Consider the following 55,711-nt stretch of genomic DNA (forward strand, 5'->3'; position numbering starts at 1 on the left):
GAGGACCTGGTTCCATGGTGTGACTGACTCGGCCATCTGGCTACATGACCTGTTCTCGGTAAGTCTCTGGCCCTATCCCGTTCTGTCCCTGTCCTGCTCTCAGGTCCACTAAGCTCAGCTCCCTACTGTACCTGCCAATACCGTGACGATTGCAACCGGATGATCCAGGCCTGCCTGGCTACTCCACAATTGGCTTATATTTAACCTCAAACCATTTTTATTTTCTAGTGTACTTCATGATTTGCATGCATAGGTAAATAACAAATGGATTGTGCAATGTGGACAAGGATAAGACGTTAAGGTATTGTAGGCTACCTCACACTAACCCACTCAACATGCATTGACATCAACCTAGGACAATACACACTGTACAATACTGGTACGGTGTGTTTGAGTTCAATCCTATTGGTGGGTCTTGACGGTGCGCAGACCTCTCTTCACCAATGGACAAAAGTGCATGGTCAGCAGCACAACCAGACAAATGTTGTTTGAAAAGAAGTGGAGCAACCGTCAATCTGTCCAACTATCTAAGACCAATTTGATCACGACGTTTGGACTTACATGAACACCCTTCAGTTATTACAGTCATCAACCCTTGTCAGAACCTGGCCTTTTTGAGTAAATTAATTTAGGACACTGGCAAACGCATTCTGATTCTTAACTGCAGTGCAGTGAAATAGCCTAGTCGCCAGAGGGCAGCATGTACAAGGATAAATAGATGATTTGGTCCTTCAATGCCAATGTAATGGGCTAATCCTGAGACCCAATGATCAATATAGCAAAAGCCTTGAAAGATTTAACAGATTGGCATCAATATGTACAAACTACAGGAAAACAAATCCAAAAGGTTATTTATTCTTTAAATGAACATAAAAAAATCGTACAACATCCTTTCCTTATTTATTAAAATACATTATTCTCCTTCATGCTACATTCAGGCAAACTCATAATGCCAAAGTTGTTTTCTAAAAACTCAACCTAAACTCATCCATCCACCAAACATGAGCTATAATACCTGCCCGTCTGTATCCACACCTCAGCCATCCATCCTATTGTACATGGTCAATATCTAGCCCTTACAAAGGACTACATCTGAGTAAATTGTAATTTGACAGAATTGAACTGCTAAAGTAGAAGTACTGTAAAATAAATCAATGTAGTTCTTAATTTAAGGGCTCGGTCATATATATACACACAGGTCAATTGTGACCGTCTATTTCGTCATCTCTTCCACTAAGGCTAATCCTTGTCGTCGCTGCCATTTTGGTCATCATCGATGTCCCTGCGTGGCAAGACAGTGCGGTACAGAGACGTCCCTTTAGCCTGGATGAAGGTGAGGGTCATCTTGTTCTTGGTTACCTTCAATACAATACAACTTTATTGATCCCCCCCCCCCTCCGGGAACGGCAAATGTACGTCTGAAATGGCACCCTATTCCCCATGTAGTGCACTATTGATCAGAGACTATTGAGAATAGGCTGCCATGTGACACATCCAAAGTCAGTCTACAAGTATCAAAACCACAAACGGTATACAGATACGACAATTCATTAAAACAGTAGAATGGACAATTCTATTTATGACTGACCTCTCCGTGGACAAAGCCTCCCAGGGTAGAGGCCTGGCCTGTAAAAAACTTGAGGGTGTCTTTGGGGACATGGTGCCAGTGACGCGTGTCTGGGTCCAGGAAGTTACCGGCACCGCTCACAACATAGCCCACACCAGACTCCTTCAGGTACTGAGGAGAGAATAGGGAGGGGGGTGTCAGTCAGGGTCATGTTTGGAAGAGCGCAAACATTTTAAAACAGAGCCACTACCTGAAAATAATTTTTCATTGTGTTGAACATTTTTCTACAGTTTGTCATTCCGAACAATACCATGATGCAACTTAAAAACCGCTTAAGTATTCACCCCTTTTTTTCAATTTTCACCTAAAATGACATACCCAAACTTAACATTATCCATCAATAAATCGAGAATGCTAAAGTGACACGCTAAAGTAAACAATCCATCTTCCATATGGCCTTCCTTTATCTAACAGCAACCCTCTGGTTGATAGAATTTAATAGTTTAGGAGAAGACTATGCGAAATTAAGTTTCAAAACCTCCGCAAACCTGCAGGTTGTGATCGTGACCACAGAAGTATGCAGTGGCCTTGTGCTTGACCAGAAGGGGGCGTAGTCTCTTCAGGAGGCACTCTGTGGGGCCGTGCTCGGACACTGACCACACCGGGTAGTGACCAGCCACAAGCAGGAAGTCAGCCTTGGACTGGGCCATCCTCTTTTGCAGCCAGGTCAGCTGGTAGGTGGATACAGTAAATTAAGACTTAGTTCTTGATCATTTCCTCTATTACATTGTTTTTGGGATTTCTGATGGAGAATTTGTCAGCAGTTGCAATTAATTAAACTTAAGGACAAGAATAATAACAAGTGTAAAAAGTACATCCAGTTGCAACAATGGTCAGGTTGACAGGGTCGGTGGAACAAAGTCAGTCAGTCAATAGAATCTCAAATCTTAAAGTGACTTTAAAAGTTGAAGCCAAAAACATTTTATTTAACAGTGCAGTTGTGTACCTGTCGGTTGGCCTCAATGGTGCTGAGGGGTCCGCGAGGCTTCTCATCATCGTAGTCGTCAGAGTTACCACACAGCATCACTGTATCCAGCATCATGATGCTCAGAGTGCGCTTGGTGTTGGGGATACGGAAGTTCAGCTCGTAGTAGTAGTGAGGGAACCGCCTGAGGGGGGATTGAGGCTCAATGAATGAAGACTGATCAATGAAGGTTAAGATAGAAACAGCTCAGTGAAACGGTCTGCATCCCAAATGACACCCTAATCCCAACAGTGTACTATTTTAGACATTTGGGATGCAGACTAGGGTTATGCACTGAAAAGACTGATTCTGCTGCATGATAAAACATTCATGATGAACAGATACGAAAAAATGTAAAGGTTTTATGCTGTCAAAGACTTGCATAAGGTCTAAGCAAAGACAGTGGATAAATGAAGATGTCCCACTCAGGCCGTTTACCATTGAAAAAAAGGGTCACAGTTCCGTTCTGCTGAAGGAGTGGCTGTCCCATAGGCACCAATGCATTATCAGCTGGGTCTTGTCTGCTTAGTTCATGAACCAGAAAAGAGGAGCGAGTGAGATGTCTCGCCTAAGTGTCCGTTTCTTACCATCTGTCAGACTTGCGGCTGTAGTCGATCTGAGCCTTGACGTTGCCCGCGTGGTCGTGGTTTCCAGCCAGGATGTACCAGGGAATGTTGAGAGAGTCAGCCGTGTACACGCGCTCAAAGGTATCCTGAGAGGGCAAAGGTCATTTTAGATTGATAAACAAGCGCATTCCGTTTGCAAACCATACACATTTAAAATTCCTCAAGATGTAACACAGACACAGCAACTTACATTAGGATCAGAAAAACATTCACAGCAAAGAAAGTAAGGATATTTGATCCATTCTGCCAAAGCTGGAGTAACTCTGCTTAACAACTGACCTGGAATCTTGGGGAATCTGCACTGTTCACTCCAGAGTAGTAGAAGTTATCACCCAGGGCAAGAACAAAGTCTGCGCCCATCTGCTCTGCTATCTTTCCCATCTCCCAGGCTGTAGCCTTCTCCACCGGTGTGATGTAGGGAGGGTAGGGCACCCCGCCCCAGTCCCCCAGAGCCAGGAACCGGATGGACGTTTGGTTCTCTGGGGGAGAAACCACCATACATGTAGAATTATAACCATTTAACAGACACTTTTAACAAAAGAAATGTACAGTTCAAGTGTACGAGGCCCATGCAGGAATCAAACCCATTACATCCTCCAAACGCATAGCGTCTCAAAATGTAGTGTATACACACACACAACTTACTATAACAGATTGATTTGTAGCCAAATGGGATGCGTCAGCAGAAGTATAACTGAAATAGCAGTGGAGACTGGTGGGAGGAGCTATAGGAGGACGGGCTCATTGTAATGTCTGGAATGGAATCAATGGAACGGAGTCGAACATGGGTTTTCCATATATTTGATACCATTCCATTTATTCCAGTCCAGCCATTACATGAGACCCGTCCTCTTATAGCACCTCCCACCAGCCACCACTGTTCTAAATGTACATACTACTGCTTTGCTCCAGGTCCTGGAAGGCAGTGGGGAGGCAGTGGACCACAGGGAGGGCAGTCAGCAGGAGGGTGAACAGGTGAAGGGCCATCTGAAGGACAAAAACAATTCATGATAACTTGCTTTGGTTTTATGTGACAAAATCCAAGTCCAATGTTAGGAATACAGATGACAAAGCACAAACTACAGATTGAAACTAAAACATGCAAACACTGCCAACTCAGCACAAGCAATAACCTTACATTGCACCAACTAAGCAAGAAAACTACCACAAGTAACCAAGGCTCTTACATCATGTGTTGACAGACTCAATTCTCTATCTTCCCCAGAGTAAGCACCACTTCTTGTAAATCCAAAATGGCTGCTTATTGATTGTTTAGTGAGTTAACCAATCCCAGCTGGGACTCGCTGTTGCCAATCAGAGTTCTAGTACCACTGTGGCAGGGAAGACAGTAATACAGCTTGTCAGAGTTGACCATTCATAGCCGGTTAGGATAATTAGGTTAATGTTAGGGTTAGCTAAAATGCTAACAAATTCAACTTTTGAATCCAATTTGACATAAGCTGTATCCGGTCGAACCATGACCCAGGGAAGGGTCATGACTCGTGATCTCATCTCTCTCATGCCCGTTGCATTAGAAGTGTCAAAGAATTGAATCTAGCAGAAGTTTTGTACCTAGCAAATTATTTTAAATAACCTACATCTCACCTACAGAACTACTTCTCCAAAACCTAGATACGGAGCAGTCAACTTTACATGGAGTAAAAACAGAAAATGCAGATCAAAACAAATAGCCAGCCATATTCCTTATGAAAAAATCCTGAAAGTGCTGTTTCTCCTACACTGAAACCCTACAAGTTGATAAGAATGTCATGTAAATACACTCACTGTGATAAGTGATGGTGGTGAGTTGTCCTGAGTGTCCTACTGCAGCTGGGTCAACTCGAGTCAGTCTCCACTCTTCTTTTATCAGCTCCTGTCTGTCTGTCCTGATAGAACCAAGGTAACCCCAGGGCCAGCCCCTCCCCACCCCCAGCCACAACCTCCGCCCCACCCCCAGCCACAACCCCAGGCCAGTCTGTGATCAAACCCAGACCACAACCATGCCACTGGAGCATGACAGTTGCTCACACCCTTGTCAGTCTTGGGACCAGAGAAGGAGTGCTGGCAGCATGTGACTGACATTGGTTATAAAAGCTAATGGTCAGACTCCACATTTTCCACCTCAGTGTTTCTCCTTATCTCTCAAACTTCCTTCTTCCCCCCTCTCCTCCGTTTGCTCTCTCTCTCTCCTTATCCTCTGTTCACCGGTATCTTGAAGGCTTGATGGATTGCTTTTGAGCAAGGGGTCTTCTTCCTTTTCTTGGAATGCCCCCCCCCCCCCAATCATATGTTTAGAATCATATGTTTACAAAGTTACATGCTTATAAATCACAGCTAGTTTCACTTCACTGATGTTTACTACTGTACATTTACCTCTATGACCCCACCAGGCCCCACCTAGCAGCATTGTGTGACCTTGCCATATTCACTCATCTGTCAATGTATGGGCAGATTCTCAGAAACATGACCTGAGGTCATGAGGTCAAAAGAGCTGCACATCAATGATCTAACATGTCAAACCACAGATTATCCATTATATTGACCAGATACTCAATTGGCCGCTCTAACAATGAAAATAAATGTCTTCAAAATGGACGGGATCAGTTGGGACCCATTCTAGCTGTGTTTGGACACACCTACTCATTCCAGGGTATTCTTTATTTTTACATTGTAGAATAGCACAGAATAACACTTTTCTGGCTACTACATGATTCCATGTGTTATTTCAGTTTTTTTGTCTTTACTATTATTCCACAATGTAGAAAATAGTAAATAAAGAAAAACACTTGAATATGGTCCAAACTAGGTGTCCAAACTTTTGATTGGTACGGTCTATATATATATCTACACACACGTATGTAGCAGCATTGTATAGATAGATAACTATATTGATGACTTTTTCCAATGCTACTTTTAACTTATCCAATCACAGCTGTGAAACACAGGAGGGACTTACATGGTCTCCATGTTTGCAGCAGACACGATCACAGTTCAATAGAAAATGCTGGTGGCGAGTGATTGATCCGTTTGATAAACTCCAATAGTGTTTTTTTTCTCAAATTTGCCAGGATGTTACCTGTCCTACTTATATCAGTAGACTCAGAACAACCTAAGCATTACAAAACGTACATTAGATCAAATAAGCCACACGCCGCAAATAAGCCATTACATTTTTTGTTAACCAAATTCGACACTCATTGACCTCCACACAAAAACTACTAGCTTGGCGAGCGAAAAAACACCACCTGATGGAGAAAACAGATTTTGGGCCGTTATCCCTCTCGCATCGCCTCTTCCTCTCTGCTCAAGCTGATTCCATGTTAGGCTGTGGGTTCGTTCCTCCCTTTTACTTGATTGATTAATTAAAGGTCACTAATTAGTAAGGAACTCGCCCCACCTGGTAGTCTAGGTCTTAAACAACAAAAACAGCAGACAATAGGCCCTTCATGGAATGAGTGACACCCCTGTAGTAGTAGAACAGGACAGAGAATATGTATGGAGGTTAATCAGAATTGTGGAAAAAAGCTGTGAATAAAACAATATTGCATGTATATGGGGCTATATTTAAATGTAAAATGTACACCACAATGGATGTTTTTCATTTATGTCATATGGTTTTTGAAGAATGATTAACTGATTGTTGTAAGTTGCAAATAAACTCTTCTAGCTATAGTACATACAGTGGGGTATGGTAGGCCAGGCTCTAGAACCACAATGAGGAAGTGCATTCAGTGGCTATTGGCTAAGAGTAGAAACTAAAGCATTGCATTCCTTCAGAGAAAGCATTTGGGTCATTGGCTCACAATTCATGAGCCATGATCGGCATCTTAATGTTAGTGATGAACATCCCTGGTATTTTAAAGTGATGCTCAAGATGAGCATAGTCTTTCTAGGGATTTAAAATGTAACCACTGCCAGTCAGGTCAACTATAGGATTTAGTCTATATTCAATACAGAATTAAAGGTAATAAATAACAAGTTGGCTCGCAGCATGAAAACATGTGAGGGGATCGGTCGCCATGTGGAGAAGAAGCCTAAACACAGTAGACCTGGGTTCAATAACTACTTGATACCTTTCAAATACTTTGAGCGTTTGCTTTAGGCTGCCTGGAGTTTGAGTTTGCACTTTTGGGACCTTTCTATTGTTTGCATTGCAACAGGCAAGCTTAATCAAGCACAGATAAAAGTATGACATTTTTTCAAATAGTATTTAAACCCAGGTCTGAAAAAAAGTGGTCAGTATGACACTTTACTCCAAAATAAAAGTAATTTATTCTTACAAACAACCAGATACAAGCCTTTTACCGAAACCTTCCAATGAAACAGCAATTAACACATTTCCATTGCTCTTTCACATAAAAATGCAAGTTACTGTCAACTTGTTTTTTTACCACACTGCTGGTTAATATAATAACAGTTAAAACATAACAGTGATTCAAATTAAAATTGAAAATAAAAATGTAAAGAAAACAAGTCTTTGAAATAAGAACAGATTCTCCGTTTACATTCACATTCAACCTCGGGTGGCTTGACAACAGAAAAAGTGTCAAAAAGAAACAGGAAAAAAAAGAAAGAAACTTGAACAAAACAAGAAGTCTATGACCCAAGACAGCATCATCCTGAAAGCACTATTATTATTATTTCCTTTTTGTAATCCCTATACAGAACTCAACTACTTGTTAGACACATGTAGGTTACATTTACCACATGGTAAATAAAGAAATAGATAGTCTGGTCTATGAAATAATGTGATGGTGAAAATGACTTGAGGGTTTAGGATTCATCAATATTAGATCAATATAATGAAAGTAGAGAAAGACATGAGGGTCTTCTTTTCCTCTGGGGGAAGGCTTTAGAGGGTTGGTGGGGGGCTTGAGAGAGGGATGTGTGTGTGTGTGGTACCCCCTATTTGTACTGATAGTTCATGTTTCCGTATGCCGTGGGGTAGGAGGTCTGCTGGGTCTGGGGAGTAGCAGCCGCCCCATAGCCCTGGGAGGAGGCGTTCCCATACATGCTGAAGCTCGATTGGTTGCCGTAGCCTACGGACCAATGAAACATCAATAAGAACAAGACATTAAATAATCAACCAATCAGATGCTCTACTAACACTCTTTAAACCATTATTAAGACCACATTTGGATATCAAGTGACTAAAGACAGAACCAATATCAGAAATAATACCAGATAAAAATCTATATATTAGTATACACACACACATACAGTGCCTTCAGAAAGTATTCCCACTCCTTGACCTTTTTCACATGTTGTTGTGTTACAGCCTGAATCTAAAATCGAATAAACGTGAATTTGTTTGTCACTGGCCTATACACAATACCCCATAATGTCAAAGTGGAATTATGTTTTTAGAAATGTAAACATTTGAAAAGCTGAAATGTCTTGAGCTAATAAGTATTCAACCCCTTCGTTATGACAAGGCTAAATTACATTCCAGTATTTAATAAGTTGCATGGACTCACTCTGTGTGCAATAATGGTGTTTAACATGATTTTTGAATGACTTCCTCATCTCTGTACCCCACACATCATTATTATCATCTGTAAGAACACTTTCTGAAGGCACTGTTACATCGAGCAGTTACCGGTATATGAATGCGTGTATGAGTGTGTGTGGCGGTAGGGGCCTCCTTTGGCCCCTTATATAGATTTCCACTCACCAAATCCCCACTCACCGTAACTGTACATTTGGCCCCCGGTGACAGAGCTGGGGTAGGCTGTACTGTACATAGAGTAGTCCACCTGTTGTTGCTGGGTCTGTTGGGCTTGAGACTGAGCTGCAGTCAGCAGACTCTTCTTATCCCCTCCGTAGCCATAACTATAGGGGCTCTGCTGGTCCAGGGGAGGGGGCACCGACTGGTAGTCACCCAGGGAAGATGCACCGACCTGGGCTTGGGCGGTCATGGCGGCCGAGGTGGCGGAGGCGGTTATGGCCGGTGTGGTGTAGGATGATTCGGGGTAGAAGGTGCCGTAGCCGGTGGTGTTGCCGCTGGCATCTGCCTCTGTGGAGGCGTCACCGGTGGAGGCGGTTGTTGTGGAAGCAGCCTCTGTTGCACCCATACTGTACAGATTGTCTGAGGGAGGGATGGACAATGAAGTTACGATAGTGTGATTGGTGAAAGGAGGACATTTAGTATTGGTTGGAGGGAACACTTAGCAAATGCTTTGAAGGGGATATCTTTTTGAGAAAAACTGAGAAATGTATAGTGATCTCAGCCAAACAACTTCAAATAGGAAGTAAAAATACTGTTTATTTTCCTTTGAATTAGTCTTATTATACACTGCTCAAAAAAATAAAGGGAACACTTAAACAACACAATGTAACTCCAAGTCAATCCCACTTCTGTGAAATCAAACTGTCCACTTAGGAAGCAACACTGATTGATAATAAATTTCACATGCTGTTGTGAAAATGGAATAGACAACAGGAAATTATAGGCAAATAGCAAGACACCCCCAATAAAGGAGTGGTTCTACAGGTGGTGACCACAGACCACTTCTCAGTTCCTATGCTTCCTGGCTGATGTTTTGGTCACTTTTGAATGCTGGCGGTGCTTTCACTCTAGTTTTAACATGAGACGGAGTCTACAACCCACACAAGTGGCTCAGGTTGTGCAGCTCATCCAGGATGGCACATCAATGCGAGCTGTGGCAAGAAGGTTTGCTGTGTCTGTCAGCGTAATGTCCAGAGCACGGAGGCGCTACCATTAGACAGGCCAGTACATCAGGAGACGTGGAGGAGGCCGTAGGAGGGCAACAACCCAGCAGCAGGACCGCTACCTCCACCTTTGTGCAAGGAGGAGCAGGAGGAGCACTGCCAGAGCCCTGCAAAATGACCTCCAGCAGGCCACAAATGTGCACATGTCTGCTCAAACGGTCAGAAACAGACTCCATGAGGGTGGTATGAGGGCCCAACGTCCACAGGTGGGGGTTGTGCTTACAGCCCAACACCGTGCAGGACATTTGGCATTTGCCAGAGAACACCAAGTTTGGCAAGATTCGCCACTGGCGCCCTGTGCTCTTCACAGATGAAAGCAGGTTCACACTGAGCACATGTGACAGACGTGACAGAGTCTGGAGACGCCGTGGAGAACGTTTTGCTGCCTATAACATCCTCCAGCATGACCTGTTTGGCGGTGGGTCAGTCATGATGTGGGGTGGCATTTCTTTGGGTGCTCGCCAGAGGTAGCCTGACTGCCATTAGGTACCGAGATGAGATCCTCAGACCCCTTGTGAGACCATATGCTGGTGTGGTTGGCCCTGGGTTCCTCCTAATGCAAGACAATGCTAGACCTCATGTGGCTGGAGTGTGTCAGCAGTTCCAGTAAGAGGAAGGCATTGATGCTATGGACTGTCCCGCCCGTTCCCCAGACCTGAATCCAATTGAGCACATCTGGGACATCATGTCTCGCTCCATCCACCAACACCACGTTGCACCACAGACTGTCCAGGAGTTGGCGGATGCTTTAGTCCAGGTCTGGGAGGAGATCCCTCAGGAGACCATCCGCCACCTCATCAGGAGCATGCCCAGTCATTATAGGGAGGTCATACAGGCACGTGGAGGCCACACACACTACTGAGCCTCATTTTGACTTATTTTAAGGACATTACATCAAAGTTGGATCAGCCTGTAGTGTGGTTTTCCACTTTAATTTTGAGTGTGACTCCAAATCCAGACCTCCATGGGTTGATACATTTGATTTCCATTGATAATTTGTGTGATTTTGTTGTCAGCACATTCAACTATGTAAAGAAAAAAAAAATTTCATTCATTCAGATCTAGGATGTGTTATTTTAGTGTTTTAGTGTATTTTTTTGAGCAGTGTACACTATTATTATTATTATGACAAATGCTCAACATTGTGTTGCAGCCCAGCCCCAGCATTTAAGTCAACATGATGGAGAGAGATGCTAGGGTTTAAATAAGAGAAGCAATGTGTAAGTGTTAAGACTCAACTTAGAGGCCAAGGAGGACAGAAAGCAAAGCTAGCAGTCAGGGCCCCCTTATCCCACTTCTGGGGCCCCATTCCTCCCTTCTTTGAAGTAGGCCTAATCACTAATTCAATCATTACACATGATTATACAGGTGATGCAAGGGGGGCACATGGCTATCTAATTCATGGATTTCTAGTGATTATACTTGAAGGAAGGAAGTACTTTTGAAGGAATTCAAATGGGTACCAGTGACTCAATAGAATATAGTGGCTATAGAATAGATAAGGCTAAATAGATAAGTTACCAAACACAAATGAACACACCTAACCTATCACTCATTAGTTCCCTTGACAACAGTGTGGAGAGAAGACACTTACGATAACCAGAGCCAGCACTGCTTCCATAACGGTAGCTTGCTGTTAACAAGAAAAGAGATATACATTTATTACCTTAACGCAAAGGAGCCCAAAAGAGTTGGACGATTTCCTAACAAGCTCTCTAGAACAGTCCGACTATAGGCTTATTGTCTAATCATAAACTTATTTACTAAATAATCTAAAATAAGCCATATTTGAATGATTTTCTGATAAGAGCATGTTCTCACAGAGATGAGGTTAAAGGCCTTAAGGCCCGTCTAGATCTTGAGACAGACAGTCCAAGTGAAGCGTCCTACTTTGGTTGTAGCTGCTGCCAGTTGTAGGCTTTCCTCGACCCCTGCCTCGCCCGCGGCCCCGGTTGTTAGGCTCCGTGTCAGTTGGAATGCCTCGAATAGTGCCAAAGCCTGGGATATGCTGTTGAGGGAGGGTCAGAGGTCACTAAAGAGTTCCTAATCATGGTGTGTGTGGATTAATTCATGGCTATTCCTAGTCATGATTCTATAGTATTGTGAGGTGCATTACAGTGTGTGTACGAAAGATAAACTCAGCAAAAAAAGAAACATCCCTTTTTCAGGACCCTGTCTTTCAAAGATATTTGGATTTTTACAAACTAACTTCACAGATCTTAATTGTAAAGGCTTTAAACACTGTTTCCCATGCTTGTTCAATGAACCATAAACAATTAATGAACATGCATCTGTGGAATGGTTGTTAAGACACTAACAGACGGAAATTAAGGTCACAGTTATGAAAACTTAGGACACTAAAGAGGCCTTTCTACTGACTCTGAAAAACACCCACAGAAAGATGCCCAGGGTCCCTGCTCATCTGTGTGAACGTGCCTTAGGCATACTGCAAGGAGGCATGAGGACTGCAGATGTGGCCAGGGCAATAAATTGTAATGTCCGTACTGTGAGACACCTAAGACAGCACGGACAGCTGATCAACCTCGCAGTGGCAGTCCATGTGTAACAACACCTGCACAGGATCGGTACATCCGAACAGCACACCTGCGGGACAGATACAGGATGGCAACAACAACTGCCCGAGGAACGCACAATCCCTCCATCAGTGCTCTGACTGTCTGCAATAGGCTGAGAGAAGCTGAACTGAGGGCTTGTAGGCCTGTTGTAAGGCAGGTCCTCACCAGACATCACCGGCAACAACGTCGCCTATGGGCACAAATCCACCGTCGCTGGATCAGACAGGACTGGCAAAAAGTGCTCTTCAGTGACGAGTCCTGGTTTTGTCTCACCCGGGGAGATGGTCGGATTCGTGTTAATCATCGAAGGAATGAGCGTTACACCAAGGCCTACACTCAGGAGCAGGATCGATTTGGAGGTGGAGGGTCCGTAATGGTCTGGGGCGGTGTGTCACAGCATCATCGGACTGAGCTGGTTGTCATTGCAGGCAGACATCCTCCTCCCTCATGTGGTACCCTTCCTGCAGGCTCATCCTGACATGACCCTCTAGCATGACAATGCCAACAGCCATACAGCTCGTTCTGTGCGTGATTTTCCTGCAAGACAGGAAGGTCAGTGTTCTGCCAAGGCCAGCGAAGAGCCCAGATCTCAATCCCATTGAGCACATCTGGGACCTGTTGGATCGGAGGGAGAGGGCTAGGGCCATTCCCCGCAGAAATGTCCGGGAACTTGCAGGTGCCTTGGTGGAAGAGTGGGGTAACATCTCACAACAAGAACTGGCAAATCTTGTGCAGTCCATTAGGAGATGCACTGCAGTACTTAATGCAGCTGGTGGCCACACCAGATACTGAATGTTACTTTTGATTTTGACCCCCCCCCCTTTGTTCAGGGACACATTACTCCATTTCTGTTAGTCACATGCCTGTGGAACTTGTTCAGTTTATATCTCAGTTGTTGAATCTTGTTCATACAAATATTTACATGTTAAGTTTGCTGAAAATAAACGCAGTTGACAGTGAGAGGACATTTCTTTTTTTGCTGAGTTTATATAATGTCTTACCATGGAAGTGTATGTGACTGGTTTCTTCTTCTTGGGGTCAGAGTGAGGGTTATAGTAGGGCCCCGCCCCCTCTGGGAAAAGTTTGTCCAAAGCAGCTAAGGCTGCGTAGGCTTTGGCCTCCTTCTTGTTGGAGCCTCGACCTTTGAACTTCTGTCCATCTACCTCCACCTGTGAGTGGCGGAGGTGGTAACAAAGAGACATGCTGGTTACTGTGTTTCCACATCCTGCTCTGTCAACTACATCTGGGCCCATATTCATAAAGCGTCTCAGAGTGGTAGTGCTGATCTAAGATCGTAATGAATAAGATTCTACATAAACATGGGGGACCTGATCCTAGATCACTATTTCTACTCTGAGATGCTTTGTTGATACAAGCCCCGACCTTACTGGTTATTCATCTACTGTAGTTTCCAAATCCTTGCGCAATGAATCAATAGAATTGTCCCAAGCGTGCAAACCCCGCCCCTCTGCCACTGACTGACCTCCATGACGAAGCACTTGTCATGGCTGCCCCCGGTCTCAGCAGAGAGCTCGTACTTCAGGCTGCGTCTCTTCTCGTTCAGCTCCATCACTGGGTTCTTCCCGTGCTTAGTGAGGATGGGACCGTTCTGATAGTATGGAAGACATAGCAGAACAGTCAAGTCCAATGAACATCATCAACAACAACTCTATTGCAACATAACTGCTTTATGAAAGTATACTGTGAGATTCTGGCATTTAAGACCTTGTTCTACGTACCCAGAGGCAGATGAACTCACGGATACCATTTTTATGTTGTTGCATGCAGTAGGAAGGAAGGAAGTGGTGGTTTCACAAGCTAATGCTAACTATCGTTAGCGCAATGACTGGAAGTCTACAGGTACAGTAGCAATGCTTTGTGCTGCTTTATGAAAGTATATTAAGTCAACCATTTCAAAAAGTAACAGGGAAAAGCCAGAGAACATAGAGAGAATGACTACCTCGTCAGATGCCATGGACGCATCACTTGCTGTAGGTGTGGATGGTACGTTGGCTCCTCCCTCTTCGCCTGGTTCAATCTTCACATCCGCCCCAGTGGGCAGGCCCAACTTCTGCAGGACCTGAGACGGACAGAGAGAGAGAGGACTTGGTGGACGGCAGCCATTATAAAACAGAGTCAATACAGACGACAAGGCATTCAATGCAAAATCAGTGGATTACATTCTTGGAGAACAACGACATAACACTTTGATGAAAGCAAGCGAAGGTTACAGAGAGAGGAGAAACACTACTCTTTCTTTCAAAGAGAGTAACATTTGATTCCAGGGACCATCTTGTGTTGTACCAGTTAACCATCATCTTAAAGGGATAGTGCGAGATGTGTCTAGTTACCCAGAGTCGTGGATACCATTTCTACGTGCAGTATGAAGGAACTTGCAGGTAGATTTGCACGCTAATGCTAACTAGTGTTAGCGCAATGACTGGAAGTCTATTGGTACAGCTAGCATGTTTTCGCCTAGGCATACAACCCCTTACCTTGGCAGCTAGGTGGAGTTTGGCGGTGCGTTTGGAAGGCCCTGAGGCCTCGTATGTATCGCCGTCCACGTCTACAGACATGGTGAACACCGGGAAGTGCACTGGACCGCTCTGACCCGTCAGACGGTACTGCAGACCAGGCTTGTGCTGGTTGAGACGCATCAGGGCGTTCATGGCCATAGGAGAGTCCCCGGGCTTCTCTTCTGTGGCTGGGGGAAGGGAGGGTGACAGAAAGAGAGACCGGGAGAGATAGTGAGAAAGAAATAGATGGGGGAGAAAGAGGGAGAGAGCATATCAGAACAGGAACAAATGTAACCTCCTCAGAAAGAGCCTCAATGGTAGAATAGCTATGAAATATCCCATTCGAAGACCACTTCGGATACATACACGACTTCCTAGGAAATTTTGGATATTTCTGGAACTTCTGAGACTTCCTCTTCTTGCTGTCATCTCCCCCTTTGTCCGCGGCATCATGAGGTCTCTTGGGAGGGTAGGTGGAACTGGCCAGGATCTGAGCTGGTAGGGACATTGAAAAGGGACAAGGTTCGGGAAAAGTTCAAATTCACAACACATCAAGACTACTACTAGACAGCTAATATGAAAGTCACATTTGAGAAGCATGGGACAGGCCAGGAAGATTGCCAAAAACTGAGGAGATACTAACAACCGTAGTTTCTGAGACCTGGTCCTATGGTCCTCCTTGGTTCCCTGGCAGGCAGGGAATCCATCCCTAGCACCTTGTACAGCTGTCCGAACGCAGACAACCTTAGGGCATGCTGACAGGGAAAAGCAAACATAGAACACAGTCAATCACAAAAGGAAGCACATGGGAGAGAATAACACAATTGATATTTGATATTCTACCTGGGGCGTGTTAAGGACGCAACATAACAGAACTTTCAGCGAAAAAAATCTTGTGTAGAACAGATATTATCGTTTTTCAAGTAGAGTAGGGAATCATGTCAGCTCCATTTGTTACAATTCTACCTGGAACGTTATAGGCATAAATATTTCACCTAACCGAATAAAACTGAAGCCTGTTTTACCTGGGCACTCTGTGTAATGTCCTCACGTTGCTGAGTGTCCAGGTGGCTGATGGCGTCCACCTTCTCCTTCTCACAAGGGTCCTTGATACCCGGACCGTCTTTGAACAACAGAAGAACATTTGAATTAGTTTAATTTGGTGGACGTCATTTCTATATTATTCTGAGAGGTGTTCTGCAAGGCTAAGCTCTATTTTCTCTATTTACCCAATACAGGTCTTTAGGGATAAAAGACTTACCAGCCATCAGGATTCCAGACGCCAAGCACTCGAGAACTCTGCGGAAAGACTCTCCTGCTCCCATTGGCCGATCGCATGTTCCAATGGCCTTCTCACACAGCAGCTCTAAAGGCTTGACAGAACAGAGAGAGAACAGTAGATAATGAATCTAGTTCAGACCTGGATCCCCACCGCTGCCACCCAATGTAATAATTTATTGTATGACATGTATATCATTATAGTCAATATTACATGTATTATAGTAGTTTGACTTGACTCACCCATCCTCTGAGTGGAGCCCAGGTGGGGACGCGGTTACACAGGTCTCTCATGATACGGATCACGATGGCGGCCGACTTCAGGTCGTTGACCTTAGCCTGAGAGAGACAAGCACGGGCCGAGCGGAGTCAAAAAGGGTGCGATATCCAACAACCTACCTACCTACCTAGAGCACTGGCAAATCAAATAAATAAAAGGGGTGCAATATTCCAGTAGCCTCGCGAGCCGCATGATCCCGCGAGCTTACATGATGCAGGCAGCTCACGAGGCTAATATTCCTGGACAGCACAAAGGAAAAGCCTGATACGAGTCGAATTGAACCAGTTGTGTAAGCACTGAGTCATCAGGAATATTGCACCCAGAGGTAGCATAGGAAGGTTAGTGCAGTATTCCTCCAATATACCATTGGAGCCAAACACTTAATTAGGAGGGAAAGGGGATACCTAGTCAGCTGCACAACTTAATGTATTCAAACGAAATGTGCATTTAACCCAACCCCTCTAAACGAGCGATGGTTACATAGTGTGTAGGGACCCTTAAAAACAACGTAGCTACAATATCAGTTGTACTAGCAAATAACAGCAATATAGTTCCAAGGAAGACAGAATTAAATCATAGAAAACAATGAGGCATTGTGAGAGCATACAAACTCACAACTCATTATGGGACAAGGCAGAATAAAAAGGCACATTTGAACACTTTATTTGACAAGTAAAGACGGGATGCAAACCTGGAACCACTTGGCGTGGCGGAGAGATGCCAAGGCAGTTAGGCATTTCTGCCTGTCCAGAACGTCCGCCGGCGCATCGCTGTCGACCGTTAGCTTTTCTATTGGTCGATGGGTGGGATAAGAAGACAAGGTACGGTTTGACCAAGGGGGGTTTCTGTCTCGAGGCTTGGGGAGGAGGAAGCTTTTCCCAAGGCAGGACAAGGACTTCTACATCTGCATAGCTTGCTGTTTAGGGTTTTAGACTGGGTTTCTATACAGCACTTTGTGACATCGGCTGGTGTAAAAAGGGCTTTATGAATAAATTTGATTGAAGGGGACTCCCCGCATTTATAGAGAATGGATTTACCCACCCACCCACCCACCCTGTAGCAAAAAACTCTATGCTAGGTCTAAGTGATGAGAGTGTACTCTAGCCATCAGATTCACAGTGGGTACCAGAGCATAATATTTCTCAATATAAGGTTTTGCTGGGGGGATTTCTTAGTCTTAATCAAGCCTAGTCTTAGTACCCCTTAACTGGGTCATGCTGCTCTGCACCTTTCCGAGACAGAATGAGAGGCCAGTTGGTCAAAGGTCCAGCGTCCCTAAAAACTGACACACTAGAAGGCTTAGTAAGAGAGAATCAATCAGGTTTGGAATTACTGTACAAGGCAGTTGGAATCAGAATGCATTTGTGGTCGGCTCGGTACTGCAGCAAAACTGATAACTGCTTGGCTTCAGCTTGGCTTCCCCCAGCAACCAAATCTGGCCTTGATCCAAGACAAGGCCATTCTCTTGGAGGACGTAGCTACTAAAGCGGATTGAACTCAAAATGACCTTTTCCTGACTTTTAATTAGATCACATTCATCCCCTTTGCCTCTCTCACATACACCCCCATGCATCACACATATTGCTCTCTCACATACACTTTCCCTTCCATATCCTTTCCTCAACCAGGCAGGTCAAAGGAAGGATCCAAAAACATTACCTGTCATGCCGATCAGTTTTGCTGCAATACGAGCCTCACGTTACACTGTTCTGCATTAAAAACACATGCAATCAAATCTATATCCGCGCATTGGCTGGCATTCTCAGAAAAGCCTTCATTTCTTAACTTGAACAATACAATTAACTGTAAATTAAGTCGTACATTACTGTTATTAAAATCACCAAAAACATTATTACACAATGCATTATTAACGACTAAAAGAGGCATTGTATCGATGAAGATTTTCGCCGTTTTGTTACATAATTACAGCGAATAGAAGAACTCCAGTGAAGAACCAATCAGATTGTTTGTTCACTGGCATCGGTTCTAAAGCAGCCACTGTGCAGGTTCCACTAATCTCTATATTGACTGATCAGTTATTTAAATGGTGTCTCAGTGTATGGATCAGTAGGGAGCTGCACGGTAACATGCTTTAAGTGAATAGTAACACATAGATTATCAGCTGTTGCTGTAGCTGATCTGAAGTTGCCTGCTGTTAAGTGCAGTCCAGCGCTGCCTACATTCAGCAAAGCACAATGTTGTGGAACATTGCAGATAGAAGTATCACACATAATATCTATTGGTGCACATATCTATCACAAATAGATCTCTACATCATATTTCTATCCGAGACGTCCCACAACGCTGTGCCCTGAACACAGCCGTGGTTGTGCTGGGTAGTCCCAGCCTCCTGGCCAGGTTGGAGGCTGGTCCCTGGGGGGGGTCATACCTCCAGGTGGTTCCTCCAGGGGGGTGGTAGCTCCGGCACCCTCTGGCTCAGCCTCCATGCGGATCATGGGGGAGGTCAGGTGAATGGTTAGGGTCAGGACGGGCTCCTTGATGCTCTTGATCACAATCTCCGCCTCCTCTGGAATCTGGGTGACCTCATACTTGTCCTCTGTGACGAGCTTTAGTAGAGTTGGAATGATGGGAAAATAAATCAGTTAGGATTTTGGCTTACAGTACAGAAAGAGAGACAATATTAGCATAGAGGCAGCACCTTTCACAACCAAAAATACCTTTTAAATATAGGTCCTATTGCAACTCTCTCGGTCCCTCTCATACTCTCACTTCAAAATTACCAAAGAGAGACAACGTTAACATCATCGAAGGATATCGGTCTCCATTGAGAAAGTGGTCTTCTGAGTGCAATGGGACTTCCTGGTTGAGTAAAGGTTCAACAAAATAGATACACTACCTCAATCTGGGTGGAGAGGTTCTCAGCCACCTTCTTGAGCAGGGTGACGGTGGGTTTCTCAGTGCAGAGCAGCACCAGCTCCAGGTCCATGTCTCCCTTCAGCAGCAGGCCCTTGGCCACCAGGCCCACCCTCATCACCCCACGCAGGATACGCTCTGGGGGGGGAGCCACCTCGCTGGGACAGGGGAGGGAGAACCAAGGAAATGCTTATTCAGAGACAAATGCAATAAGTAATTCTACAAGATATGAAGAAGCACACATATCCAGGATTAGATATACTGTTATCCTTCACTTTCTTTCTCTCGCTCTCTAAAAATGCATCTTGTCTTCCTATATTGAAGTATTCATGACATTTTAGACTTTTAGCAGACGCTCTTATCCAGAATGACTTACAGGAGCAATTAGGGTTAAGTGCCTTGCTCAAGAGCACCAACAGATTTTTCACCTAGTCAGCTTGGGGATTCGAACCAGCGACCTTTCGGTTACTGACGAAACGCTCTTAACCACTAAGCTACCTGCAGCCTAAGAGTCACATATCTTAATTGCTTGGATTAGTGAAAGTAATAGGATGTTAATCCTGCTCTCAGCTATCCAATCATGTATCAATCTGTGCTTAACTCAAGGAAATGATGAAGGAAGCGTTTCCAAACAAATCAAATCAAACTTTGTCACATGCGCCAAATACAACAAGTGTAGACTTTAACGTGAAATGCTTACTTACAAGCCCAACAGTGCAGTTCAAGAAGAGTTAAGAAAATATTTAGTAGACTAAAGTAAAAAGTAATAATAAAAAGTAACACAATAACAAGGCTATATACAGGGGGCACTGGTACCAAGTCAGTGTGCGGGTGTACAAGTTAGTTGAGGTAATTTGTACACATAGGTGGGGGTGAAGTGACTATGCACAGATAATAAACAGCAGTGTACAAAAGGGGGGAGGGGGTAGAAGCTGTTGAGGAGCCTTTTGGTCCTAGACTTGGTGCTCCGGTACCGCTTGCCATGCGATAGCAGAGAGAACAGTCTATGACTTGGATGAATGGAGTCTCTGACAATTTTATGGGCTTTCCTCTGACACCGCCTGGCATAGGTCCTACAGTACCAGGGTCTTTGGTCAGTCTTTCTTACCTCTCCTCTGCCCCCTCCACAGGTACAGGCGCCACACCGACTCCGGCCTCCACATCCAGCAGGTCGGAGACGGTCTTGAGGGCACACTCCACGTGGGAGATGACTGTCTGCACCGCCTCCAGCTCCTCAGACGATGGGTACACCGCCGCGTGCTTCGCCATCATGTGGCGGTCGTCGCTCACGAAGATACGCATGGGAGGCGTGCGCACCGGAGGGGCCTGGAAGAGAGAAGGTAAGATGGAAAAGGGTACGTGAGATGTGGGTCGTGGTCAGTTGGGCACACAGTAAGAAAACTGAAATCTATGTTCTTATTGTAATAAATCAACCGTGCGTCTTGCCTTTTTGAATGCCCAGCCATCTTTAGACAGCTGTTCGTTCCACAGCACAAAATTCTAAAACAGGCTAGTTTTGTCTCCTCTAGTCTCTCCTTATATTGGCTGTTAGTTGTGAAGCAGGCTTATTTTACTTTAATGCTTTTGGGTAAAGTTCATTAACTTTAAATAAAACATTGTGGTATTAAAACAGTTATGTTATTTTCATAGCAGTCTTCATCCATAATCGTCGGTTACACAGTCATACAGTTACCGAGCCAGCCCTAAGCACTGCTTTCATTTGTTCCAATGGAATAGGATGTGTGTGAATGATTTGGAAAACCAGTATGACTAGTAAGTACAAATAGACCGAGGGGAAAAACTGACTGGAAAATTATAGTTACTGTATCATCTACAACTTCTGCAATTACATGCCTCTTAGCAAGAGGGGAAATAAAATATTTTATTAATGGCCATCATGTTGGAAACAAATCATAGGACCATTTGTCCAACATATCAAAGTAGGTGCAATTGGCTGCTCGTGTTGGCCTATAAACAGTATGCACCGCAGAGGAGGCTGGTGAGGGGAGGACGGCTCATAGTAATGGCTAGAACAGAGTTAATGGTATTAAACACATCAAACAGTTTCCAAGTGCTGGATACCATCCCATTCACTCCATTCCAGCCATTATAATGAACCAGCCTCCTGTGCTGTACAGGTGAATTCAAGTAGAATTCAACACAACACCTAGGGATAATTCTGATTCTCCAATCCTTGTGTTCATTCGGAGGTGACAGGCATTAGCCCGGGCTACATTCACACACACAGGGAATTTGTATCGACGTGGAAACGGTCGAGGTGGAAGTTTGAACCTCAGTTTGGGGTCGGTTCTCCTCGATCTCCTGTATGGCGGCGATGTACTCATCGTACTGCCTCAGCTCCTCCTCGTAACAGAGACAGTCATACCAGTAGCGTAGCTCCTCATATCTGGGAGGGGAGAGAGACAAAGTAGTTAGAATAGAAACCAATTACAGTACTAAGTTTACCTCTGTAGATTCAACATCGACCAATTTTGGCAGAGATTAGTGCAACATTTGGAGAGAATTGAAATGCCCTGTGTGTAGAAATACTACATTGTAGTTGTCATAATGTAACATTATTATAACCAGGTGGAGTAAGAGTAAAAGTCATGGATGAGAGAAGGCACTGCTCTTCAGTCAGTGTCCCTTGCATTTCCCCCCACTAATGGTAAAAGGAAAATGCCACCCAGAAACTCTTCGTCTGTTGTTGATTTAGTCCCAAAATATTTTTTGCATGTCAGAAATATAGTTTTCCAGACATATAACTTTCAAAATACATAAATACAGCAGGTATGATGGAAAAGGGTACGTGAGATGTGGGTCGTGGTCAGTTGGGCACACAGTAAGAAAACTATTTATAAAGGAAAACTGAAATCTATGTTCTTATTGTAATAAATCAACCGTGCGTCTTGCCTTTTTGAATGCCCAGCCATCTTTAGACAGCTTTTTGCACCATATAATGCAAATCCATCATACTGGCTATATTTTTGTATTTTGAATGTTTTTGTCTGGAAAACTCTATATTTCTGACATGCATAATACTTTGGGACTATATCAACAATGGACTAATGAAACAAATAGCCAAATATAGTTTTAGGTGGAGTTTTCCTTTAAGGTTAGGATTGGGATGTGGACCCTAGAGCTGTACCTCATTGAAACTTCACCCGGGAGCGATACAGTACCTGTCAAAGTCGTGTGGTAGCAGGCGATGGCCTCGCTGTATCAGGCTGTCCCAGTACAGGAGCTCTTCATAGGCCTGGCGTTCGTCCCAGACTGCATCTGGCACTGGCTCTGCTGCCATAGCCATGAGCTTGTCTTTTAACTGCCACCTGTGTGACACCTGCTGTAGCCATGGTAACAGAAACATTGAAAATCACTCTCTCTACAATGCACCACCTCATGATAAACACATGGCAAAGAAAACTATATACAGTTTGTATAAGAACATTTGGTGAAACTTTAGTGTGACGTACGGCAGGCTTATACACCACGTGACATCCCTGCGGTAACTACCTTGCTAACATTCGTAAACATACCAGGCAGTTGCACAAAAACGTGCAGGTAATATATACAATTTAAAAATCGAAGTGTAGGTAAACTATGCTAACTAACTGTTTGTTTACCACCAAATGTGTAAGCAGCTGTCCATACAGCTTTTGGTAATTTGGTTTTAAAACTAAATTAAACACGCTGCAAACCAATTGGGCTAACATAATTTGTTTTCAACCTTCGGTGCCGACGCCATTTTTATGGCAAGATAGCTAGCATGATACTACCAGATCAGAGACCGTACCAGATGCTGTGGTTAGCAAGGTAAGCTACAACATTTTTGACGGTTAATTCAGCACATAACTGCAATTAAATGCATCGCTAGCAGAACGTTTGTGTTCATTTACAAACACTAAAGCAACAACCTTTTCTATATCGTTAAAAACACTCACCTGAGAAGGAAGGAGGCACTGTAATATCGCGCTGTTTGGGGGCGTGGAGCTGCGCGGTGTCGCGCAATAATGACGATGTTTTTTTTTTTTTTTACCTTGTTTTGGTTCTTCAACTCATCCAGTGGGTGGCGGCAATACACCTTTAGTGGTTGTAGTCCGCCATTGTCCCACAAATGAAGAATCCAGCAACACCAGGTGCATATGAAATGTTCTGGACAGTCCTGAATTTGGCCACCTCATTCTCTTAGCTTCATGGTTCCCACCACAATTGCAACATTTCACATTTTTCTCACTTTTAAAACACATGATATGATCTTTTCCACAACTTGGACATCTCAGCTTCTCCCTTCTGCAAACACTTGAAACATGACCAAAAGCTTTACAATGGCCACACTCCATTGGTCTTGGGATAAATGCTCTGACTCTGTAGTTTATATACCCCAACTGCACTTGAGTAGGGAGAGTCTCCATATCAACAAATAAAAGAACAGATAAACTCTTCACTTTTTCACCATTCATCACACAATTAATCCGATGTGCATCAATCACCCCAGGAATATTTTGAATCTCTTCAAAATCAACTTCTCACGAGATGCCAACTATAACCCCCTTGAGGGGTGCCCGATTCCGAAGAGACACACACGACACTTCAAACTTATCAAATTGGGTGAGACGCAACACACGTTCCTTCTGATCTGCAGAAGCACAACAAATCTAAACAACAGCTAGGTGTTATTTGAGATATCTAAACTGGTGAAGATACAGTTGAATTCTGAAGTTTACATACACCTTAGCCAAATACATTTAAACTGAGTTTTTCACAATTCCTGACATTTAATCCTAGTAACAATTACCTGTCTTAGGTCAGTTAGGATCACCACTTTATTTTATGAATGTGAAATGTCAGAATTAAGTAGAGAGAAGGATTTATTTCAGATTTTCTTTCTTTCATCACATTTCCAGTGGGTCAGAAGTTTACATACACTCAATTAGTATTTGCTAGCATTGCCTTTAAATTGTTTAACTTGGGTCAAATGTTTCGGGTAGCCTTCCACAAGCTTCCCACAATAAATTTGGTGAATTTTGGCCCATTCCTCCTGACAGAGCTGGTGTAACTGAGTCAGGTTTGTAAGGCCTTCTTGCTCAGACACACTTTTTTTAGTTCTGCCCACAAATTTTCTATGGGATTGAGGTCAGGGTTTTGTGATGGTCACTCCAATACCTTGACTTTGTTGTCCTTAAGCCATTTTGCCACAAATTTGGAAGTATGTTTGGGGTCAATATCCATTTGGAAGACCCATTTGCAACCAAGCTTTAACTTCCTGACTGATGTCTTGAGATGTTGCTTCAATATATCCACATGATTTTCCTCCCTCATGATGCCATCTATTTTGTGGAGTGCACCAGTCTCTCCTGCAGCAAAGCACCCCCACAACATGATGCTGCCACCGCCGTGCTTCACAGTTGGGATGGTGTTCTTCTGCTTGCAAGCCTCCCCCTTTTTCCTTCAAACATAACGATGGTCATTATGGCCAAACAGTTCTATTTTGTTTCATCAGACAAGAGGACATTTCTCCAAAAAGTACAATCTTTGTCTTGGCTGATTTCTTTTGATTTTCCCATGATGTCAAGCAAAGAGGCACTGAGTTTGAAGGTAGGCCTTGAAATACCTCCACAGGTACACCTCCAATTGACTCAAATTATGTCAATTAGCCCATCAAAAGCTTCTAAAGCCATGACAGAATTTTCTGGAATTTTCCAAGCTATTTAAAGGCACAATCAACTTAGTGTATGTAAACTTCTGACCCACTAGAATTGTGATACAGTGAATTATAAGTGAAATATTCTGTCTGTAAACAATTGTTGGAAAAATGACTTGTGTCATGCACAAAGTAAATTTCCTAACTGACTTGCCAAAACTATAGTTTGTTAACAAAACATTTGTGGAGGGGTTGAAAAACACGTTTTAATGACTTCAACCTAAGTGTATATAAACTTCCGACTTCAATTGTACATACGTGGCTACCACAATTTTATTCAGTGTGGCTTGGAGTCAAACATTTTATAGGAAAGAACTATGAGTGTTATTTATTGACTGCCATGGTCGATATAATTTGCTATTTAATTTACGGACTCTAAACCAGCATTCCTTTCTTGCTCTTGTCCCATGGGAATCACATTTCGAACATAGTTTTCAGCATCTTCTCATTTGAATGAAAAAAAAGACCAAGTCAGACAGAATATATGAATTGTAGACAAGACTGCGGGGCCCTGAGAAATAAATAAATCAAGTGTTGGACTTAGAACTGAACAGGGATGTTTTATGAGGTGTTATCATGACCCTCAGTCCTGGTTTGCTGGGTTGGCTTGTGTTGTTGCATGTGTTTTGGGAATTTGGTGTTTTGCTGACTTTGGCCTTTCTCCAAACGGATGATTTAAAAGCTGTGTCAAATATACAGTTATGTGAGAGGAAAGTTTTCAGAGAACTACGTAGGCGGTAAGCAGGCTGCAGCATTTATCTTCAGTTTCCTATCAAACAAAATTCACTTGAGCATAATAGTCACTGTTTACTAGAATGGACCCAGTTACACCATTTGATTTCTTTGCATCGTGTGTTTTTCCACCGTATATTCAGGATACTGTACACCGTTTGAACATACTGTATTATTGTAATACTGTATTTAATACCTTGGCGGAGAGGAGAAAAAAAAGGACAACAACGGTATCTAATTCAGTCAAAACAATCTTCTTTATTTCATCACCTTCAATTACGTTCCATAACTTCTTTACATGTCCCCAGAGAATTGAGGAAAAGCAATAAATATTTATAACTTGTTCAATATTTGACATGAAGTAGCATTTTTATACATCAGAAGCTCAGGAAAAAATCGTAGTTCTCCCTTTACTTAACAAGCAATCTCAATCTTGGCATAACATTTACATAGCATACAACTCCGTTTTTTTTGGAGTCGTTCTGGAATCGTTAGACATCGATGATGTTAAAATGTAATTGTTAAACCTTAACCAACAGACTTCAGAATAATCAAATGTAACGTTCCACAAATGAGATCCAATATGTTGAATGAATTGTGATATTCTTCTGTGCTACATTCTATTCATGAAGATATGTAGCTAGGCTTTGAACTTCTGATCTCTCAGATAGCTGCACATCTTCATAAGCTTTAAGCCTTTGACCTACTCACTATGCGAGTGTGTTTCTCAACTCTCCATCTGTGGGGTATTGTGTTTCCCAACTCTCCGTCTGTGGGGTAGTGTGTTTCCCAACTCTCCGTCTGTGGGGTAGTGTGTTTCCCAACTCTCCATCTGTGGGGTATTGTGTTTCTCAACTCTCCATCTGTGGGGTATTGTGTTTCCCAACTCTCGGTCTGTGGGATAATGCAGACTGACTGGTCCAAAAGACCGTTTCTCGGACACCAGGTATGTCCGTACTTAATTCCTAGTTTTAATTTAAGAGATATCCAAAGGAGGATGATCTTAGCTTGCCAGTCACTGTGATAAAGAAGATTGAGAGATACTGCCATGGCTGAAGAACATGTAATCCTCATTTTTCAGAGCATCGTATCCTTCACTATACGGGATAACAGAAATGTCCTCTTTTTCTGTCGGTGACCACCACAAGTACCAAGGACCACGCTCGCTGCATGATGAGTAACCTTGCCTGAGACCTAAAGAGTTGCTTTGGCTCCCTGGTCAATACTAGGCTTTAGCTTAGCGGGCTAATGCAGTCTTCTTCTGGCATTCACTTGAACACCGTCGGTCACACAGTCATATCCTGTTGACTGTATTCTTCTCCAAGCTTTTACTCTGAAAGGGGTTCCACTCCCAGCGTAGCAGCACACTCCCCTTCAAATCGGCCTGGCGCTTGGTTATGATCTCATATCCTGTTAACGGGACTGTTCTCCGAGCTCTTGCTCTGAAACGAGTTCCCCTCCCAGCGTCGGAGCACACTCCCATTCAAATCGGCCTGGCGCTTGGTGATGAGGTAGATCTTGCGGAGGACGGCCCGACGTAGCAGTATATAGACCCAGGGGTCCAGGATCTGGTTCCAGGAAGCCAGCCTCACGCCCATCAAATTCAACGTCTCGTAGGTGGCCATGTCAGCTTTATCAATGGAGCCCCTATAGGAGCGCATCACCGACATGAGCCCGAAGATCTGGGGCATAAGAGAAGAGATATAATTGTTCATTGTTGTACTTTGATCCCGAAGCATCATGCAACCTATTTTTTTGATGGGGCATTGATGGCCTAATTCGATTTCTTTCAAATAATAATGCGTAAAATTAACTATCTTGTGTATTTTCAGTGTACAAATGGATCAAACTGAAGGGGCCTGTGCTGGGGGACTTTTTTCTAGATGTGTAGCGGGCGTAGGGAATAGTTGTTGGGTGACTTTTTTCTAGATGTGTAGCGGGCGTAGGGAATAGGCATGGTGTGGTGGATGGAATCAGTGGCATCAGCATCTACACTTGTTCATGTCCTAGGTTGTCCCACTCACCAGCAGAGGGCTCCAGCAGATACAGGACGTGACCATGATGCCCACCAGCTGCACCACCATCTCTATATCATGGCTCTTTGCCACTGAGCGGTGGCTGTGGGACGATGAGTAGCCCGATGGCCTCCGTCTCAGCCTGGCCAGAACCAGGGTCAGCCCGCTGATGGTGTTACACACCAGGGCCACCCCCAGCGACGTCAGGCCCAGCCCGGAGAAGAGCGTAACAAAGGCTACGTCCGCTTCCTGGGTGTCGTTCGCTAAGACCTTGATGAAGGAGAAGACAGACATTTAGTCGTTGTTGTATATAACTCTGTACTTTATCCTGTCTTATTGTACACTAGTGTTATTTCTATGAAGCTTTTGGTGGTAGTTTTAATGGTGCTAGTTTTACTAAACGTCACATTGTTTAAATTACTGCCATAGAACTTTGAGAATGTTCAAACTTAAGCATTAGTGGAGCTCAGTATCTGGCTGCCAGGGCTGGGGTCAATTCCAATTGAATTAAATCAATAAATAATACATTAAAAAACAGCATCTATTTTTAATTACTTCTTAATAAACGGAGGAGTAGAAGCTATTTATTTCAAATGTTTTTCCATTTCTTCATTTTTTTATTAAAATCACTTTCTGAAGTGACAGCTGTCAATTCTAATTGACCCCAGCCCTGCTGGCTACTGACCTTGATAAAACACCAGCTGTTGGGGTGCTGGTAGGTGTATGACCCCAGCTGGAAACAGGGCAGCAGGGCCACGCAGAGGGCCACCAGCCAGATACCAGAGAGAGACAGCTTGGTACGGGTGGTGGTAACTAAGGAGGAGTGGAGCAGTGGCTGCGTGACACCCAGACAGCGCTCGGCGGCCATCGCACAGCCCAGGAACAGCGGGCACAGACCAAAGAACACCATAGATCCCCCCAGGAACTGGCACATGGGGTCGGTCGAGCCGTTTGAGGAAGCGGCGGCCGCCTCGGGGAACACCCCTCCAGAGAGGTAAAGCCGGAGGACCAGCGCTCCCGGGATGATGTGCCCAAAAAAGTCTGTGAGTACCAGGGAGCTGGCAAAGAGGAGGAAGGTGGCTTTGGAGCGTCGGCGCTGGTGGGAGTAGGCGTTGGCCAGGATGAACAAGGCCACGATGTTGGAGATGACGCCCAGGGTCATGGAGAGAGCGGCTGCAATCGGGCCTCCGGACATAGGCCTGTCCGAGGTGAGGTTCCCCTGGTGAGCCAGACTCTCCATTTCCACCTATACAATATGCAATATGCAATACAACTTTATGTCCAATCACAATCTGAACTGTGTCTTTTTGCTGTCTTATTTTATCCAAACCACCGGACATCACACATACACACACACACACACAGAAGTGACACCAGCCTCCCTCCATTAGCTAGTTCTGGCCCCCGGGACTTTAACCAGTGACCTTCCGGTTACTGTTCCACTTCTCTAATATCTGGCCTACCTACCATCTCCGTGTCCCACTGGCTGAGGTTGGAGAGGGGGTCGAGGGCCCCCGGGGGCCCGGAGAGGTTGTAGTGATTCATGGCTAGCATCACTGGGCTTTGAAGGTCAGGAACCCCATCACTGAGAGAGGCTGGGAAGAGAAGGCGAAAGACAATATGATTATAGTGGTATTTCAGGCTTCAATGACCTGTAAGTAACATGGGGGAATGGGGTCATCGTATAGGTAGCAATATAAATGGAAAACACACACAGTCAATACTAGAATTCAGACTCTCAATTTTCAGCAACACATGTCTTCTTCCCTATCTAGCTAACTACTAGCTATAACATATCATGACGATGAGGAACTCATGAATGACACCACAGAATCAGATGTGTCCAAATTCACACTGTTCTCTTGTCCTATTTAACCCACATAGATAGAATATGCTTTAAAGCCCATTTAAACTTAAACTTGACAAAAAAATAGCTATTTGCACCTCAGAGAACATCTGTACCCTAGATACTGTTTGCATTGACTCTCCACACATCCAACCCTTACACACAAGCACAAACACACAAACACAAACACACACACACACACACACACACACACACACACACACACACTTAACACTGCTGTTCTATTATATACCATTTATTCAACTGCGCAACCAAGACACTCTCCACTTTATATTTGTAACACAGTCATACTTGACATAACACATTCATTATCTATACTGTATATTATATTGTGTACATATCAGTTTTACTATGAATACTACCTTCCTCTAATTACTCATTCTTTTTTATTTACTTTTTATTTTGATTGATATTATACTGCATTGTTGAGCGTCTATCAGGCAAGCATTTCACTTCGACTTTTATACCTGCTGTAAACTGTGTACATGACGAATGATGATTTGACTTTATTTTAAATGTTTATTTGAGGTAATAGCGCCTAACCACAGGTCTAGGATCTGCTAATTCTACCCCAATTCCCAACCATAACTATTAAGGAATCATTAAACAATATCTGATCCTGTATCAGCGGTTAGAGACACAAAACAGCTGCTCAATTCACACTAAGGTTGTACAATTGAAAAACAATGCATTTGACACAATAGTTGTGATACAACTGATATTTTTGTGATACAACTGAGAGGTTGTCTGCACACAAATATAGACACAACCATTCTGCAGTGTTTCCACACACTGGTGTAATGACTTTTCTGCTGAAAAACTCTCTGTTGTCTCACACAATCTGTTGTACATCAGTCATAAGCCACTGACGGCTTAGAACTAAGGGCAAGTTATAACAGTTCCCTGTTGACAAGCGCACAACTATTGAGACACATTCCATGAGCAGCTTCAATCCCTCGGGCTCTATTCTAGATCAGGGAGGCGGCAGGCAACACACGTTCTCGCTCTCTCTCTCTTGACAAAATGGTTTCCTCACATTAACACTTGTCTTTGGGAAGCATGGAAACATGGACATCACATTGAGGTGATGGTTCTTTTTAAACCGCCTCAAATGATCTGCGTTCGTTGGGGTAAAAGCAGACTTTCAAGCAATACATCTTAAGCAAAAACACACATTTCTGACAACTCTACACACGTGTTTGTGCTTCAGCCGTGTGTCTATATTGTATTGATGTGGCAGACAGTCTAGAGGCTATGTTTCTAATACAGATCTGTCTGTTTTTTTCACTGGTCTAATGTCACTGATAGAGGTGATATATGCTGCCAAGATTATTCTACCCAACTCATTGAATAACTAGGCTGTTCTATTCTACCCAATTATATTCTATTATTTTCTGTTCTACTATAGTAAAAACAAATCCCAACAGGTCGTTTTGCACCTGTTTACATTCAGCATAAATGCATATATGCGTCATGAATAGACCTACATACTCACTAAACTTGAGGAAAACAGTTCTCCAGGCTCAGCTCACCCTTACTGTAAATGTAACTCAAATAGTTTTTCGTATCAAGTCACTGAGGATGAATCAGAAAACATGCAAAGACATTTTCTGGGTTGACCTGTCACCTTTCACTATCATCCTAATCACCCTACTCGATGACTAATGATGACCTTATCACCGAGTCACCCTGTAATTATTATTGAGTTGAAGGTGTGTTTAGCTATTTTGAATATGCACTACCATGCCATACATACCACTGACATGTCTTTGTGGCTCTGAAACATTCTTAGCATCATTTCTTTGAGGAGGGTCATTTTTTTCCAAAACTGTCCATTTGCTTACCCTTTATTAATACTGTTGCCATACACACAAAAATAAAATAAAAAGCCATAATAATTATGATAAGACAATATTTCATGAATAATCATTACCATTACAGATAGGGATGAATAATTCCAGTCAATGGTGATGTCCACCCTGTCAACGGAATAGTCCGCGGTGTTTTTTCTAAATCCAGATTGCAGATAGATATAATCCAAAGAAACCGTTGAAAACGAAACACATTCACCAAAGTCTTCCTAAACCGAGTGGGGCAGAATAAAAGTACTCTAAAAGAAGAACCATTGTTCCATGATATCTCTTCGGCAGGATGATGACATTGAGTTCATATTCCCCACTGTTCTCGGAAAACAAAAGTTCAACAACTTCCCAACAGAATTGCCTTCACCGCTTTTAAATCCGTTTGATTGGAGTTTCATGACCGGAGAGTGAGCGCGAGGAATATTCCAGCGCTGCGGATAGGCTGAACCGCAGGTTCTCTGACGCGTGCTTCTCAATAGCGTTTTATATAGCGCAGTGTCCTAATGGATAGGTAGCCCATTGGCGGCCCCGTGAGTCAAGTTTAAGTGATATTATTTTCAGACATAGAAGAACACTTCTTCATGTCATTTGTCCATGTTTACATGTACGTTTTACGATCACTGTTATTAAACTAGGCTACTGTAACCAATGTGAGTCACATTACTTTTGAATGTCAGTCTGTATATCCATGGTTCCATAACCAGCTGCCAAACATCTATAGTTTAAAACAGAAATATTTAAATGTTTGGTTGTTTTTAAATAGCCATTATTGATTCATTTGATCATTATTGCTCAGTAAAAATGGCATGAACATGTGATCAATAACCCATCATTATAAGAGGTGAAACACTACATGCAGTAGGTTAGACAGTATCGTGCAGCCTGTATAGGAAAGTGTCAAGTGATACTTCTACTTACTGGTATACAGTAACTCAGGCTATTTTCTGTGCTCCTGTAAAAATACATTTGTTGCAAGTGTTTTTAACTACTGCATCTCAGAGTATGCCTTGAGGTATTGTAGCAAACAATGTATATGTTTTATTGTCACATACACCAGATAGGTGCAGGGAAATGGGTTGTTTTACAGGGTCAGCCATAGTATTACGGCACCCCTGGAGCAAATGAAGGTTAACTGCCTTGCTCAAGGGCTCATAAACAGATGTCTCACCTTGTCGGCTCGGGTATTCAAAAGAGCGACCTTTCGGTTACTGGCCCAACGCTCTATTCGCTAGGCTACCTGCCGCCCTAGTGAGATCTATCTGATTTCTCTAGATCAGTGTTCTTTTTCCAGGTCCTAGGATCAATGCGTGGTTTCCAATTGATGATAAAGTGCAAACCGAGAGGAGAGGTAGCATTTCTCTCTTGCTATGCTGACGCTGCATATGAAACATGATGTTATAAATAACTAGAGGTGTCAACTATCAGGCCAGACCCAGTAAAAGTTGAATACTTTGCTGAGGACATACTGTAGGCCTATGAGGTAGGCAGACTGGTTCTCTAGTGGCTTTTTACTCTCCTATCTAAATGTATGATATAGGCTAATATTAGGCAAATATATTCTAAACCAGACACTTAATTCATGCAGTGATTGATTATGACAGGCTTTATTAGCCTGCTATAGATAGCCCAGATATCAAGGGAATTAATTCACTCTGATCAGCCCAAGAATGATTAATATTTATACTACTTACTGTAGGCCTGTGTCTTATCCCACTCAGGTTTTAAATACATTGAATGTAATTTTACTACTCACTCATATGGTTACCCAGGGACCATGCAGCTTAGTTAGGGAAATCTTTTCCTTCCTCTACTACTAACATTATTCCTTTAGTGCTGAAACTGTCTGTCTTTCTCTCTCTTTGATTGACAGCTTAGCCTAAAAAGAGGTGATAGGAGGAATGTGTCAGGTGGTCCAACCAAAGCGTGGCACTCGTCTCGTACTGCCCACTGGAGACAGGTGCGCGTGTTTGTTTAATTAAATCATTATTTGGCAACGCCAGGGCAGACACAGGCTTGTGGCTTGGCATTGGATTATGAGCAATAAGAAGTTGATGGAAAGGAGTTCAGAGAAAGAGAAAGAGAGGAGGGCGAGAAAGAGAGAAAGAGACAGAAAGAGAGAGAGACAGAAAGAGAGGAGGGCGAGGAAGAGACAGAAAGAGACAGAAAGAGACAGAAAGAGAGAGAGAGAGAAAGAGAGGAGGGGAGGAAGAGAGAAAGAGAGGAGGGCGAGGAAGAGAGAAAGAGACAGAAAGAGAGAGAGGAGGGCGAGGAAGAGAGAAAGAGAGAGAAAGAGAGGAGGGCGAGGAAGAGAGAAAGAGACAGAAAGAGAGAGGAGGGCGAGGAAGAGAGAAAGAGACAGAAAGAGAGAGAGGAGGGCGAGAAAGAGAGAAAGAGACAGAAAGAGAGAGAGGAGGGCGAGGAAGAGACAGAAAGAGAGAGAGGAGGGCGAGAAAGAGCCAGAAAGAGAGAGAGGAGGGAGAGAAAGAGACAAAGAGAGAGACAGAGAGAGAGGACATTCATGTTTGGTATGGTTCTGAGGGAATACTCTGAGACATTGGTTTGGTATTCCATTGGACTGGCCCAGGTCTACTAGACCTTCCAAATGATTCAAAACATCTCTCACAAAGAGAGGCTTTGTGAAGGCTGAAATGGCGAGAAAGATGTCTGGCTGAAGAGTAGTCTATCAAGAAAACCAGAGCACAACGTGAGAACCTCAACATCTGTTAGAGTGAAAGAAGGTGGGAGACGGCGAGAATGATCAAACACACAATCAGAAAAACAACCTGCGTGTGAAAAGTAAATGGAATGCCGCATAAAAAACTGAAAAGGGAATTTAACGAGGTGCAACAAAGGAGGGTTTTGACCTTCTGATCTAAAAAAATCACTGAAGCAATCTGAGGTGAAATCATCTCCTGAAATTCACTTCCCGTTTCCTTTTTTAAATTCCTTATTCCATTTTAATGTGACATCGGACCTGAAAAACAACCCCTGTGTGAAAGTAAATGGAATGTAACATTGAGGTACAGTATATTAGTTGTCACCTCTTTTAATATAAAAAACGATTAACCTCCGAAGCAAGAAACATGAAAACATCTCCTTCATTTCACTTCCTACTTTCTCTTTAATTCCTTTCCCATTTTAACGTGACATTCCTGAAAATCAATCAATCAATGACATTTAATTATAAAGCCATTTTTACAGCACGGTGGCTAGAAAAAAACTCCCTAAAAAGGCTCCTAGGATGAAACCTAGAGAGGAGCCAGGCTCTGAGGGGTGGCCAGTCCTCTTCTGGCTGTGCCGGGTGGAGACTATAAGAGTACATGGCCATTAAGGCCAGAAAAGAACGACATCGGTACCAGCCAGACTACCTTCACCTCACACATCCGCACCAAACGGGCTTAACAGTGGCAGGAGGTGGTTTCTCTTTCAACGTTCCTCAGTAGGAGGCCAGGATCTGATAACACAAGCAGGAATTGCGTGACAACCGACTACCTTGATCATCAAGAAGCGCGAAACAGCGTTGGAAGGTCAAAGGATTTGAACGGCTCAAACCTTCCCCATTAGGAACATGCCTGCGTCCCAAATGGCATCCTATTCTCCACACAGTGCCCTACTTTTGACCAGGACCCATAGGGCTCCTCCATAGGTTGCCTTTTGCGATGCACCTCATCTCTAAGAGGGCCACAGTTGTGGGAATATTGATCTTGGAAGTTGGATTCGGAATGCAGGACCAAGAAGAAGACAACTTTCGTTATTTTTTTAACAGCTGGGGTTGTCGGAGTCAGACCCGTAGAGCAGAAGTCAAGTCAAGCACTTGGCCCCGACGAGACACCCCCCCCCGGCCCCATTTTTCTATGAAACATTTTCTTGGTAATTTGCGCTCGCAAACTTTGCCATTTGGCCTGAGCAACGGCCCTGTTGTCCTTTCCAACACCCAGTCTGGCTCTGAGGCCTCCTCGGGCTCCCTTGGCTCCTCAATCTCCCCACTGACCACAAAGTGGTCCTGAAAACCACTGACTGCTCTCCTCTCTCTTCCCCCCTTTTCTGTCTCAACAGTGAACCTGCCGGCCTTTGAACCGCTCTCCGATGGAGCAGCGAAATGGAGGGTTGGAAAAGCCAGGCAAAAGGTTTCGGATAAAGATCTCTGTCTGTTCATATCAAGTTGGAAATGCTAGACTAAAGAAAAGCACAGTTAAGTCCTCTTTGGTCACTGCATACCGCTTGCGTGCGCGGCACTTCGTCCAAATCTGCACCCCATGCGGTAAGAAAAAAACATAGTCTGTCCGTATCGCTGAACACCCCATATCTCAACCTGTCTCAGGCGTTTTAGTGTCACCCCCAAACCCAAGAATAGAGATGGTTGTGCCTCTCCGATCAGTTTCTGATGATAGTTCCTTCTGTGCAGTCTCTCCAGTCTTCATTTGCACTAAATTCTTCAATATCTTACGCAATAAACCCACCTGATGTTGAATGAATATGAATTAAATGAACCCTATCAGATGCGGTGCAGTAGCTGCTGACACCATGTCTAATGTGACTTTATAATGTGCTATTCTGTCTGTATTTTGCCTTCAGAACAACCTCTCCAACAGCAGAAGTCTTGATGCCCAGGCAACAGCAGCTGCAGTCCTAAATAATTTGAACAGCTTTGTTTGCCAAACTGTCCACATGCACACAGCACCGTGAGTGTTATTTTGAATCAAACAATATGCAGTCATTCAATTTATTCACAGAGACAAGCAGAAACCACAAACCATGTCATAATCTGTCCCGCAAACGTTTTACAGTGAGATGTTTTGCTGTCATGATTGGAAAGCCATATGCTATCTAGCCACTCTAAAATCAACAGGATAAATTGGACGCCTACTGGAATGTCTACAGTACATCACAATATGCAAATCAGCATCGTTGACGCTAAGCACTTAGTCCATTCATAAAGAGATGACTATGATGAGTGGAATGGAAGGAAGATGGAAGCTTGTTGGTTCTGGAACGGTTGGTTGGGTTCTTTCGGTTCCGCTGGCAAGCTAGGCTACCTCACTACTTTTCTCTGTGGGAGGAGGGTGACAGTCTGACAGACAGACACTCAGACAGACAGAGACAGTAGTGGTTCTTAGATTTACCACAGCGATGGATTCATGGAATATTCCACACTTTCTATCCATCACGCGGTGTTTATCTACAAGCACTGAGCACTTACACATTTCAATCCCCCGACCTGGGGTATGCTAATATAGGTGTTTATCGTGGCCAGGCCTTCTCTCCACCAGAACCCCATGTTGAAACCAAGAGCAGAGACAAAGAGGAGAAAATGGGTTTATTGATATTCTGGGCACTTAGGGCTGAAATGCACTCTGGGTAGTCTTAGGCTTTGTCCCAAATGGGCTTTCCCTATATAGTGCACTACGTTTGACCAGAGCCCTATGCACTATGTAGGGAATAGGGTGCCATTTGGGCAGTAGGCCTTGTAGTTTCTGAACAGCACTGTCAGTGATGGATTGCCTTGGCTCCCACAGCTGACCATGGAGGAATGGACATGGGCTGATACAAGACAGGTGTGCATCAAGGAAAGGCTTGCCAATTAAAAATACACCTGTGTCGAGTTCACAATCAAATTCCTTTCAAGGGCAAACATTTCCAGTAGTCAGTTTAGTTAGATCTTGTCAAAGAAAAGGGTCACGCATGTGTTTTTGATCAATCACTGCACTAATTATCAGTATATTCATATTTCAGTAACCAACAATCACACCCCAAAAAAACAATTATAATAAGATTGTACCCCCCCACAATGTTAAAAAAAAAAAATGTTTTACCTGTCTCCATTACCAATGAGAGGGGAGGTTAGCATTTGGGGGGGGGGGGGGGGGGGGGTATGATCTTTGTTTTTCTCGAACTTTCTCTTTCATCATTCTTCACGATTCATTCATGGTTATCCATCCACATTAATGTAGAAGTGTTCAGAAACATAAAACAGAAATATTTACAATAAAACTGACTCCAAAATGACACAATACATGATTCACTATTCTGTTCCTATTGGGCAAAACATCATCTGAAACACAATCAAAACAAATGCATCCAACAAGTTTGAAGAGTCAGCTTTAAGTAGTCATTGCGGGCTAGGAATATGGGACCAAATACTAAACTAATATACAACAAAAAATAGAAAATGAACATCAAACATATTTTAAAACCATATAATTATGTTGGAAAGCAACCTACATGGTAACAATTTTATTTTACCTTTATTTAACTAGGCAAGTCAGTTAAGAACAAATTCTTATTTTCAATGACAGCCTAGGAAGTGGGTTAACTGCTCAGGGGCAGAACAACAGAGGCCTTGTCAGCTCGGGGGTTTGAACTTGCAACCTTCTGGTTACTAGTCCAACACTCTAACCACTAGGTGCCCCAAACATAACTCATGTACAAACCAGATGTTGAGGACAAGCGGAGGACAAGTTATGTTGTTTAGTGGGTCAGTTTAGTATTTCGCTAACACGGAAAACAGCTGTCGTCATCATCCCAAGAGGTTTGAACCCACAGATATAGATAAATAGATGTAGCTCTAGGTTTGAACCGATAGATGTAGGATCTTAATTTGATCAGTTGCAGGTGAACTTTCCTGCAATTCAGGACATTTAAAAACGTAGAGTGTATTTGAGGTTTAAAAAGGCTTCTGAAATGTGTAACTTCCACATTGAAATTTCAGACTTGATTTACCCTAACGAAAAATGTACCAACCCCTTCAAAAATGTCCAACATTTACAATCCACGTAATAATTATAATTTCCTGTTGCTGCATGGATTATTTTCCTGTCGTAGCAGACTGGCTCAAATTAAGATATGGCATCTGTTCAGCAGCATCGACTTGATTCTAGTTTCTCTCTCCACTCCACAACGTCACCAAGTAGAGTGATATGAGCTCAAAGCAACACAAGCTGTTACGTGGAGTCCCTGACATTTGTATAAAAGACCCGATCTCAATATTGTATTTAGCTTTCACACTAGCACACCTAACCAAAGCCCACTGTTATCCTGAACATCGCTGAAAGCTAAACCCTTTGTTTCGTCTTCATACTTACTCAATGCACTGTGGCTTGTCGAAATGGTGCGCCGAAAAACGGTTTTATTATTTATTGCTTATGAATTTGGACCAAAGCCTCTGGCGCTCTTGGTGGTTCATACTTTGAACGAGGCCCAGTAGAATTTCAACGAGGGTTCGAGATGGAGGAGAGGAGAGGCCAAGATGGATTTAAGCTGTGGGTCAGTGTGGCATTTTTTCTCTCTCTTTGCAATAACAACAATTAGCCTGAAATTCCACGGATATAATAGTATGCAACCCAAATGCTTAAAATGTTTAAGCCTGACACTTTAGCCCGATTCCAGATCTGGGATCAGTCTAAAGTGTCAGGCTGCCGAGCTGCCAGAAAGGGATTTTCAACTGTTATTTAATGTGTCACTAGAGGTACTACTAGACTGATTCCAGATCTGTTTGTGCTGTCTAGCCAACTCCTATGGTCATACATGAAAACACAAACAGATCTGGGATCAGTCTAAAACACGGGTTCTCAATCCTGGTCCTGGGGACCCAAAGGGGTGCACATTTTTGTTCATTAAAATGCTTTGATGATTAGAGTCAGGTGTGTAGTGCCTGGGCAAAAACAAACATGTGCACCCCTTTGGGTCCCCAGGACCAGGATTGAGAACCACAGGTCTAAAGTGTCAGGCTGCCAGAAAGGAATTTGCATCCGTTATGAAATGTGTCACTAGAGGTACTACTAGACTGATTCCAGATCTGTGTGTGCTGTCTAGCCAACTCCTATGGTCATACATGAAAACACAAGCAGATCTGGAATCAGTCTAGTAGTCCCTCTAGTGACACATTTCATAACGGATGCAAATTCCTTTCTGGCAGCTCAGCAGCATTTTGAGGAAAACCATGAACTTGTCTTTTCTAAATATCATTAGACTGTCTTATTATGCGTGTGATTTGTGTTGTGATGGCTAACTCTCTCTAATGCCCATATGCTCCTGTCAACACATTTCATCACTTCTCACTTTTCTGGCCAAAGATCTGAAACCGAAACAAGGACTGTATCTATCTATTCTATTGTAAAATATAAACATTATTATATTGTCTTAGTATGCGTCAGATTTTTGTTGTAATAGCTAAGCTAGAGTCATTCCCACATTCCCACACGCTGTTATGTTGTCTCACATTTCTCCATCTTCACTTTCCCTTTTCTGGCAACAGACCATATCTGAGTAAACATTAGTTACATTTATCTATTGTGAAACATAAATAAACAATTCCAGAAAAGTAAGCGTGGAAGTATGTAAATAATTTCCTGTTACTCCCTTGTAGCCTACCAATAAGGCTTCAGTGTGGGCGGCAAGGTTTGAGGTCAAATTACTGTACCTTTGACCTCGAAGGTTGCACAAATGACGTTTTAGATTCAAATGAGAGAAAAGGAAACCTGAGCTGATGCCACAGTTGTTTCTCCTCCATTTGGTTACACAGCTGATCATATGGAGATGGACCTTTACAGTGAGTATATAGTGTTATCCTTCTGAACTATCCTTATCATTTAACAAGCAGGACATACAGCCATTAAACACTCCTTTAACTTGGTTATACATGTTATACCATGCCATCCATTGGCCTAGATATATGAATACTTACTTTGTAAAATACTTATGTCAAAAAAAAAAATTTTTTTTAGCAACCTATTTTCTTTTTAAATCACGTGTCAAACTCATTCCACGGAGGGCTGAGTGTCTGCAGGTTTTCCCTCCTCACCTTGTATTTGATTGCTGTATTAAGGTCACTGATTAATAAGGAACTCCCCTCACCTGGTTGTCTAGGTCTTAATTGAAAGGAAAAACCAAAAACCAACCGAGACTAGGCCCTCCATGGAATGAGTTGGACACCTCTGAATTTAAGTCAATCAACAATGGCAGTCAGTAATTTAATCCCAGTTCATATGCAGCAGTAGGAGAGAAGCCGTAACCCTGTTGATCCAGTGGAAGCATGTATGGCTTTGAGGTCTGTGTCTGCAGTATCACTTACCTCCTGCATGAATCAGATTTAGATCCTATACTAGGACGCATGCACACACACACACACACACATTATGTTCTTCTAGTTGGGACCTAAAATAACACACACACAAACACACACTCCAGCATAAATCATCCCCATCCTGTACTAAGACAGACCGACCAGAGAGACAGACCGACCAGAGAGACAGACCGACCAGAGAGACCGACCAATCAGAGTGAGAAAGACCGACCACAGAGAGAGACAGACCGACCACAGAGAGAGAGACAGACCGACCAGAGAGACAGACCGACCAGAGAGACCGACCAACCAGAGAGAGACAAACCGACCACAGAGAGAGACAGACCGACCAGAGAGACAGACCGACCAGAGAGACAGACCGACCAGAGAGACAGACCAACCAGAGAGACAAACCGAGCAGAGAGACAGACTGACCAGAGAGACAGACTGACCAGAGAGACAGACTGACCAGAGAGACAGACCGACCAGAGAGACAGACCGACCAGAGAGACAGACCGACCACAGCTGGGAGATCTTCAGAAGAATTCTTCACAGTTAATATTTTTCCACTGTTGAGACCACAGATTATGGGTCTGAAGGAGGGGGGGTCAAAAGTGCAAAGTGTGTGTGTGTGTGTGTGTGCGCATGTGTGTTGAAGCTGACAGTCAAAGCTGAAACAGGGGAGTGATTGGGAGGTCAATAGCCCCAGCTCATCCCTCTATCCTTCCATCCCCAAATTCCTTTTTTCCGTTCATCTCTCCATCCAAAAACCGCTGTCTAGTACGCCACATGCACATAAAAATATCAGGGGTTCTGAAAAAAGAAAACATCCCTTCTTCCCCCTTTTCCTTCAACATCTCTGTCCTCCAGATGGAAAGGCCATGTGGGGCTTGTGGGTTTGGATGGTGTGGGATAAGTGGAGCTTGGAACATGGAATGCCAGCGCCTCCGAGAGAATAATAACTGATTGATATTGGTGACGTGCCACCAGGCGGTTTGTGAAGTGTTGAGAGAGAGAGAGAGAGAGATGGGGATAACATGGTCAACAAACTAGTGGGATGACGAAGACTAAATAAGATGTAGCTAAGAACATCAGACAGACAAAAATAGCTCTCAATCCGTCACGGCAATCCTGGATAATATATCTAGATCAGGCCACTTGTCTTCAAGCGGTTGACTCATTTGTTGCTTTCCTCATGGATCGACCTGTGATCTTTATAGCGATGTGGTCGTTTTAGAAAGCAGGCACGTGATCAATCGATACAGAGCCCGTTACTGGTGTGTGTGAGGTGTTCGCGTTCCTCTAATTGACATGATGAAGACAGTTCCTGCTGGCAGTTGCCTTCCCTCCTGAGACATACAGTACAGTACGTTGACCTATAGGTGGGTTGATAACTCTCCACCAATCACTGAAGATGAGTGTGACTGTGAATTGTAATAATAAGTAAACCCATCCTTCGAGGACAAGAACAGAACTTATCCAATGTGAACGACGTAAACAAGGACCCAACAAGCTTTTGGTTTTGCTATTCAGGTCTCATATAAACCAGGCATCTTTTGATGAGCTGCATTGACCTTTACTTTCAGTTTAACAGCCATTTGACAGCCACCGGAGTGCTCCAATATCACACTTCCACTCTATGCTTTATAAAGTCACTGACTGGCTCTTTATCTTTCCAGACTAAACCAATAATAGCTTTCCACATACTTCCATAGCTTTCTAATGGGCACCATCTTCCTTAAACATTGGTTCATTATTGTCGGTCATCTTGGCCCTCGCCAAACAAAACCTAACCAGCATCCCTAAACAAACACACCACATCTCTATCTCGCTCTCTCAGTTTTTATCCTTCTCTCTCTCCTGCTCTCTCACTCTCTCCCTCCCTCTCTCTTCCTTTCACTCTCAATATCTTTCTTTCTGTCTCTTTATCGATCTCTCTCTGCCTCTCCTTCTCCTTTCTCCATGAGAACTTGACTCTCATAATGTTTACTGTTCACACTGAACAGTTTGGCTCATGATATGGCAGCAACCACTATTGTTTTGCTTTTCTTGGCCCCATGCATTAGCCCCAGGCAGACCTGGGTTCAAATACTATTCGAAATCATTGAAATTACTTCAGCTGGACTTGATTGAGATTGCCTGACGCAATGGAACCAAAAGAATAGTCGTAAAAGTGGAACCTGCAAACCCCGCCCTTCTGGCACTTCAGGACTTAAAGATTAAAAATAGTATTTCAACCCAGATCTGGCTGGCATTGCTTAAAAATCCTTCACAGATTACCTATTGGCTATTACACGTTGTTCATGTGTGGATCGGCATGCCAGTAGAAAGAGACTTGGAAGTGGAACATGGAGTCAGAACGTAGGACAAGAATTGGAGTTTAAAGATTTTTGTTGTTGTTGCCTTTCTCTGCAGTCTTGACATATCTTCCTTCCCCATTCAGGAAGACAGCCCAGAAGAAGGAAATACATTAAGAATACATTGCCAATCTGCCTTCACAGCAGAGATAAGAGTGAATTGCTTTTGCAGTAAATATCAGAGGGTGCGTTGATGCATGACACCCCCCCACCACTATACCTCATGGTCGTGCCGTGTTTGACTTCTCCATCGGTGGCTTTGCTGACGTTGGTAAGAACAACATTGGTGGTAACGGTCTGTGGGAGGTAGGAGGTGGCAGTGACTAAGGAATGTCCTGTCGACACACACACAAACACACACACTGTCAAGGGATATAAAGGTAGAGGAAGCAGTGATTCAAGTGGACCTGCAGAACAGAGAATTTTAAGAACTGAAAGCTGCCTGCTAGCAGAGTCAACATTCAGCTAATTAATGACTAATGCCATGGTACCAACACACGTAGAAACACACACACACACACAGGTATGCACATGCCCTACACTACATGCACGGCGCCGAACACACACTACACACACACAATATTACACACATATTTGTAGGCATGCACATAGGCGACAGAGAGCAAATATAGTATAGACTCAAATATATTATCGACCTAAATATAGTATCGACTCAAATATAGTATAGACTCAAATATAGTATCGACTCAAATATAGTATCGACTCAAAAATAGTATCGACTCAAATATAGTATAAACTCAAATATAGTATCGACTCAAATATAGTATAGACTCAAATATATTATCGACTCAAATATAGTATAAACTCAATTATATACCACGGGTATGACAAAACATTTATTTTTACTGCTCTAATTACGTTAGTAACCAGTTTATAATAGCAATAAGGCACCTCTGGGTTTGTGATATATGGCCTAAGAACATCCCTTAGCCGTGGTATATTGGCCATATACCACACTTCCTCAGGCCTTATTGGTTAATTATCCATTAGGCCATGCTCCATGGGGAGACAAACAAGATCGATGACGAGGCTCTCAGACATCAATGTAGAATAATTACTGAAATAAGCCCCTGCGAGTATCTTATGAAAACAAAGAGACTGAACCTGGCCTGAAATGACCATGACATACACACACGCGCACACACACACAAGCATTAGTGTGTGCACACACACACACACAAACTCACACACTAACACAGGAACCATTAGCCAAGAACACTGAGAGCCAGACGGTATCGAACGTGTCCCGAATCCAAGTGGAACGGTTATTGTGTAAATCTGCAGGACAGAAATGAGATGAGAATTAGAGCTCAGAGGTAGAAGGAGATGTAATGAGATAGTTACAGATGCAGGATCTTAATTTGATCACCCTGTTGCAGGAGAACTTTCCTGCAATGCATGAAATTTAAAAACTTGGAATGTATTTGTGTTTCAAAAAGGCTTCTGAAGTTTGACATTTCAGACTTGATTTTCCCTTATGAAAAATGTATCGACCCATACAAAAATGTCCATGAATGATAATCCACAAATATAATTCACATTTCCTGTTGCTGTATGATTATTTTCCTGCTGTAGCAAACTGGCTCAAATGAAGATCCTACGTCTGTAAGGGGATAATTATGAAGACTCATAAGAACATGGGTCTAATGATCAGTTGCTCATGAGGGGGCACTTTGGGCAGAGCAAAACGTGATTGAGGGTTGAATACCAAAAAGGTTGAAAAACACTAGTACAGCCATATCAACAACTTAACAATTCAACTTGATTATCTTTTTCAAAACTCATTTATCTTTTCCTTTGCCCCATTAGTAAGCCATTTGTTTGAATGACCACTACACTTGAGATGAATGACCACTACACTTGAGATGAATGACCACTACACTTGAGATGAATGACCACTACACTTGAGATGAATGACCACTACACTTGAGATGAATGACCACTACCTTGAGATGAATGACCACTATACTTGAGATGAATGACCACTATACTTGAGATGAATGGCCACTACACTTGAGATGAATGACCACTACACTTGAGATGAATGACCACTATACTTGAGATGAATGACCACTATACTTGAGATGAATGGCCACTACACTTGAGATGAATGACCACTACACTTGAGATGAATGACCACTATACTTGAGATGAATGACCACTACACTTGAGATGAATGACCACTATACTTGAGATGAATGGCCACTACACTTGAGATGAATGACCACTACACTTGAGATGAATGACCACTATACTTGAGATGAATGACCACTATACTTGAGATGAATGACCACTACACTTGAGATGAATGACCACTACACTTGAGATGAATGACCACTACACTTGAGATGAATGACCACTACACTTGAGATGAATGGCCACTACACTTGAGATGAATGACCACTACACTTGAGATGAATGACCACTATACTTGAGATGAATGACCACTATACTTGAGATGAATGACCACTACACTTGAGATGAATGACCACTACACTTGAGATGAATGACCACTACACTTGAGATGAATGACCACTATACTTGAGATGAATGACCTCTACACTTGAGATGAATGACCACTACACTTGAGATGAATGACCACCATACTTGAGATGAATGACCACCATACTTGAGATGAATGACCACTACACTTGAGATGAATGACCACTACACTTGAGATGAAAAAAAATCGGAATTATTTTGTGGATTATAATTAGTGGACATTTATGTAGGTGAAGATACATTTTTAGTTAGGGCAAATTAAGCCCAACATTTTTATTTAGAAATTACACATTTTAGAAGCCTTTTTAAACTTTGAAAACACTACAGGTTTGCATTTCCTGCTGTACAGCAAATTAGGATCTGACACCTGTAGCATATTGTGAAACTGTCTGTTCTCAACACCACTGGTCTGTCCCTGAAATTGAGCACTGTTGACTAAATTAGTCTGCAGGGGTGTGCCAGAGACCGTGTTTGCCTCAGTTTGGCTGTAATCAGTGTTGAGTTGAGCCCTAATGGTAGACATGTGTCTATTGGTTCTCTTGTTGATTTGACACACTCGTGTTCTGGTTTCACTTACTTATATCCAGTTTGTCTTAAACTGCATTATGTGGATCGGCTAACGATGTCCTCTGATTATCTCCATTTGATTGTGATTCTATTTAATAATTAGGGTGTGCTTATATAGTTCAGTTTCATTGTATGTACAAGTGGGTAACCTGTACTGGTGTGAGGTGTGAAATTGGAATGTGTTTTTGGCATATCCCATTCCCCCCGGAGACACCGTCAGTGAGTGGGGTCACAGCCAGGGATCAGCCATTATTGATGGTCGACCCTGGAGCAATAAGGGTTCATTTCCTTGCTCAAGGGCAGAATGACATTATGTTGTCGGCTCAAGGATTCGATCCAGAATCCTTTGGGTTACTGGCCCAACGCTCCTAACCTGCCAGGTTACCTGCCACTAAATCACATACAGAGTGAGATCTATCACTAGATTTCTTTGACAGTACTCCTCTATGCTTTCTGATACTCCCAACATGTTTTGGTGAGATATTTAGCCTATGCTCAGATCCGCAGATATATTGTAATGAAGCCTCTGAACTAATGAGCGAGACCGAAACTGATGTTCTTTTAACGTTCCCGAATTTCCATAAATAACCACAGGAAGATGTCTCCCACCCTGTCTAAGAATGTGTCTAAGAATTCTGTAAGGATTGCCGCAGTACAATAACATTGGCAAGCTAGTGACTTGAAGATGATGTCCTCTTGTAGCCTACCATTGACATTGATGTGTCTTTAATACCAGTGCCAGCAGTGCAAGAAATCATACTTCCCTACATTTGATCCACTTCACCAGCTGTACTTGGAATTGAGTGGCAATTTGCCTCACAAATAGTTTGATCATGATAGTAGATCCAGGCAATTGGCTGTATCAGAATTGGTGGCTGCAGGCTAAGTGTATCATGTGACAACCTGGTCTCAGACCATTTAGTATTATTCTGTACGTAAATCCAAGACAAACAATATGTTACGTTTTGTATGGTATGTATTAATTTGAAGATGTGGCAAATTACAATTCATATTAAATGAGGTTACGAATTTACAAACATACAATAATGTTACGAATTTGCTGAACGTATGATATGTTACGAATTGTATGATATGTTATGACTGCTGAAAAATTAATCAAAAGGCCACCCGGCCTATTTACATCCACCCCTTTTTATACTGCTGCTACTCGCGGTTTATTATCTATGTATAGTCACTTTACCCCAACCTACATGTAATAACTACCTCGACTAACCTGTACCCCCGCACATTGACACATTGACCAGTACCCCCCTGAATATAGCCTTGTTATTGTTATGTAATTTTTTGTGTTATTTGTTTTTTTAAACTTTAGATAATTTAGTAAATATTTTCTTAATTCAATTTCTTGAACTGCATTGTTGGTTAAGGGCTTGTAAGTAAGCATTTCACTGTTGTATTCGGCACATGTGACAAATAACATTTGATTTGATTTGAATTCTAGCTAGGTGGCTAACGTTAGGTAGCTTGCTAACGTTAGCGGGGCTAGGGGTTAGGGTTAGGGGTTAGGGTTGAGTTTAGGAGTTAAGTTAAAGTGTTAAGGTTAGGGTTAGGGGAAGGGTTAGCTAAAAGGATTAGGGTTAGGATTAGGGGAAGGGTGAGCTAACATTCTAAGTAGTTGCAAAGTAGCTAAAAAGTAGTAAGTAGTAGAAAAGTTGCTAATTAGCTAAAATGGTAAAGTTGTCCATTATGAGATTCGAACTTGCAACCTTTGGGTTATACGCCCATCCATCCACCCGACCAATCACCTTCTTTTTGTTTTTTCTTTGAGTAACCATCTGTCTTATGTAACCATACCAAACATAACGTAGCATACTTTTATTTTTATTTCATTTGCTAAATTAAGTTTCTCGGATTTACGTATACAATAATACGAAATTCTCTGAGACCAGGTTGCATGTGGATGCAGGCAATGGTCCATATCATCACATAGAGATGAGAACGCATAGCTCACTATTCTCCACCACTTCCAAGGTCAAGCTGTAACACGGTCTCTTAGGACACCCATTTGAACATGTTCAAAATAGCCCCCCCACCCCCCCTCTCTCTCGTTCTCTCTCCCTCTCTCTCTGAAGATAGTTTAACACAGCTTAGTCTAATGTTTATTGATTTTAATAACGCAGAGAGTATGTTGACATTTATCATGCTGTGTTGAGCTTACCTCAGCCCAAGTTTATTCTCTCTCTTTCTCTCTCTCTCTTTCTCTATCTCTCTCTCTCTCTCTCTCTCTCTCTCTCTCTCTCTCTCTCTCAATATTTATCATGCTGTGTTGAATTTACCTCAGCCCACGTTCATTCTCTCAATCCAATTTAAGGGCTTTATGGCATGGGAAACATATGTTTACATTGTCAAAGCAAGTGAAATAGATAATAAACACTGTGTGAAATAAACAATAAACAAATTACAGTAAACATTACACATACAAAAGTTCCAAAAGTTCCAAAAGAATGAAGACATTTCAAATGTCATATTATGTCTTTATTTTTTATATCATTTTTTACATGACCTTTATTTATTTATTTACAGTGTTGTAATGATGTGCAAATAGTTAAAGTACAAAAGGGAGAGTTTATCAACATTTGGATTTGTTTTTTAATTATTTGTGAGTCTGTAATCTGAGGGAAATATGTGTCTCTAATATGGTCATACATTTGGGAGAAGATTAGGAAGTGCAGCTCAGTTTCCACCTCATTTTGTGGGGAGTGGGCACCTAGCTTGTCTTCTCTTGAAGATGCCTATCCCACGGTAGTTATTGGGGTCAAATTTGTCTCCACTTTTGTGGATTGGGGTGATCAGTCCTTGGTTCCTAATATTGGGGAATATGCCAGAGCTGAGGACCATGTTAAGGAGGTTTAGTATAAAAGAGGTTTAGTTTCATTTCATTTAGGATAACATCAACCCCACAGGCCTTTTTGGGTTGGAGGGTTTGTATTTTGTCCTGTAGTTCATTCAATGTCATTGGAGAGTCCAATGGGTTCTGGTAGTCTTTAATTGTTGATTTGCTGTTTGTTCTTTGTTATGGAGGCAAAAAGATTGGAGAAGTCATACGTCTCCGTTTTGGATATAACTCTTCGTGTTGTTGTTTGTTTAGAGTTTTCCCATTCTCACAGAAGTGGTTAGATTCTATGAATTATTCAGTTACATTGACTTGATGTCTGATGTGCTGTTCCCCCATAGTGTTTTTCAAATCAAATCCAATTGTATTTGTCATATAACAGGTGAAATGCTTACTTTACAAGCCCTTAACCAACAATGCAGTTTTAAGAAATAAAAGTAACAAATAATTAAAGAGCAGCAGTAAAATAACAATAGCGAGGCTATATACAGGGGGTACCGTTACAGAGTCAATGTCCGGGGGCACCGGTTAGTCGAGGTAATTGAGTGAATATGTGAATGTAGGTAGAGTTTTTAAAGTGACTTAAGCATAGATAATAACAGAGAGTAGCAGCAGCGTTAAAGAGGGGGGCAATGCAAATCGTCTGGGTAGCCATTTGATTAGATGTTCAGGATTCTTATGGCTTGGAGGTAGAAGCTGTCTAGAAGCCTCTTGGACCTAGATTTGGTCGCTCCGGTACCGCTTGCCGTGCGGTAGCAGAGAGAACAGTCTATGACTAGGGTGGCTGGAGTCTTTGACAATTTTTAAGGCCTTCCTCTGACACTGCCTGGTCCTAGATGGCAGGAAGCTTGGCCCCAGTGATGTACTGGGCAGTACACACTACCCTCTGTAGTGCCTTGCGGTCAGTTGCCGAGCAGTTGCCATACCAGGCAGTGATGCAAATATTTGAGTGATTTACCATAGTGAAGGCGTAGGCTCAGGTTTTCTGGGTCTCCATGTTTTTGGTTGTATAGGTTTCTCAATCATTTTCTTAGGTTGTCTGCTTGAAATGTTTAGATTTGATCTATAGCATTTCTTAATGTTACTCAATTCCTTTGGCTTTGATGCCTCATGATTGAGTATTGCTCTGTTCAAATAGACTGTGAATTTGCTGTGATCTGATAGTGGTGTCAGTGGGCTGACTGTGAACGCTCTAAGAGACTCTGGGTTGAGGTTAGTGATAAAGTAGTCTACAGTACTACTGCCAATAGATGAGCTATTTGTGTACCTACCATAGGAGTTCCCTCGAAGCCGACCATTGACTATGTACATACCCAGCATCCGACAGAGCTGCAGGAGTTGTGACCTATTTTTGTTGGTTATGTTGTCGTAGTTGTGTCTAGGGGGGCATATGGGGGAGAGAATGCTGTCACCTCCAGATAGGTGTTTGTCCCCTTGTGTGCTGAGGGTGTCAGGTTCTTGTCCAGTTCTGGCATTTAGGTCGCCACAGACTAGTACATGTCCCTGGGCCTGGAAATTGTTGATCTCCCGCTCTAGGATGGAGAAGCTGTCATCGTTAAAGTATGGGGATTCTATTGGGGGGATAAAGGTAGCACACATGAGGACATTTTTCTCTGTTGAGATCATTTCCTTATTCATTTCTAGCCAGATGTAAAATGTTCCTGTTTTGACTAATTTAATAGAGTGGTTTAGGTCTGCTCTATACCAAATAAGCATACCTCATGAGTCTCTTCCCTGTTTCACAACTGGTAGTTTGGTGGATGGGACTACCAGCTCTCTGTAACCTAGAGGGCAACCAGTGGGTCAATCTCCTTTATACCATGTTTCTTGTAGGATGACAATGTCTGTATTTCCAATTTCTTTGATGAAGTCTGGGTTCCTGCTCTTTAGACCAAAGGAAGATGACCTCAGACCTTGTATATTCCAGGATGAGATTGTAAAAGCTTTATGTTCTATAGTGTCTAGTGTTGTTTTTGTTTGATTTAGGCCCGGACCATCCCAGTAGGTGTGAGCAGAGCATGTTGAGCATCTGATACATACCTATTAGGTTGCAGGATGGGGGATGGGTGGGTGTAATAGTGGGGGTTGGGCCTGTTGCTCTGCTCACGGCCTGGACATTATGACCTGCTGTCATGTTGAGGTCCTCGGGAGGCATGGGGTGGGCAGAAGGGGCATAGATCTGATATGGGGGGGCAATATAGAGTGTGGCCAGGGTTTGCTCTCACTCAATATTTATCATGCTGTGTTGAGCTTACCTCAGCTCAAGTTCATTCTCTCTCTCTCTCTCTCTCTCTCTCTCTCTCTCTCTGTCCCTCTCTCTCTCTCCCTCTCTCAATATTTAGCATGCGTTGTTAAGCTTACCTCAGCCCACATTCATTCTTTCTCTCTCTCTCTCTCTCTCTCTCTCTCTCTCTCTCTCTCTCTCTCTCTCTCTCTCTCTCTCTCTCTCCCTCTCTTAATATTTAGCATGCGTTGTTGAGCTTACCTCAGCCCAAGTTCATTCTCTCTCTCTCTCTCTGTCCCTCTCTCTCTCTCCCTCTCTCAATATTTAGCATGCGTTGTTAAGCTTACCTCAGCCCACATTCATTCTTTCTCTCTCTCTCTCTCTCTCTCTCTCTCTCCCTCTCTTAATATTTAGCATGCGTTGTTAAGCTTACCTCAGCCCACGTTCATTCTCTCTCTCTCTCTCTCTCTCTCTCTCTCTCTCCGTCTCTCTCTCTCTCCGTCTCTGTCTCTGTCACTGTCTCTCTCTCTCTCTCTCTCTCTCTCTCTCTCTCTCTCTCTCTGTCTCTCTCTCTGTCTGTCTCTCTCTCTCTGTCTCTGTCTCTGTCTCTGTCTCTGTCTCTCTCTCTCTCTCTCTCTCTCTCTCTGTCTCTTTCTCTCTCTGTCTCTGTCTCTCTCTCTGTCTCTGTCTCTGTCTCTGTCTCTGTCTCTCTCTCTGTCTCTGTCTCTGTCTCTCTCTCTGTCTCTGTCTCTGTCTCTGTCTCTCTCTCTCTCTCTCTCTCTCTCTCTCTCTGTCTCTTTCTCTCTCTGTCTCTGTCTCTCTCTCTGTCTCTGTCTCTGTCTCTGTCTCTCTCTCTCTCTCTCTCTCTCTCTCTCTCTCTGTCTCTTTCTCTCTCTGTCTCTGTCTCTCTCTCTGTCTCTGTCTCTGTCTCTCTCTCTGTCTCTCTCTCTCTCTGTGTGTCAATTCAATTCAAAGCGGCTTTATTGGCACAGGAAACATGTTTACATTGCCAAAGCAAGTGAAAAACACCAAACAATAAGAACAAAAACCAACAAAGTAAATTAAACAAAACAATCAGACATTAACAGTAAACATAACACACAATGTTTACATTACACACAATGTTTACAACAACAAAAAAACATTACACACACAATCTCTCTCTTTCTCTCTCTCTCTCACTCTCTCTCTCTGAATAAAACTGGCATCAGAAAGCTGGTGTTGGAGTGGACCCTTTGTAACAGAGTACAACTCACTGAACAGCACCACAATCCGGTAATAAAAACAATGCTGTGCAAGTACAACTGTCAAAGTTTGACATTGTCATTCATTTGGGATGTGAATGTAAATTAGCCTATAAGGATACTGGCCGGATAGATATTGTAGTGTATGTTGTTTTAATGGAATCAGGACTATTATCGGTGAAAGGTTTCAGTTATTCAAATCCTCAAAAGACTTGGTTCACACAAGCACCTTGTTGTCGATGTTAGCTGATGTTATAATCCGTATGGAAACCCCATCGAGGACTTCAGCAGGAGTTCTCAAACACTCAACGTAGATCCCAATGATAGAATAAAATTACTTCAATGTAGTGCCACCATGATTAATAACAATAGTACTGTACAATCAGAGATGCTTCTGAATTGTTTGTTGTGAGTAGGGATCTCTATTTCAGAACGTCTTTGATGATAAGGATGACACTTATCTTCTGATGCTGGGTTCTGGTGTTTATGCTCACTGCTTGTCTCTTACACACAGACTGTGGTTATCTGCCCTCTCCTCAACCCTCTTGAGGCCCTGATACAGGGTCAAAGCTGAATCCTCACTGTGCTCTGTGCCAAAACATTAGTGCTGTCCAGGGACCAAGCCTGGCGGAACCAGACTGAATGCTGCTCTGACTCACGAGCAGGCGAGTTCTGACTGGTTTAGCCAGGCTAGGGTCCAAGCCAAGGCATTGCCCTACTGAACTGGAAATCACTGTCTGCGGTTTTATTAGGTTACATATGGATATCATATATTATTGCACCATAGTCATGGTTACTGTTGCTATTATTAAGGTCACATCTCCTGGCATGTCGAATATGTCAATATTTATGTCTGGAATTTCTATGAATAAATCTAGAAGGGAATGAACTTTATCTAATTGAACTCTCTCTAAATTATTTATGATTCATGATTTTTCTCTCATTTAGTGTCAAAATCAGTTGCTCTTATGATGTTGATGTAGAGTTGAATTAAGGATAATTTGACCCAGATTGGAAATACTACTAACCTTTTTGACAGTAAAAAGCAGTTTGAAGTCAATACAGTGGTTAGCGTAGTTGTTGTACATTGTTTTCCAGAGAACATAGTGGAGCCACAATCTACCAGCACTTTGTCTTACATTTTAACAATATTTTTTTACTAACATGGTTCAAAAGTAAATGCGCTCTTTACATTGATTTTATGTTTTTATTTTGAGACTTTAACATTTGTAAAACTGTTTCAAAATGTACAAAAATCAGCCAAGTGTAATTGGGAAAGGTTTAGGCCTCCCTTCATTTTATGGCTCTCATAACATTGTTTGATAAATTCTTGGCGTGCTCGACAAAACATAATTTTTTACTTTTGCTGTCCATCTTTCTTTCTTTCTTTCTGAACTCAAATCAAATCGAATCTTTTGTAGTCAACTGTTATTCAGTTCTGAACTCTCTTTGTATTGATATTTGTATTGATTCTGGGCTCCATGTTGCATTGTGTTCAGTTCCAATCCAGTCCAGGCATTTGTCAAATTTCTCTGTCTTTATTGATGAACCTTTACAGACTTGCCGCAGTGTTTTATTTGTAAACCACTAACACGTCCATGTATGTGGCCCCGGTGGAGAGAGGCACCAGTCAGAGGAACAAGTGCTGGACTAATGTGTAAGGAAGAAATATAGAGCTGACATGTAGGTGGCCCCGGTGGAGAGAGGCACCAGTCAGAGGAACAAGTGCTGGACTAATGTGTAAGGAAGAAATATAGAGCTGACATGTAGGTGGCCCCGGTGGAGAGAGGCACCAGTCAGAGGAACAAGTGCTGGACTAATGTGTAAGGAAGAAATATAGAGCTGACATGTAGGTGGCCCCGGTGGAGAGAGGCACCAGTCAGAGGAACAAGTGCTGGACTAATGTGTAAGGAAGAAATATAGAGCTGACATGTAGGTGGCCCCGGTGGAGAGAGGCACCAGTCAGAGGAACAAGTGCTGGACTAATGTGTAAGGAAGAAATATAGAGCTGACATGTAGGTGGCCCCGGTGGAGAGAGGCACCAGTCAGAGGAACAAGTGCTGGACTAATGTGTAAGGAAGAAATATAGAGCTGACATGTAGGTGGCCCCGGTGGAGAGAGGCACCAGTCAGAGGAACAAGTGCTGGACTAATGTGTAAGGAAGAAATATAGAGCTGACATGTAGGTGGCCCCGGTGGAGAGAGGCACCAGTCTGAGGAACAAGTGCTGGACTAATGTGTAAGGTAGAAATATAGAGCTGACATGTAGGTGGCCCCGGTGGAGAGAGGCACCAGTCTGAGGAACAAGTGCTGGACTAATGTGTAAGGTAGAAATATAGAGCTGACAGTAGTGATAACAAGACGGGAAGACAGTAATACAGTAATACTGTAGTAATACTGTAGTAAGAACACATACGGGGCTTATAGAAACTCTACACCCTCTGGAACTTTTATCACATTTTGTTGCATTAAAGTAGGATTGAAATAGATTTAATTGATCTAAACAAAATGTTCCATAATGTCAAATTGAAAAGAAAAATTATTTACAAATGAAATGACTAAAATATAGTCGTTGCATAAATATTCACCCCTTTGTTTAGGCAAGCCCAAATTAGTTCAGAAGTCCAATTCTGCTCAACAAATCACAAAATAAGAAATGGTCCCCAGTCAAGTATTGAATTTCAAGCACAGATTCAACTACAAAGACCAGGGAGATTTTCAGAAGCCTCATAAAGAAGGGCAGATCAAATCAAATCAAATGTATTTATATAGCCCTTCTTACATCAGCTGATATCTCAAAGTGCTGTACAGAAACCCAGTCTAAAACCCCAATCAGCAAGCAATGCAGGTGTAGAAGCACGGTGGCTAGGAAAAACTCCCTAGAAAGGCCAAAACCTAGGAAGAAACCTAGAGAGGAACCAGGCTATGTGGGGTGGCCAGTCCTCTTCTGGCTGTGCCGGGTGGAGATTATAACAGAACATGGCCAAGATGTTCAAATGTTCATAAATGACCAGCATGGTCAAATAATAATAATTACAGTAGTTGTCGAGGGTGCAGCCAGTCAGCACCTCAGGAGTAAATGTCCGTTGGCTTTTCATAGCCGATCATTCAGAGTATCTCTACCACTCCTGTTGTCTCTAGAGAGTTGAAAACAGCAGGTCTGGGACAGGTAGCACGTCCGGTGAACAGGTCAGGATTCCATAGCCGCATGCAGAACAGTTGAAACTGGTGG

At 42.9% G+C, this 55,711-nt stretch overlaps 3 protein-coding genes across 13 annotated transcripts; all 3 read right to left on the minus strand.

Moving 5' to 3' along the window:
* Positions 1-835: 835 nt before the first annotated feature.
* LOC110485686 (tartrate-resistant acid phosphatase type 5) lies at positions 836-6,192 on the minus strand. Of its 5 annotated transcripts, none has more exons than XM_036940319.1 (9): positions 5,003-5,105; positions 4,405-4,548; positions 4,114-4,204; positions 3,497-3,696; positions 3,179-3,303; positions 2,574-2,736; positions 2,116-2,298; positions 1,589-1,738; positions 836-1,359 (listed from the first exon to the last, which is right to left on the minus strand). In XM_036940319.1, exons 3-9 carry the CDS (start codon positions 4,202-4,204, stop codon positions 1,240-1,242), a joined length of 1,032 nt encoding a protein of 343 aa, XP_036796214.1. In that variant the 5' UTR covers positions 4,405-4,548; positions 5,003-5,105; the 3' UTR covers positions 836-1,239. The 5 variants fall into 5 exon arrangements, with proteins under 5 accessions (XP_036796214.1, XP_036796215.1, XP_036796216.1 ...); XM_036940320.1 differs by lacking the exon at positions 5,003-5,105 and adding an exon at positions 4,823-4,838; XM_036940321.1 differs by lacking the exons at positions 4,405-4,548; positions 5,003-5,105 and adding an exon at positions 6,174-6,192.
* Positions 6,193-7,470: 1,278 nt separating this feature from the next.
* LOC110485687 (interleukin enhancer-binding factor 3) lies at positions 7,471-23,560 on the minus strand. Of its 6 annotated transcripts, none has more exons than XM_036940328.1 (20): positions 23,415-23,560; positions 22,656-22,816; positions 21,766-21,880; positions 20,582-20,799; positions 19,457-19,631; positions 18,989-19,166; positions 17,291-17,388; positions 16,563-16,658; positions 16,303-16,414; positions 16,067-16,164; positions 15,685-15,796; positions 15,408-15,536; positions 15,021-15,229; positions 14,486-14,605; positions 14,009-14,134; positions 13,527-13,694; positions 11,840-11,957; positions 11,544-11,582; positions 8,892-9,305; positions 7,471-8,256 (listed from the first exon to the last, which is right to left on the minus strand). In XM_036940328.1, the coding sequence occupies exons 2-20, from the start codon at positions 22,778-22,780 to the stop codon at positions 8,123-8,125; spliced, it is 2,784 nt and encodes a 927-aa protein (XP_036796223.1). In that variant the 5' UTR covers positions 22,781-22,816; positions 23,415-23,560; the 3' UTR covers positions 7,471-8,122. The 6 variants fall into 6 exon arrangements, with proteins under 6 accessions (XP_036796223.1, XP_036796224.1, XP_036796225.1 ...); XM_036940329.1 differs by having other exon boundaries at positions 22,656-22,813; positions 23,415-23,543; XM_036940330.1 differs by lacking the exon at positions 23,415-23,560 and adding an exon at positions 23,267-23,287.
* A 2,573-nt stretch (positions 23,561-26,133) lies between these two features.
* On the minus strand, positions 26,134-32,156 carry LOC110485683 (prostaglandin E2 receptor EP1 subtype). 2 transcript variants are annotated; one of them, XM_021556796.2, is made up of 5 exons: positions 31,722-32,156; positions 29,389-29,516; positions 28,607-29,167; positions 27,931-28,191; positions 26,134-27,588 (listed from the first exon to the last, which is right to left on the minus strand). In XM_021556796.2, exons 2-5 carry the CDS (start codon positions 29,473-29,475, stop codon positions 27,310-27,312), a joined length of 1,188 nt encoding a protein of 395 aa, XP_021412471.1. In that variant the 5' UTR covers positions 29,476-29,516; positions 31,722-32,156; the 3' UTR covers positions 26,134-27,309. The 2 variants fall into 2 exon arrangements, with proteins under 2 accessions (XP_021412471.1, XP_036796227.1); XM_036940332.1 differs by lacking the exon at positions 31,722-32,156 and adding an exon at positions 31,284-31,684.
* Between the last annotated feature and the right edge of the window lie 23,555 nt (positions 32,157-55,711).

The sequence above is a fragment of the Oncorhynchus mykiss genome, chromosome 13 (genome assembly GCF_013265735.2).
Source record: "Oncorhynchus mykiss isolate Arlee chromosome 13, USDA_OmykA_1.1, whole genome shotgun sequence".
Lineage (NCBI taxonomy): Eukaryota > Metazoa > Chordata > Actinopteri > Salmoniformes > Salmonidae > Oncorhynchus > Oncorhynchus mykiss.

What these genes read in the sequence shown, in the direction of transcription:
- LOC110485686 (XM_036940321.1), bottom strand. Translation starts at nt 4,204, where the DNA reads ATGGCCCTTCACCTGTTCACCCTCCTGCTGACTGCCCTCCCTGTGGTC. An exon ending in AGCCGCAAGTCTGACAGATG is followed by an intron (nt 2,737 to 3,178) that starts GTAAGAAACGGA and finishes ATCCCCCCTCAG; the next exon opens with GCGGTTCCCTCACTACTACT. An exon ending in GTCACGATCACAACCTGCAG is followed by an intron (nt 1,739 to 2,115) that starts GTTTGCGGAGGT and finishes TTCTCTCCTCAG; the next exon opens with TACCTGAAGGAGTCTGGTGT.
- LOC110485683 (XM_021556796.2), bottom strand. Translation starts at nt 29,475, where the DNA reads ATGCTAGCCATGAATCACTACAACCTCTCCGGGCCCCCGGGGGCCCTC. An exon ending in ACAGCTGGTGTTTTATCAAG is followed by an intron (nt 28,192 to 28,606) that starts GTCAGTAGCCAG and finishes TCCTTCATCAAG; the next exon opens with GTCTTAGCGAACGACACCCA. An exon ending in TCTGCTGGAGCCCTCTGCTG is followed by an intron (nt 27,589 to 27,930) that starts GTGAGTGGGACA and finishes CTTATGCCCCAG; the next exon opens with ATCTTCGGGCTCATGTCGGT.
- LOC110485687 (XM_036940328.1), bottom strand. Translation starts at nt 22,780, where the DNA reads ATGGCTATGGCAGCAGAGCCAGTGCCAGATGCAGTCTGGGACGAACGC. An exon ending in AGAACCGACCCCAAACTGAG is followed by an intron (nt 20,800 to 21,765) that starts GTTCAAACTTCC and finishes TCTCTCTTCCAG; the next exon opens with GCCCCTCCGGTGCGCACGCC. An exon ending in AGGTCTCAGAAACTACGGTT is followed by an intron (nt 15,537 to 15,684) that starts GTTAGTATCTCC and finishes TGTCCCTACCAG; the next exon opens with CTCAGATCCTGGCCAGTTCC.